Raw genomic sequence first — 72,089 nt, forward strand, 5'->3', positions numbered from 1 at the left:
TACATACTGGCTTTGTATTCATAGCACTACATACTACTACATACTGGCTTTGTATTCATAGCACTACATACTACTACATACTGGCTTTGTATTCATAGCACTACATACTACTACATACTGGCTTTGTATTCATAACACTACATACTACTACATACTGGCTTTGTATTCATAGCATTACATACTACTACATACTGGCTTTGTATTCATAACACTACATACTACTACATACTGGCTTTGTATTCATAGCACTACATACTACTACATACTGGCTTTGTATTCATAGCACTACATACTACTACATACTGGCTTTGTATTCATAGCACTACATACTACTACATACTGGCTTTGTATTCATAGTACTACATACTACTACATACTGGCTTTGTATTCATAGTACTACATACTACTACATACTGGCTTTGTATTCATAGTACTACATACAACTACATACTGACTTTGTATTCATAGTACTACGTACTACATACTGGCTTTGTATTCATAGTTCTACATACTGCTACTACACAGATTTGAAATCTGTCTGAAACAATTTCAATTTTGGCCAATTTAGTTAGAAGGGTTGGAGTGGGTGTTGGCTGGATGGGGGTGCGGTGGGATTGGGTGGGGGTGGGGGTGGTTAGTGGTCTGAGACCTAACTACAAGAATTTAGTTTTTTATCCTACATTGAACTACCCCCCCCCCCCCCAACACATCAGACATTGAAAGATGTCCGTAATTAGTTTCGGTCATAATGTTTACGTTTTGTGTACATCTTCCAGGTTGACAGTCTGTCATGTGTAGATGCGATAATGTCATTGGATTATATTAATGGTCCAAGTGCATGAAATGGAGTTACAATGTCGTTATTGGTGGTAATTTAAACTCAGCACAGAGGTATATTGGTGAAATGTCTGATGGAAAGTGTAAAAAAAGGTCCAATCCAGTTATGGTTGATTATAGACTGGAATATATGAAGTAAACGTTTTAAAGAGAGAAGGAAATAATACATGGTTTATAGAGTATAGTGCATTAGTTTATGGAAATAATACATGGTTTATAGAGTATAGTGCATTGGTTTATGGAAACGTTCAAACATATAAACCACCTACCTAGATTATTAAGATATACGTCACTGCACGGGATGGTTTACTTGCAAAGACAAAAGTATACTACAGCTACGACGTAGACGGCGCTATTGGTATTTTTTTTTTTAGATAATACAGATTACAGACTTTATCAAATATAACTTTATAAGTATATTTGAGTAGACTTTACAGGATATTGGGAATGAATGACCAATAAACAGTGAATTACTAATTCACAATTTGTTGCATGACTTGTTGCATCTGTGTGAGAGTACCTATCTATTAAAAATTCTATAATTCTGTGTCCAATGAAACTTTAGTACAATGTATCTTTTGGGAGATACTGTTGTGTGTGGTGAATGTGAAATCACTGAGACTTTAATACAGTTAATTTCAGTGTAGACATCAATTAAAAATACTCACACGTTTCATTTATTCGCAACTATTTTTATTGTTTTTGTTTTTTAAATGGCAGGCGTTCAATCAAACATTGTGGTACGTTAGATAGCTAGGTTGTAGACCACTTCCTTGCATTTAAGGAGAAACGGGGAGATTTCATGAATGCAGTAGTCTGCAAGATTCACGGTGTCGGGCGCCCTCACCGTCCTTCCATTCTCACAGAAAGCTAACGAGGGCGGAACGACACGACGCATTATTTACAGTTTAAAGTACAAATACATTATTACAGTATTTACTGGACAAACAATCCATTGAGTATGACTTTAAATGTGCTCCCCACTGAAACAGTTAGCGAGTAAGAAACTAGACAAAGAAAAGTGACAAAAAAGGAACAGATCTATAGATGAAATAAATCCGGATTAAAATTAAAGTAGATCTGGTAGAGAATTTTAACATAGAGTCAAGTAGAGTTTTGAAAAGGGTAACAACTCAATTTATTTGTTTGCTTGGTTGCTGCTGTTGTTGTTGTTGTCGTCGTCGTCATTGTTGTTGTTGTTGTTGTTGTTGAAGCATTCGTGATACATCGAATGACATTGTTGACAACAGCAATAGCTGAAAGTGTCAATTTGTGGGTTGTTATTGCATCTAATTACTGTAAGTTATTCATGATTGATGATGGTTTACGAATAGTCAGATATAAAACAAAGACAAGTTTAGTTTACCAGTAGTTCAGTACTACGGGCAGTTTGCCGGTTCTACAGCGAAGCTATTACGTGATGTTCACAAAACTAAACACTGGCAGAAGTCGTCAACATCCTCTCAAAAACAAAGTGTTAAAGAACTGAAACTATTTTTAATGTCTATTGAATGGACAGTAAGCCATAGATGGATTCGACAAATACTTAATAAATGTTGGTTATACTCAAAACAGAAACAAAAGAAAAGAAAAGAAAAAAATAGCGAGCCCCACCCAACCCCCGCGAGATGCCCCCTCCCGTTTTTCCGATATTGTCTGGACATTTCTTTTAAAAAAGTGAAGTTTTCTGCGTATTATAGTGAATACGTATGCTACAACGTCGTTTTAAAGCTGTGTGATGGGTTCATTTATATTTGTATGTCATATTACTATACATCACAGTTCTCTTCTGTATACGCTTTCGTTGCTGCCACTTGTCTAGAGGGACGTTGAGCTCGAGCTCATCTACAAAATCGTCGTCGTCATCATAATCAAAATCGTTGTTATGGTAACGGACGTTACTGCCATCTTTTACAGATATTATTTCATCTTCCCTCTCCCAATCTTGCACCTTCTTTGAGCATGTGTTTCACTTCAAATAGATCGTTGTTGTCGTCGTCATCACTACCACCACCACCACCACCATCATCGTCATCATCATCATCATCATCATCATCATCACCACCAGGTAAGTTTGTTTGAATGGAAGAGAAATCTTGACATCAAGCCACAGGGCCCATTAATTGTCCAGATAAGGCCAATACTCTTTTGCTCGTGTTTGAAGAAACAGTTATGCCGTATGGAGAGTGGCGCACATGTTGAGAGTTTATAGATATCTCGACTTTATAAAAACCCTTTTTCTTTGGAATAAAATTCACTCTAAAGCAGTCATTTGTCTTCTTCAATTCAGGAACTTCAATCCGACCAGAAGGATTAACTACTTCAGCAACTATCTCCTTTCCATTTGTATCAAGTCTACATCCACATTGATCCCGTAAAGTAATCTGTCCTTCCCAGGTTTCCCCTACCTTCATAGTCTTTGGGGAGGATCCTCCAATTTCCAGTGACGATTTTTGGGGGTCGATAATGCCATGCAAAACCCCTAGCTGGATGAGTTGGTCACTTTGTTTGAAAGTGATATTGAATTTTCTTTCTGGAACAGTGCATGAAATGTCAACACCTTTGAACTGTTCTAAATGTTGTTTTGTTTCTTTTCGAGTTGAAAGTAGTTGTCCAGCATTTCCATATTTTGATAGTTTATCCACGTAGTCTAACGTACTGCTTACATCATCCTTAATATTCTTTGCCTCATAGATTCTCTCCCTGACAATCTTCTGTCTTATACCGTGTTCTATCTTCAACTGTTCAAGCAACTGTTTTTCTTGTTCTTTCACTTTCTTTATCATCTCTTCACTGTATTTTTTTATCCCCAAATTTTCTCGTTGAAAGGATCTTTCCATATTAGCAGATGACTTTTCCAGGGACGTTATTTCCTTCTCTATTTTGTCGCCTTTCACTTGGAGTTGCTTGAGTTCCTTTGGCAGAATTTCCAAGTATTCCCTTTTTGCTTCTTCCAGATATTTCAGCTCGTGTTCTTCTCCTCTGTGGTCAATGACTGTGCATTCTAAACACACTGGAATTCCACATTTCTCGCAATAGAACTTAAGTGGGTTTTCACTATGTTTAGCGCAGTTAACGGGTGGAAATTGCAAGCAAACATCATGTGATTTAGATTTGAGAAACTCCTCACGTGTCATGAGGGTATGTCCTCGAGTTGCTGGTACGTTTTTGTGTGCTTTGGTACAGATCGCTCCCAAATACATAGCACATGTTACACATCTATTTTCAATACTTTCACCTTTACACCCTTCACATACGTCGCCATCTTTCTCTTCCCTCTTCTTCATAAGATCTACCACACTGTTTATGAAGAAACTGTTTTTGAGAGCAGGAACACCTCCTTTGGACAGGTGAACTGGGCGGCGACAAACGGGGCATTCTAAAGACCCGTGTTTTTCTAACCATGTTGTAAAACAGTCTTCGCATGAACTATGCAGACACGGCAGTATCTTTGCATTCTTGTATCGTTCGAGACAGATCGGACAAGACAGAGACTTCTCGTCAATTTCGTTTAGAACGTCAGAATCACGAGAGGCAGCAGCCATTATCGTCTGATCGATAGCCTGAACTCTTACATCTGTGTCACGTGCGCCTGGACTACCTATGTCTGTTACTCTGGTATTGTATTGTACACAAGTTTAGAATAAATTTTATATTTCAATTTTCCAAAAAAGACCATCAAACGTCACGGTATAAAAATAGACATATATAGGAATGAAACATTGTTAGAGTGAGATACATTTTGTATAATTGTTTTAGACTTTAGTCTGAGTAATGTGATTTAAGTTAAAGGGTCCCCTGGTAGGGTCAGTGTATCAAATTCTAAGAATTCCTGTACGTGTTACTCACTTGTCATGTACCCGGAACCACGATTGCTCTTTCGTTTTGTTAGGACGGCTTGTCCTTGCCATGGTTAGACGTTATCCGACACATTCATTAGTGTTATGCTTTTAGCTCGTAGAAGGAGTTTAATCCTGAAACGTTAACTATCAGTCATTTGAGATTGGACTGGTTACACAACACTTTTTTTTGCTGTGTACGATGCATGAAGTCTCAGACCACTTAACAAATGAAGTGAATAATTGTAGAAACTCATACATTTAGTAAAGGAACGAGGAGAATTTACGACGGTGGCGGGGGGGGGGGGGGCGAGGAGAAAATATTTTGGTCAACATTTTTTTCGCAGCCTCCTTAGCGCTCTTAAAAAAATCATGACCGGTCGAAACCCCCCCCCCCCCCCCCATGAACACAATAATTTTCGTAGCCGCCTTCCTCCCAATGCTGCACATATTTCTATATGTGCAATTATACGGGACACGCGCACTTCCCACATTCTGGAGATGTGCAATTGTACGGTATACTACATTAAAATAACGGTAGCAATCGACTACAGCGTCCATACACATAATACTGTAAGAGATTTCTCTACAATAAAAGTGGGCTTTCGAAGGAGAGGTCTCACATATTGGGTTGTAACCTATACCTAGCCAATAGGGGTTTTGATTTGGGGCAGAAACAGCATCCCCATGATCGCTTGTGGGGAGAATGTCACGTGGGTGGGGGTTTTCTCTCCAGAGAGAGAGGACGAGAAAGAGGAGGAGAAAGAGGAGAGAGAGAAAGAGAGGGAGAGAGAGGGGGTGAGGAAGAGGAGGAAGGGGAGGGAGGGAGGGAGGAAGGCAGACAGACAGAGACAGAGATACAAGGAAGTATTAGGCATACACAAACAAATTCTCATAGCCGTCACCTGTCTCGTTTATAAAATAATGATCAAGAACTCATTGCAAATATACCCAGTAAATGAACCTTCCTGAGGTTTTATTTAGTTAAATTCATGATGAGCAAAATATTTCGTGCCCCCCCCCCCCTTCACACCATCATAATTTTCATGCTCTTCCCCTTCGCACCTTAATTTTTTTCATGACCTCCACTTTCTCCACAGCACCCTTCTAATTGTTCCCTAAGAACAATAATTGACCGATGGCTATCACAAAACGTGATAACTCCACTTTATTGTGGCTGGTCAATGTGTCAGACCATTGACGTGTCTCAAAATTAACTGTTTAGACTGTATTTGCGATACTTTGATTGAAATCAAAGAAAGAAGGCCAACGATACTACCAGTATATGCTAAGAGAACTTTAAAAACCCGACAGCAAACTTTACAGTAAAAGTTCATTATTATGACTTATATTTCTGCCGTTTATTAGTACACTTGTGTTAATTACTACGGTCAACTTTTAATTTGGACTCAGACCAGCAAACAAGATTTTGGGTGCTAAAATAGCATCTTAGTAATTTAGGCTGCTTTCACAAAAACTTGTTAGGGGGGGGGGCTTGAAAATATATGGATAGTGTTGTGGGGGGGGGGGTACCTGAAAAAATGTTATGGGTTGTAGGGAGGGTACCTGAAAATAAATTGACATCATGACTTTTCAAACATGGGAAAATAAATTGAGTGGTACAAATTGTTTTTTGTCTGAAAATACTAGTGTCTTTCATATACACTACTATCTACTGAAATTTGGTTCATTTAATGTGCGAAATTACCTTTACACTGTACTGAAAATATTCTTTGTGACATATGACTGTGTTTTGGTTTGTGGTTATCACAATGATATGTAACTTTTTCATTTAAATTCTTACTAGTATTAAATGATAGACAACATTTTACATTTGCAGCTCTTGGAAGTTAAAAAAAAGAGTTGGAAAAGGTTCATCTCAGCCTGCCATCAAAATGTAAAAGATGCACCTGCACTAAAACATACTTGACAAGTATCAAAAACTTTTGTGCAAGGTATTTTGTCATCCTATAGATATGACTATAATTTTCAACATAAACTTTTAATAACACATTCTAAATATTTCCTAAAATTAGCATATTGGCAAAGTCTGCTACATGTGAAACAGAAGACAATATCTCACAAGCTGAGTTAACAGAGAAAAAGTAAAATAAGTTTTTTGCACATACTTTTCCACTTTGCATGAATATACTATTACTTGTAAGTATAAAGATAAATAAATAAACTTTGACATAACTCTCAATATAAAGTTACCATAAAGATATTTGGCAGGAATGAGGTAGTGAACTGACACAATATGAGCAAATACTCCAATATAGTCTCAATAAACATTTTCATAAAGTAGTGTTTGCAAAAACTGTGGAATTTTTTTGGAATGCTTAAAACATATCTCTGTAAAACATATCTGAATATATAAATATTTGATGAAGTTGAAGGAGAAATTGGGTCTGATGATGATGATGACAATGCCATGTTTATATACACAAGATCTGGAAGGAGAGCTACCACTTGGAAATCAAAAATTTAAATAAACACATTCTGAGACTTTGTTTAAAATCCTGCATTCACCTTTGTAATCTAACGTCAAAACCAGTCCAATAATCAGGCTCTTACAAGGTAAATGTATTACCAGGTTCATTAAGATATACAATTACTATGATAATAGGGCCATCTTAATTATCATTACCACTAATATATATCACTTGATTCCTATTCTGTTAGATGAAATGTGGCTGGCATTTTTGAGTCATACATTTATTTTCTTTTGACATTATATTGAACTAATTTACATCAAACAAGAACGGGATACATGGCAATGCATTTTATTAAGAGTTTTTTCAGTGTTATTTAGACCAATTTGATTTCTTTTAGCACACATTTAGGAAACTGGACTGGAACAATACAGTATAAAACTCTCTTTAGATAACATGTGCATCACAATATTTGCAAATACAACTAAAATGACATTCAACTGTAACACTACTAGTATAATGTACTAATACAATATTGAACAGAAAACAAAGACTCAGTTGGTCTGCTGATCATTTTTACAAGAGTTATTCAAAGTGTAATTCATTTACAAGTATATGTTGTTTTTTGGAAAGGCAATGCACTGGTTAACATAACATTTTGTTTTAACTGGTGTTTGTGTATTTGAAAAAAAATTTTAACAAGTTTTTGTGAAAGCAGCCTTATAGTTGTTGTTTTTTTTTTTTTTTTTTTTTTTTTTTTTTATTATTATTATAGCTATACTGCATGCACTACATGTGTTCTGTAATCTTGGGGATTTCCTGTAAGGTTTTGTATGTAAACCTGCAGTATATCCTACAATCTGTCAAAACAAAGCTTGCATTATTTTGTACAAAACATTTTAGTGTCTTCGAGACCATGAAACTGATATTTCTTTCTAAACGAACACATTAGTGAATTGTAATTTGTACCATAGACCCTCCACCTATGATTGTACGCATGTGCGTGAGGCTCACGCGGGTCGTGAAAGCACAGTCACCTGTTAGGCTAACATTCAGGATGGTCTTAATACAAAATAATGACATTATTAGGTATTTGCGAATATTAAAAAACATACCGTTACCGGTGTTAGCGCGAAAAGAACACATTAACACAGGTGACGGCATTGTTTGAATATTCGTAAATACCTAATAATTTCATTATTTTGTATAATGACCATCCTGAAGGTTAGCTCACAAGTGACTATGTGCGAAAGTAAGCGGTCTCAACAAAACAACAAAGCAGTGGATGCTTTTTTGGAATTGAGTGTGTATTACTTTAACGATTTATCATTACTCAACTAAACTTATACCTTCAACAGGTCCCCTTATTGTAAAGGTATAACATCAACAACAACAACAACAACAACAACAACAACAACAACGACGACGACGACGACGACGACGACGACGACGACAGCAACAAGAAAATATTTCGTAAGGTTCAGTAAGGAGGTCACCATCAAAGGACAACTCTCTTTTTCCACCATCAGATAAACTGATTTCGTTTTTATCAAATATTTTGTCAATTTGGTAAGGAGTGTGAAAAGATTCATGAAACAGACAATATTGCACTAGCTAGCAGAATTTTTTGTAAATTCAATCTCTAGTGACTAGAAAGCAATCTTGAACAATCACTCTCTGCAGTAGTAAACTTCAGACAGAACAGGTATTCGCTCGCAGACAGATCGAGCATGTCAGTGTGCAAGCACGACTAACGTCAACGTACTAACCTAAGTAGTCCGGGTTGTGACCTCATGACGTACTGTACAGGGACGTTTACAATCATGGCTGCTGCTTCTCGTGATTCTGACGTTCTCAACGAAATTGACGAGACATCTCTGTCTTGTCCGATCTGTCTCGAACGATACAAGAATGCAAAGATACTGCCGTGTCTGCATAGTTCATGCGAAGACTGTTTTACGACATGGTTAGAGAAACACGGGTCTTTAGAATGCCCCGTTTGTCGCCGCCCAGTTCACCTTTCCGAAGGAGGTGTTCCTGCTCTCAAAAACAGTTTCTTCATAAACAGTGTGGTAGATCTTATGAAGAAGAGGGAAGAGAAAGATGGCGACGTATGTGAAGGGTGTAAAGGTGAAAGTATTGAAAATAGATGTGTAACATGTGCTATGTATTTGGGAGCGATCTGTACCAAAGCACACAAAAACGTACCAGCAACTCGAGGACATACCCTCATGACACGTGAGGAGTTTCTCAAATCTAAATCACGTGATGTTGGCTTGCAATTTCCACCCGTTAACTGCGCTAAACATAGTGAAAACCCACTTAAGTTTTATTGCGAGAAATGTGGAATTCCAGTGTGTTTAGAATGCACAGTCATTGACCACAGAGGAGAAGAACACGAGCTGAAATATCTGGAAGAAGCAAAAAGGGAATACTTGGAAATTCTGCCAAAGGAACTCAAGCAACTCCAAGTGAAAGGAGACAAAATAGAGAAGGAAATAACGTCCCTGGGAAAGTCATCTGATGATATGGAAAGATCCTTTCAACGAGAAAATTTGGGGATAAAGAAATACAGTGAAGAGATGATAAAGAAAGTGAAAGAACAAGAAAAACAGTTGCTTGAACAGTTGGAGATAGAACATGGTATAAGACAGAAGATTCTCAGGGAGAGAATCTATGAGGCAAAGAATATTAAGGATGATGTAAGCAGTACGTTAGACTACGTGGATAAACTATCAAAATATGGAAATGCTGGACAACTACTTTCAACTCGAAAAGAAACAAAACAACATTTAGAACAGTTCAAAGGTGTTGACATTTCATGCACTGTTTCAGAAAGAAAATTCAACATCACTTTCAAACAAAGTGACCAATTCCCAAAGCTTGGGGTCCTGCATGGTCTTGTTGATTCCCTAAAATCTTCACTTGAAGTCCAAAGATCTTCTTTGAAGATTATCAAGGTAGGGGAAACCTGGGAAGGTCAGATTACTTTACGGGATCAATGTGGATGTAGACTTGATACAAATGGAAAGGAGATAGTTGCTGAAGTAGTTAATCCTTCTGGTCGGATTGAAGTTCCTGAATTGAAGAAGACAAATGACTGTTGTAGAGTGAATTTTATTCCAAATCATGAGGGGCTACATAAAATTGAGATATCTGTTAACTGTCAAAAGGTGCAAAACACCCCATACAGCATTACTGTGACTTCAAACAAGACCAAATCTGTAATGAACCCTCCTGGACAATCAGCTCGGATGAAGCATGGTGGTTATAATCCAATATCTGGTAAAAGGCATGACAGATCACAATCTGGTAACTATGGGAACAGTCTAGTAACAACAAAACAAGGAATATCTGTGAAAGAGGATGAGGGAGAAAGCAAAGATAATACAGAAGTCAATGATGAAGACATTGATGGAGATGATGATGATGATGATGATGATGATGATGATGATGATGATGATGATACCATCAATGGAAATAACCAGGATGAAGATGACTTCACGGTTTTGTTTAATAAACTGTCCAAGTCCAAACGGAAGTCACTGAAGAAAGAAAGGAAACGGCCATTATCTGTGTATCATGATTGCCATCAACGTTCATTTCAGCGCAATGTGAGCAAAACAAAGCATAAATGATGTGATAACATACAAGCCAAGTTATTGGCTTTGAACAAATAATAGGGATTACATACTCTGGTCGATCTACATCACGACAACCCATGTTTATGTTACTGATTCTGCGCAGCAGTGCTTGAAATATGACTTAAAACATTCAAAAGTACATTGTTTTCCTCAAGTTGTCATAAAAGATGCTTACAGAGGTACCGGTACAGAAAATACTCTTGATCTAAGGCATTGTCACTATGAGTCATTAGACTCATATTGACAATACCCCTTAGGTCACTCGTATTTTCCTTGGCTGAATGAAGAAAAATATTGTGGAACAATATTTAAATACATGTATGTTAACTTTTAAAACCTTGACATAATATGATTCATTCTGAAGAGCAATTATCAACTACCTGTTAGGGATGGACTGTTGTCAATTTGATTAAAATCCGATGTAGTGTACGTGGCATAATTTCTTTTGGGCTGTTACATTTACTGTCGTTTGTTCGTTTGTGAGTGCTCATTACATACATCTGACACAATACCTTAGGATTTTCCAAACCCAATCTCATACTTACGAGTCAATTAGTCAATCTTACAATACAACTCTCAACATTCAAAATTGAAAGAAAGAGAACCACCGAACAACAACAACAACAACAACAACAACAACAATAATATTGCTGTCTGCACTCTGTGCTCATGCTCTTTTTGAACAGAGCACTCTATAGTACTGTACTATGTTTTGGCATATTACGCCTGCTCATTCATTGAGTAAATTCACTCGGCGCTCTTGTGTGGCTCGGGAAAAACCTATGATATTGTGTCAGATGTATGTAACAAGCACTCACAAAAGAACAAATGACAGTAAAAGTAACAGCCAAATAGAAATTGCACTGTGTACATTACATCAGATTTTAATCAGATTGAGACAGTTGTATGCTCCTTATTTAAACACCAGAAATATAAATCTTAAAAAATTTGTTGTTACTGTACTTTGCTCAAGAAATCTGGAATCTAATCTCAAAAAAAATTTAAAATCAAGAAAAAAAATGTGTAAAAAAGTAAGTAGGGGGTCAAAATTAAGCCAAGAATTGTATATGGCCACTGTGCTACACTACCTAAACTGGAATGTTTCAAAACAACCAGTTGTTAGATAATGATTTATTCAAAATGTTGTAGTTTTGTAAACCCTTCAGACAATATTACATCACCTAGATATAGTAAACATATTTGCATAGAAGTACACAGAGTATCAATCAACTAGTCAATCAATCAATCAAAAGAATTTGTATAGAGTCAAAATTCAATTGATTTGTATACTAGTATCTCTCCGCTTCCATGCTACAGCAATGTCACATACTTGTAGACATACCAGTGGAAAATGATGTTCAGCAGTAGACCATATTATAGGAAAAGTCCAGACAGGCTTACATGTACTTTCTGCCTTTAGTACACATGTAGTGATGACTTCTATCAACTTCCCCCTTTTTTTAGCACAACTGAACTGAGGTTCAGTAGTGCTATAGGGATCGCCCGGTGTGTATATGTGTGTGTGTGTGTGTGTGTGTGTGTGTGTGTGTGTGTGTGTGTGTGTGTTGTGCAAACACAATGAGGTGACAAGGCTGTGCTAAATGTATAACTTTGGGTGACAAAAATAAGGTGACAAAAAACGTGTCACCTTAATATTTGTGCAAGTTTACCTCCATTTAAAACAATCTCCTGGCTTATATATTAAAATAGATATACACAACATGGTATATTCATTAACTAGATCAAGTGAAATTAAGTGACTTCTACAACACAGTTTGTTATACATACGATAATTTAGAGGGTATGTCAAACATCGTGTGTTTGCTCATCCTCCATTGTTTGTATAATCTGCTTGATTACGGTGACACTGCAGTTTGTCCATTTTTCTTGCCAAGAGGTAGTGTGTTATCAAATAAAATTAATATGCAATCATTTAATTTTCTATGTCTGATTATCATGGAGAGTGAAAATGGTACTTCATTGCATAATTTACCAAAACACAGATTTATGACAGCTATATTGGTCGAAGCACCCTCTGACATACATTAGGCTCCAAACACAGAATGTTTTACCCATGACGCATTCCCAATTCCCAAATATAGCAATGACACTTTGCCCATAAATGTTTCCCACAAAATCATCAACCATCAAAATGATATTGACACAAAATCAACATGTACAATAACAGAAATGCTATGCCCATATAAAATAATTAATGAAGGCAGCATGTATATAAATGAATGAAAAATCGAAAGATAAGCTTAAAGATGCACTTGTTACACATGCAACAAATTCGATCCGACGATGAAACGCAACACTGAGATTCAAGTCTTGGGTTCAAATCCTACTGGGAACAGGAGATATTTCTCTGACCCACTCAAACCCAGGTTGGGTGTCAATGGGTAGGCTGTATCACTCAGCCGTGTGTCACTCACAAGACCTAGAGTGGGAATTTTGGGGGACTCGGCCTGGAGTAATACCTTGAACAGTAGGAGACATTTACTCACACGGAGCCTGTAGGTGATATGTATGACGGGCTAGGGTGACTCCGGGATAGCCTGTGGACTGACTTGGAGAGCCATGACAGTTCCACAGTGACATATAGGAAAAGTGCAATATAGCCCCCCCCCCCGCGCACGCACACGCACACGCACACACACACACACACACACCGATATCCGTCAAATTAGTCGACATCACGTCTCTAGCCGGAAGGGAGCAAAAAGTTATAGAGGTTTTTTACGTCAATCTTTAGGTTCATAGTTCCAGTTTCGGCCAGTTAAATTTCAGCATTACGTGAGTTTATAAGTGTTTTGACCTAATATTTGCACAGGATACCCAAGCGATCATGTTGATATGTTGTTTCTCCTCCAAACCAAGATTAAAGGGGAAACTCTGCTGACAAAGTATCTCCCCAAATATACGTCACAGTCTAATATGAGACCTCGCCTACAAAGCCCACATCTATTTGTAAAGAAATCTTTCCACTGTAGTATTTTAATATAGTGTACAAAACAATTGTGCAGCTCCAGAATGGGGGAGGGGAGGGGATACTGTTTACTTTCACATAGAAAAATCTCTGTATATCATTGGGAGTAAGGGCTATAAAAATTCTTGGGTTCACTTCTATTGTGGGCATGCAATTTTTTGAGAGCACGGGGGGGGGGGGGTTTAGAATACCTAATTTTACATTTTATGTAAGTATTTTCACTTGCCATTTTAATGTAAGGTCTAACAGTATTTGCCTGAAAACTAGCCGAAGATTTAAATTGATTTTGTATTCATTTACTCTTGAACAGTTAATAAGTGTGAAATGTAGCCAGTGATTATAGTATGGTCGTTCATATATTTATGTCTGAATATACATTAACTGGGACCCCACTAGATAAGAGAGTTGATTTGTTGTTGGTAACTATAATGATAATACTGTCTTGTAAAACTATTGCATATGTCAATGAGAGTCAAACAGTCTATTCTAGCGTGTGAAAGATTAGTAGAAGGCATTGTGATCGAAAAATCAACGATGGGGGTCATCCTGTTTTGGGTTTTACAGGTACGATACGAGGTCAGAAATCTCTCGGTTAAAGATCATTTTGTTTGTCCCTAAGGAAAAATTAACAGATTTTCCCTCCGCCGGAGAAGATAACCCAAGCCTAACTTCGACCATTATATTTTGACACGGGCAGAACAAGAAAAATAGCAGATTGAATGAGGACGCATACGTTCACTGCAGTATTGAATTTTACGGTTAGAAAATGAGCAGTTAGAATAAAAGAAATACTTAAGGTGTGTGTTATCTGTCGGTGCGAATGCCACATCCTATGTATTCAAATAAAAAGTGCACGTGAGCAAGTAGAGTTTATTTTCGACAATTTTAATTTCTTGAAACATTTACTTTCCTCGAAAAAAAATTGGAAGAAAAATGTCGTAAATCACCACAGGGTAAATATATTGAAAAAGGACTTCAATAGCATCTTGACTGCAAAGTAGTCTAACATCTAAAAATACAAAAGAAATACCAAAAGAAACAAGAGTAATACTTCTGGCCTGTACGGCTTATCATACAATTTAAAAATTTGTGTTGCCATACATTGGAAAAAGATGCAAAATTTCTCAAGTCCTAGTTATTTCTTTCGTCCTAAAAAATCTTTTGAATAGCACCCTCTACGGCCGGATCAGGAAAATCATGACTTCACTAAGATAGTAAAAATAGCGACACCACTATTTGTATCAAGTTCGTATATGAGAGGAAATTGTAATTTATCAGTTGTTGCTGAATTCCAGGACTCAAATCTACACCATAAGAAACGGTTCAATCATCTTTGATTGTGTACATTGGCTTGATGTCTGTAAAAAAGTCGTGACCATGACAGCTAGATACTGTCACAACTTTGTAGGATGTTGTTGATAGAGGTTGGCCAGAGTATTGATAGAGGTTGGCCATGGTACGATATTGATCTTGCATTCGTTTAGTATTAGCTGTTCTGTGATCATCAGATACAAACTTAGTTTTTCATATCCTTGAGAGCCTTGTTTGACAATTTTGGGAATGACTACAATTTGTGACAAAGTGTTTACATTAAAATTACAATTTCTATTGACAACGTACACAATATTGTTATTATTTAATGAAAAGAACTTCTAGAGTTTGCAATTAATCACTGAAAGCAGTGGCCGTTCTATTAAATCGAATTGTAATCGTCGTGTGGGTAAAGTTTGTAAATCTGAAAGAGTCAGCCCGTGCTTTCCCTCTCCTAAAAGTGTCGTGGAGGGCTCACTACTGTCGGCGTGATGGACGTACACGTGGACCAATCGACCACATGGACGTCATGCATGGACGTACAACCCAGTGACAACGGCGCCCTCTGGAGAGGCAAAGCCTGTGCTGCAGCGGAGATGTGTTCGAATAGAAACTCACGTGAACTGGCGATATTCTTCGAGACTTTCAGAAGTCGAACATAGTTACTATGCACAACGACAGTTGTCAATGTAAATAGAACGTGGAAATATTGGACTGTTTTTGCAGTGATAGCAAACTTGTGTGGTGTATTTATCCACTTCACAGGCATTTGTTTCCCCGAGTTATGTCTCAGAATATTTATATCAGAATACAATGAAATGTCGATAATATCGTTAATATTGACGTAGTCAGCCAACAATATATGAAAGGGGTAAAATTACACTTGTTCCTGTGATCGCGCAGGTTCACTCACTGCGAAAGTAGTGTCTTCTTTAGCGGTGAGTGAACCTGCGCAATCACAGAAACAAGTGTAATTTTACCCCTTTCGTATATAGTTGGTTATGTACGTCAATATTAATGATATTATCGACATTTTATTGTATTCTGATAGAAATATTCTGAGACATAACTCGGGAAACAAATGCCTGTGATCCACTTATACTACCTTGAAAATGGTTTTCTCCAGACGAGCTTCTTTGGCCATAGTAACAACATGTACTCAAGGTAAGATAGAACGTCTTTTCTTGTCAAATAAGATATCCAAATCTATATCTTTTTCAAGACTGAAATCACTCATGTTATTCTCCAAAGTTGAGGTGCGTTGTTTGTGCTATGCATTCCTTCGATACAGGTGATTAGTAATACCATTTTTAAAAAACACCTTAGATATTGACGACAAAGAGAAGTAGACTAAAGATTCACACACTCGTCATTCTTAGTCGAAACTAAATATACGAATTTTCAATGGCATTGACTAACTCCTCATTACGAAAATACATATTACTAAAGTGATCTCCGGTCTGTATTTTTCATATGTATTTTATATTTGTACACGTATTTCTCTTAATTATGTTTAAGCTATTGGTATAGAACAATAAAACAATTACACTTCTTACATCGAGAAGCGAAATTAAACATATTCCTTAGTCGCCTGCGTTTCTGTGTGTCACTGCCACGGCCTCTGTCTGTCATTCCTTTGTGAAATTCTTCTTCATACTCTGTAAAAGAGATAGCATAGAAATATAGAACTAATTGAGGAGCTGAGAATGTTGAAATCGTGATGGTTTTTTTTATATACTGATTCTAGATAGTTACTCAGTAGTGAGTGTTGACGGAATTAAAACTTAGCAGAAAAACTACCGAGGCAACTTCGATTTCCCTTTTCTAATACTTACCTGTGAAACTGTCCAACGAAAATAATAACATTTTTGATATTAGTTTCCCCTTCCTTGATACTTTTACTGCATAAAAATAAATCTTCACAAGATAAATTAACTGTAAATAAGTGTATCTAATATACTAGTATTACTGGCATTATGAGTATCAGACAGTTGTATGTACACGTATGACTCTGAACAAAGCCATGAGTCAATATCTTGAATTATTAAATACTAAATATCTAATAACAACACACAGAGAAATACATACAGTAATAACTCGATCGAATCGCTCTTGAATATAAATATTTTTGCAAGTTCAACATGTATATGAATGAAAACTAAAATACGTGAACTTGAGATTATTAGGGAATTACAATAATGGCAGATAAAGCCCAGATATAAGGTCAAGATAGTATTTCTCGGTGAATGTTGTCATGGGTGTAGTATCCAACTGGCGACGAGGATAGAGGGGAACCAAACGAACAAGGAAAGGAGCTCATCGATATAGATGCCTAAAAAGTCAGGATAACAGAAATCTACGATGGCTGCACAATCTACTTCGTTCTCACCATTCGAAGCATTTCAAGTGAGAGGCGCTGATGTTGGTTCAATCGGAACGCGTTGGCTAGAATGGGTTGAAGAATTCGAAAACCTAATTGTGGCGATGGCGATTACCAATGCTGAAAGGAAACGTGCATTGCTACAATACTATGCTGGTAAAGACGTACGAAGAATACTACGTAGACTAACAGATACAGGTGACAAAAAGGACTATGACAAGGCACTTAATGCGCTCAACAAACATTTTTCGCCGAAGAAAAGTTTGGAATACAACATTGCGCCTTGCATTTATACCAGTTCCGACAAGCATCGCAACTGCCTGGTGAGTCAATCGCTACATTCTATACTCGACTAAAGGAGTTAGCGTCTACATGTGAATTCAAAGATGAAGACATGGGAATCAAAATGCAGATAATTCAAGCAACTTCATCAAAACGTGTAAGACGACGAGCTCTTAGAGAGGAAATGACACTGGACGATTTACTGAAATACGCTCAGTCACTCGACATTTCCGAAGATCAAGCTGACAGTATAGAAAGCAAAACAAGTGCCGAATCTATCAATGCTATACGATCAAATTCATCTCGTATATCTCGCCGACCAGCTCGACATCACAGTCACAGGGTTCGTACACTTAAAGCAAAACAAAATTCCAGGACTTTCCAGGGGTTTTTCGTCAGTTTTCCAGGGGTATTCATATTGATTCTGGCCATTTTCCAGGGGTGTTGACACTAAAGTATATTTTTTGAATGACATCTAATTGTCTGATGTGGACGAGAAAAATCAACAACAGTTCCCATATGTCACAAAACATTCTAAAGACAATCCACACTATGCAAGATATTGGTTTCAAAACCACATTTACATGCTAAGATTAACGGAGAAACCTCTGTCGTACCCCCAAAGTAGCCGTTTCGTCAAGCTGGTGCATTGATCGTGTAAGATTGAGTCGCAGCATTCGTCAGTCTAATTCAGACATATCCAGAAAAATAAATCAAAAACTAAAGTTTGTCCTCGTTATTGTATGGTTTGATGTTACTAGATTTACAAGTCACCTAAAATAATTTTTTTCTTCAAAATTTTGAATAAAAACGTCATTTACGTAACGAAATTTCGAGCTATGAATAACTGAATACATTCATCGCTTGCGTCTCGATGTTTATGTACGGATGCCACGAGTTGCGGAACATCGCGATTTCTCAACTCAACTTGACCATTGACGAATGTTACTGTACCGACAACATAAAACAGTAGTTTATTCTTTTAGAACATGTAACACAAATACCCATTTATCGATGACATAAAAGTCACAACCCGGAAATTCAACTGCACTTCCCTAGGCCCTAGTATTGCCATGCCCAGTGCCTGAGCTTGTAGTATGTCGACTCGTGCGCCGAACTTGTAACAATTTCTAATCGAGGTTGATGATGCTTTGATACTCGCTATAGTGTTACGATAATCTTGTTAACAGACCTACTGTACATGTTACCCCGGCGCGGCCGGGACTGTTACAATATCATGTCCCTGAAAGGACGACTGGGAGATGAACGGAGTAGCAATATACGCAAGATCGAAAGAAACACTGCGGCACCCATTCAACTAATCATAGGAACGGTCTGTGGGGCAAAGTGTCTCGTGGAACGATCGCTTGACTGTCTGGGTTCAATCGGCGTGAATTTTGAGTCATCACTGTGGCGAAAGACTTTGAAAATATTTTTTGCGATTTCACATTTACAAGATTCAGAATCATATGAATGGGTGGCTCGAGCACAGACATGACGATCGTCAATATTAATCGATCGATTGAACATGATCATTTTCCAGGGTTTTCCAGGGGTAGGGCGCATTTTTCCAGGGTTTTCCAGGGAGGGTTTGAAATTCCAGGGTTTTCCAGGACCGTGCGAACCCTGCAGTCAACCATCCATGAAGAAATCGGATGATACGAAAAGGTGTTATTTCTGTGATGGTCATTATCCCCATGATGGTAAATGTCCGGCGAGGGGCCGGAAAGGAATGCAATTCGTGTGGAAAGTTAAATCACTTCGCTAAGGTCTGTCGTTCCAAGACAAAACAACGACCTAAAGAACTGACAATTACACAGAAACAACGACCTGTAAGATGTGTTGACGTTTGCACTGACGAATCCAGCTCAGGCAGCGAAACCGAAGAGAAATAATCAATTTCTGTTTAGTATCAACACTCAGCAAGTTTACGTGACCACACCCCAACATCCGACAGCGGATATCACTGTCAATGGTAAAACTTTTAACTTTATCATCGACACTGGCACATCAGTCAACGTTCTCGAAGAACACGACTTCATGAAACTGAAAGATGAAGTAAATATTCGACGCTCTAATACGTTAATCCACCCATACAAGAGTGCAAAACCGCTCAACACAATCGGAAAATTCAAAGCCGATGTCCAAGCGAAAACTCGGAGGACAAACGCTGAACTACATCGAGTCGAATTCCAAGTCGTCAAACACAATGGCGAAATTGGTGGATCTTTGCTAAGCTATCAAACAGCAGAAGATCAAAATGGTAAAACATGTGAAAGAAGAGACACAGACTGATAAACCTATACGTGAGTATACTGACTTATTCGAAGGACTGGGAAAAATGAAAAAGTACCAAGTCAAACTACATATCGACAAAACGGCGAGACCAGTGGCTCAACCGCATAGGCATATACCATTTCACATTCGCAAACGGGTGGAACGGAAACTGGGCGAAATACAGATATTTTACGTGTTTAAAATCGACTGTTTTTGACACTAGATATGTACAACATGGGCTTGGCAACAATTTATAACAGTTCCTTCTCTGAATGCAACTTTTCAAAAATCGTTTCTTTTCTGTACCTTTTGCTCATATTAATTGTACTTTTTCTTCGTTTTTTCCTTGTAGGGGTTTGTTTAGGAGAGTTGTCAAAAGAGCCAGGAGTGCAGTTAACTCTGTCAAGGCTCACTTCAAACATTAGTTAGTAACTGTTCCATTTCACTTTTAAGAACATTCTTTATTGTGTTTTGTATTTTTGATAAAAAGATATTATTTGTAAGAAAGACAATATATAACATATTTTCTAAAATGACTTGTCTTGTCTGATTAATTTAGATGATATATTTACTCTCCTTCATGTCCAACTTTGTCTCTTACATTTGCTACAACAGCACTGAGACTTTGTTTAGAGATAATATCATAACTAAACACCAGGGTGCACACACTTGCTAGTTGCTTTGTCTGGAAATACTAGTCCCATCTATCTTTTGATGATATGGCTGCTACAATCCTGGGGCTACGATGATAGCAATTCTACTTTGAACATGTGCATTCTTTCAGTTAAAGTTTGCAGGTATTTACTCGGACTCACTCAAACAAAAAACTGATGAGAATATATCACTGAAAAGAAAACAAGACTTAGTGAAGGAAAAGCAGACAACTCCTTGTATAAAGTTGTCTTCTCATTCAGGCAAACCCGTTGACTACTTATCAGTATCCAACTGAGGTTGGGCATAAAATCTTCGTCATTTACTGTACATTTCCACAAATGAAGTAAACTTAGAGACTAACTTTGAAACCAACACTAGTAATCTATCAACATCTATGTAAACATTTTTGTTCATTATTTTGTCAAATCAGCTGTAAAAAATACAAAAGACATCGGTATGGGTTCATTCTGGAGTAGTTTTATTGTAAGTTCAAGTTTACATCAAATGACATAGGCCACTGGCCTTACATTGTAAGTTCAAGTTTACACGACAAATGACAGGCCACTGGCCTTACATTGTAAGTTCAAGTTTACATGACAAATGACAGGCCTCTGGCCTTACATTGTAAGTTCAAGTTTACATCAAATGACATAGGTCACTGGCCTTACATTCCATTTATTTGTTTTGGAGATGTCCAAAATGCACACATTACATAACCAGCAAAGGTACAGGACAATATTTGAAAACATTCAAACTAAGACCTCTACAAAACATCAGTATGAGAAATTAATTAAGTTGAAATATTGTAGTCTAATTTTAGTTCAGTCAATGTCACAGTGTGTACATTGCGAATCAATAAAGATGGTGAAAATTCTGTTTCCGATAAAACTAGGTCTTTAGAGCATATGTTCACTTGCATCAGTGAGACAGTGAGAGTGCATAAATGCCTTGAGGTATACAGATTTAGGGAGAGAAATTGTATGCCATCACATTATTTGTAAATAAAATACCTATAGTGTCTAGTCCATAGCAAAGAAAAAACACTTATGGTTGATTACTTGCACTATTACTATATGGTCTGACAAGATCAGCGTACCTGTACCATTTACACAATACATTAAATGTATTATATGTAAAGTCTCACTGACAATTCAGATTAGGAATAAAATCTTGGTGTCAAATTTGGTTGTTTGACAGAGTTACAGAAAAAGTTAGTCCGGAACAAAAGAGTGATCCTATGTAATCCTTATTGAGATAACAATAATGCGGTGACATGGGATTGAAATATAGTCCTTTAACAAAACTAGTTCAACAGTATAAATCACACTTTCATTCAACACACAACACATGTTTCATCTTACTGTAAATTGATATTAAATTTTAATATACACAGCAATGCAGTAAATTCTTTTCCAATTATGTTGATTTCTTTCAGTGAATGATCAACACTTGTACAAGGCAATGTCTTCATTCTGTAAATCTTGGAGTAGCCAGTCAACGATGTCAACAAATTTTGGAGATCTGGAAGAAAATTAAAATTGTATCTGATGATTAATATATCACCAAACCCTATAACGAGTGTCAGTGTGGCATACTTAGGGTCTTAAATGTGTGCTTGTGGTGTTCATAGCATCCATACTTGGGGTCTTAAATGTGTACTTGTGGTGTTTGTTGCATCCATACTTGGGGTCTTAAATGTGTACTTGTGGTGTTTGTTGCATCCATACTTGGGGTCTTAAATGTGTACTTGTGGTGTTCACAGCATCCATACTTGGGGTCTTAAATGTGTACTTGTGGTGTTCATAGCATCCATACTTGGGGTCTTAAATGTGTACTTGTGGTGTTTGTTGCATCCATACTTGGGGTCTTAAATGTGTGCTTGTGGTGTTCACAGCATCCATACTTGGGGTCTTAAATGTGTACTTGTGGTGTTCATAGCATCCATACTTGGGGTCTTAAATGTGTGCTTGTGGTGTTCACAGCATCCATACTTGGGGTCTTAAATGTGTGCTTGTGGTGTTCACAGCATCCATACTTGGGGTCTTAAATGTGTGCTTGTGGTGTTCACAGCATCCATACTTGGGGTCTTAAATGTGTACTTGTGGTGTTCATAGCATCCATACTTGGGGTCTTAAATGTGTGCTTGTGGTGTTCACAGCATCCATACTTGGGGTCTTAAATGTGTACTTGTGGTGTTCACAGCATCCATACTTGGGGTCTTAAATGTGTGCTTGTGGTGTTCGTTCCATCAATACTTTCATGAGCAAAGTACTCTAGCACTGAAATCTGTAGGAGAAAAACTTTCTAAATGTGCCTCAAATTGTTTTCAGTATACTAACTTATATATGTCTAAGTAGAATTAGGAACTAGCCGCTGATTAGGTTAAGATTTTAAGAAAACGTTTTGATTGATACAACCAGTGTTATCAACTCAATGTTTTGGTTAATACAACCACAGTGTTATCAACTGAATGTTTCGGTTGATACAACCAGTGTTATCAACTGAATGTTTGGGTTAATACAACCATAGTGTTATCAACTGAATGTGGAGTCATGATGGGTGAATGGTTAGCGTGACCGGCTTGGAATCTACAGGTTGCAGGTTCGAGCCCCGTCGCTGCCTGCTGTTTGTTTCTGAGTGGCTAAAGTCCTTGGGCAAGATTTGAACCACGACTGTGCCTCAGTAAACCCAGCTGTATAATTGGGGACCTGGTAGGATGTAGGTTGCAATGTGAAGGCTTTAATCCTATGCGCTGAAATGGCTGCAATGGATTGTATGCTCCCCGGGGAGTTGAGGAAGACTAAAGGGCCGTTGTGCCGTTCTGATCCGAGCCAGGGGTAATAATTGTAAAGCGCTTTGAGCACGGAGTGGGAAAGCGCTATATAAGAAACCAACATTATTATTATTAATGTTTGGGTTGATACAACCAGTGTTATCAACTGAATGTTTTGGTTAATACAACCACAGTGTTATCAACTGAATGTTTGGGTTGATACAACCAGTGTTATCAACTGAATGTTTTGGTTGATACAACCAGTGTTATCAACTGAATGTTTTGGTTGATAAACCACAGTGTTATCAACTGAATGTTTGGTTGATAAACCACAGTGTTATCAACTCAATGTTTTGGTTGATACAACCACAGTGTTATCAATTGAATGTTTTGGTTGATACAACCAGTGTTATCAACTGAATGTTTGGGTTGATACAACCACAGTGTTATCAACTGAATGTTTTGGTTGATAAACCAGTGTTATCAACTGAATGTTTTGGTTGATAAACCAGTGTTATCAACTGAATGTTTTGGTTGATAAACCAGTGTTATCAACTGAATGTTTTGGTTGATAAACCAGTGTTATCAACTGAATGTTTGGTCAAATGGTGATAAGATCTAAGGATTTTACAGTACACAAAGTACCAACAAAATGACTGTTACAGATAATGAAGATGGCTAAGTGATTTATAGGTGTACCTACATTCCTATACTGTTTTGTATATCCTTACCTGTGTTGCTGGTTTCTGAAACAGACTAGGTGGAGTCACTTCCACTTCCAGGGGATGTCTGTTCAATTGTTACACTCTGTGTAGTGGTAACTGCAGTCTTCTGAAATGAGATTATGATGCAATGTATATGGCATTAGTAGTCTTCTTCTTCCTCAACAATAATTGTTATCACTCACATCTGATATATCATACTTCAGTGATTTGAATTCTTACAAATGAATAATAACCATCTCCAATGACTTGTACATAAAATGTTTGAAGATGAAGAATGAAACATGTTCTATGTAATGGCCATTGAGACAATCAGTTGTCTGGCAGAGCCATAAAACACTCAGTTGTGACCAAAGACTGAACTTATGTTATCTTCATGGCTCCAATACAGAGATAGCATTAATACAAGAACCAAGGATTGAAACATGGGTCTTTAGGGATGATCACTCAATGTCGCACATGCTCAACAAATGAACATCGTTAATTTAGGTCACCCCCCCCCCTCCCTCCCTCCCTCCCTCCCTCCCTCTCTCTCTCTCTCTCTCTCTCTCTCTCTCTCTCTCTCTCTCTCTCTCTCTCTCTCTCTCTCTCTCTCTCTCTCTCTCTCTCTCTCTCTCTCTCTCTCTCTCTCTCTCTCTCTCTCTCTCTCTCTCTCTCTCTCTCTCTCTCTCTCTCTCTCTCTCTCTCTCTCTCTCTCTCTCTCTCTCTCTCTCTCTCTCTCTCTCTCTAAATGAACGTTTACAAGTATGACGTCAAACGTAACTATATGATGTAAACTATGATGAAAACTGTTGCGGCCACATCACATCAAAATGATACCAGAAACCCAGCACCATATCTCACATTACAAGTAAATCTTAATTAACTTGTCAACATCTCAGTAGTAAATACAAAAGTTGTTATCATTAAAGGAGTGAAAATTTTCCATCAAAATTTGGTTAGAAGTGTGAAATGAAATTCAGCAATTGCACTGACACTAGAACACCCTCCACCCCCCAACAAAGTTCACTTATTTAGCTTGTGTGACATGTGAGATGATCATCCCTAAAGGGCTATGTTTCAGTCCTGGGTCATCACATTAATGTTATCTTAATAAGGGTTACATTGGATCATCATTTTTTTTCCAAGTCGGCTTGTTTGTATATCTCTGCCAAACACCTGCATTTCACACCTAGATTGGAATCCTACTCCTAAGTGGACCTTTAAATGTGTTCAATGTTTCTATGTATTCATTTGATATTGAAGGCTGAACGACAAATTAACATCTTTCAAAACTGTTTCAGTGTATCAACTTGGACTTGTCCCAAGTAAAATTGGTAATAGGTAGTAAAATGTGAAGAAAACATTTGGTTATCATCCAAGTTGACATTGTGTTTCAAGTGAATGTTTGGTGGTGAAATGGTGATGAAATACATGTTATACCCTCAGGGCAACTATTCAGTTCATCGGTTGTCAAAATGAATTCTCTCAAAACTGAACCAATCTATCAACATAAATAAAATATGACAAAAATGTGAACAAAAATTGAACGGGAAATAATATAGAATATCATGAAATTATGATATTATGGAACATATAAAACAACTAGCAGAAGTAAAACAAAATGACAGCATTAATTCATAAAAATAATCAGAACTGGAAGAGGCCAGTTTTGGGAGGGGATTCATTCCCACAAATCCTCGCCATAACGCATCTGAATTTGTCATCATTGGGCATATCTGTATCAAACATCACCAGTTGAGGACCAATCTGTATAATGTAATTGTACATGTATATGTTTTTATACATGGTCTTCTCTTCATACTTACAGGTTTATGTTCACATCTTAAGGTCTACACCGGGTCATAATGTTGGCATCCCAGTCACAGTTTGCAGTTAACAGTATATTTTATCTAGAAACAAAATAGAAGATGTGATTAAAAACATGAATTACACACTGATATTTCTTTAGGAAGCTCAAAGTCAGTCATGGAAGCCAGGTTTTTTAAGGAGTAGATGGGGTGGGGACCATGATATGAGCATTGGAGAAATCAGAACACATGTACATTAATAGTTGTAAGTTTAACACTGAACTGATCTTATTGCAAAATGAAATCTAGTGCAATGTTTGGTACATCAAAATGTTAAGTTTGGAAAATAATGAAATAGGGTACACACTTGTAAAGTATTGATTGATGGGTGTAGCAAACTATACTACTCATATGATCCAACCTGATCTGTCTTTTGTGTTTAAGTTTATTGATGGTAACAATAGAGTAAGTATGACTTAAGCTGCAATAATTCTGGCATTAGTTTTGATTTTGAGTTGCCCTTTTTCTGTTTCTGATATTTTTTTGTTCTGCTGTTTAACTGCAAAACAATTGTTACAATTCCACCTGTACAAACTCAAATAGATGCGAAGCCGATCTGAACCTCAAAGTAAGGTGAATTCTTTGGCCAAATTATGATTTACTTGCCAAAAAATCAGACATTTCTTAACTCCAACGTTAATTACTGAGCTGTCAAGACCCAAGAGATGTTAAAAAGTAGCAATGCACTGCAGCATTTTGCAAGATACTGTAAACACAGAACATCAAAAACAACAACAGTATACTGAAAGTGTACGAATATAAAACACTGCATAGGTCTTTGCACAGACTTTAACCATTCATATCAACCACCATTGATAGATTGTCAACCTGTCACTAAAATACGACTGTCTTGGCTTGTAAAAGTGGCCTCTTGACAGAGAAATACAATCAGAACTGGACAATAAATCATGACTTCAAATCTTTCATGCAACTAGACCTACCTGGGTGATTTTATCAGTAATCAGTCAGTTAATGTGACGTCTTATCATGCCTCCACAATTAGGCCATGCAGATCTAAGTACATTCTCCTCAATACTGTAATGACAGATGTAACACCAAAAAATACCCAATTTAAGTTTACACAGATACATATATTCTGAGGCTAGAACTGTGCACACAGTCACATCAATTACAGCTTAAACAATGAACTGGATCTTACTATGAAATAAAACAAATGTGAGTTACTGAATTGTGTATATGCCCTCAGCCTATGATTTTGCTCATGGATTATCAATATGAGATCTCTCAGGACAAGAAGAAGCAAACAAAAACAAAAAGGCAAATGATAAAGAGGGTGAAACTGAAAATAGTACAGCATACACTGCAAAGGAAATGAGAATTTCAAAGAATAGATAATAGAACAGATCAGAAAGAGCAAGATATCAGAATAAGTAAGACAAGAAATAAGAATTGAGGAAGATAAGAAATGAGACAAAGTGAGAGATGATTCATAAAGACAAACTCTGCTCGCGTCGGATTGTCATCATTGGGCATTTCAGTTTGTAATATACATAAAATTTTTACTCCTTTTATAAAGTGTTCTCCCTGGAATGTTATATTTACAAGGGGGGCTTAGACACCAGTATTATCATTGATTGTCGATACTTACAATAGCTAGAGGGTTAACATAGGAGGTCAACTTATTCTCACATGTACCTATACTAATTACTAATAATTGCAGGTGGAGTTGAAGTTATGGTGTCAAACAAGAAAATGAAGTGCCATTATTTTTATGACACACCAAGATGGTAGAAATCTACTGCAGGTACTGTTGGACAAGAAAACAGTGCCCTCTAGAGTCTGACGACTGTTTGGACACAATCTACGTACATGTATACCAATTACAATGGAGAGGTTTGAACTATGATAATTATTTTAGCAAGAGGGCGATGGTATGATCGGTTGTGGCCCTTGGCTCTCAGTGGCTTTGCTCCCAGGGTTGAAGTGTGAGGGCGCCCTGTCATGGCATAGCTTTACAACCTACATCAGATGGTACTCATAAATTAGACCAGGAGTCCTTTTACTTCGTCTGGGAGAACACTGATTAATATACATATTATATAAAGTTTCAATACTTACGGTTGACTTTGAATGTTCATCACAATGAGTTGTCAGCTGTGGTAAGAAGATACTTTTCTGAACTATTCTGGTGTTGTTTTTAGTGTAGCAAGTTCCATCATTACTGTGGATGTTTAAAGAACTTTTTCACTTAGAGGAAAGATAAGATACAAACTGAATGTCAATATTGCACGACAGGAGAATTTTATGAGAGTAAATATTCCCAAGGAAAGCCTTCAGATCTCATAATCATGTACTATCTTCGGCTTGGCAAAAACTCAACTGATACAAAACAAATTTGAACTAAAACAAAATTAGAACTTTGGAAATTAAAACTTACATGAAAATAAAAAGATTTGTAAACAAAAAATACGGCAACTCAAATGATACAGTGAACTGAAACAAACAAAACTGTCAGAAATTAAAAAATATATTCTCAACAAAAAATAAATTACGAAAGAAAATACCAAATAAATGTAACTCAGTTGGAAGTTGTGCCAATATATGCCTCTAGTTGAGGGGTTGTAATCATTAGACTTTCACAATCATGTTACCAATCAAACAAGTCTTGTATGGAAGTAGTGGTTAAATTTGGTCACTGATACAAACAGAATGGTGACTAACCTTTCCTGTAAGAGTTAGGGACTCCAGACATCTGGCTCTAGTTCTTCATTGATGGTAAGAGCCCATGTCTTCTTTCCGTAAGAGTTAGGGAGTCCAGACATTTGGCTCTAGTTCTTCATTGATGGTTAGAGACCATGTCTTCTTTCCGTAAGAGTTAGGGAGTCCAGACATCTGGCTCTAGTTCTTCATTGATGGTAAGAGCCCATGTCTTCTTTCCGTAAGAGTTAGGGAGTCCAGACATTTGGCTCTAGTTCTTCATTGATGGTTAGAGACCATGTCTTCTTTCCGTAAGAGTTAGGGAGTCCAGACATCTGGCTCTAGTTCTTCATTGATGGTTAGAGCCCATGTCTTCTTTCCATTTCAGCATACTGAAGAGAAATGGCTAAAATAAATATAGCCTCTTCTATCATTCTATAGTATGACAGATCAGGTAATTGATATTACAGTTCTTTTTGGAGAAGCTTGCCCAAGCTATTAACCCTTTCACCACCAGTACCCCATATATGGGGACGCGCTAAGGCGCCCACCAGTACCCCATATATGGGGACGGCAAAGTTCATTCACCCATGATTTGCCTATCTCGCAGTTATGCCGTTAAACGGCAGCTATTGCTGCAAAACTTGCTGCCATAACTAGTTCCACACATGCGTATTAGCTATGTTTTGCTTGTCTGCCATTTTGAACACATGGAAGTGAACGGTTTAGAAATAGGACCGAAATGACGAGCGATCGTAATTTTTGTGTGCGTTTTTCGCTGACAAAATCAAATTTCAACATGGCGGAAGTAACCAACGGCTCTCATAGCATCTCCTACGATGTCAATTTGTCAGCCGTCCAAAGAAATTTCCACTGAATTTTACCAGAAATACATCGTTGAATATATGTAGTTGGTCGTGGGAACGGTACAAGCATCAGAAGTACCGCTAAGTTCGTGTTATCTCCCAACGGGGAATTTACGGGTGTCGTAGTGAAAGTCGGCAAAATGCGTAACTTGTTGACCCGTAGTCTGCGCCCATACTATCGTTTTGGGACCAATTTTTATCGATGTAAAGAATTAATTTGTTCATATTCCTTTGTGGTAATGTTCCATAATGAATAATACTCAAACAAGTTCAATTTATACTGGTCAGTGGTGGGTAGATTACGCACGATCTGACGATTTTCCCATCGGATTTTTAGCGTGCGTTTTTTAAGGAAAAATTCAAATTTCAACATGGCCGCAGCCAAAATCGTCTCCCCTTACATCGTTTACGATGTAAATAACGGTTCTGTTCGTGAAAAATTCTGTTAAATTTCGACTTGGATGGCATTTTTGACTACAAGTAGGTGGCTGTATGAACTCAGTGTTCTCTATGTAACCATCACGTTACAGCAACATACGTTCAAAATGCTAGCTGCATATTTCCGTTGATCGGTGTGCATGTCGGCAAATACCACTACCTTGCCCATCCGATTTTGGCGCCGATACTACCGACTTACGGACATTTTTTACCGATTTAGAGAATAAATTTGTTGATAATTTTTTGCTGTCTTGTCGAATACTGAATTATATTTACAGAAGCTCACTTTTCAGATGGTCTTGAGGCGATGACTTTAGATATTTTAGTACACTTTCAATGCCAGTGGGGATGGACTGCAGCGTCATAAACGGATTATTGAGCCGTTAATTATTTTAATTCAAATTTAATACGACTGAAAATATCATTTTCTGCCAAATTTTCGCCAATTTTGACCATTGAACCAGTGTACAGAAGTTTTGTAGGAACTTAAATGTTGGCATTTTGAATTTTGTTTGTGACATAAATATTTTGTTTATTTCTGATGTCAATGAATAAACAACCTGTGTTTGTTTTATTAATATTTTATTACTTTAATCCATATTTCGGTTGTGTGTGTGATAGTTGACTGTATGAATTTGCATCTATGATGTAGAAAATTTATTTTCCATTCAAATGATACCTTATTTTTAAAAAATAGGCAACTCTGAGTATTTTTATATCAGTTTGATTGCATACCACTCACTCTCACATTATGTTAGTGAGGGGGCTGGTGGAACACAAACAATCCCATGAGGCCAATGGTGGTGAAAGAGTTAAATGAACTATCAAGAACAATAAGCATTATCACAAGGTTTCATGTTGAGATAGACACCATAAAGATAACAAACACACATCACTTACACTGCATCAACTCTTCATTTAGTTAATGATATAAACAGTAACAGCATGCATACTACTACAATTACAATAGATATGAGCAAACAAAATCCATGGTCAGTAGCCAACTGAACTGTTTCTTTTATGCACTTACTGTTTATATCATTAACTAAATAAAGAATCCACCTGTGTATGTGATGTGATGTTTGTGTGTTATGTTTTGTGTCTATCTCAACATGAAACCTTGCGATCAGGCTCACAGATCTTGATAAATCGTTTAACAGCTTTGGGCAAGCTTCTCCGAAAAGAACTGTAAGACAACTTGTCACAAGTAAGGAATGCTACATTTTGAAGTACCTAAATGACGATGACCATACTGAAAGTGTCAAAAAAGTACAGCATACTTTCCTGTTGGTTATCATTAAGTGCTTTGTATCTATATTTGATGTAGTTGAACTGAAAGCCTTCAGATCTCATAATCATGTACTGTCTTTGGCTTGGCAAGAACTTTCAACTGACAGAAAAATAATTTTGAACTTTGGAAATCAACAAAAAAGAAGTCTTTAAAAGAAATAACGGTACAATAAACCAAAAATGGTACATTGAACTGAAAGAAATTACACAGAAAATCAAAAATACCGAAGTAACTTAAATTCTAAAATAACTTAAATTTGAAAATAAATACAATCAGTTGGAAGTTCTGCCAATATGTGCCTCCAGTTGAGGAGTTTAATCATTAGGCTTTAGTGTGTCTTCAAATAAGGCAGTAGTCTTGCACCAATAGAGAGGTTTAGATTCAGTGTTTTTGCTAAGGTTTGGGAACCCCGGTAACAGAAAGGGGGAAAGAGGTAAAACTGGTAGTGCTTCCCATGCAATGTATCATAATTTTGGTGGGGAACCCCGGTAAAAATGATGTGGGAACCCCGGTAGATTTTACCTACTTACCGCCCTTAAATAAAACACTGTAGATGCATGTATTTATGTGTTCTATACATGTAGCATCATAGTCATGTGATTCAAAGCAATCTACGTGTTCTGCATCAGATAATGCTATGTCAAAATGGTGGTCTACACATAACTGTAATATGTGTTAAGTTTTGTCATTTTTCTTCAATTAAATGTTGTATATTTTTGTACTAAAGTTCAGAAACATAACTGCGGACTAATTGTTTGGTTTTTTATTCAAGTAGTTGCAGGAAAAATGGCAAAAATACCAACAAATATTGCCATGTTTAGAAAACAAAGGCATGTGTGTGGCCTTCTGGACAGAAGATGTCAATGTGCATGTGCACATTCCACTGTCTGTCATGTTTATGTTCTGAATGTGTAACTAAACACAACTTTGTATGCTGTCATTACGTGTATGCCTGCACAATAATGCTCCAATACACATACACATTCTAACGTGTATCTAAACCTCTCTATTAGATATGTTTATATTAATACTGACAGAAGTTGACCAACCTTTCTTGATACTTGAGCAGATACACCAACTCAGACATCAGTGACATGACACTAATGCTTAACTTTGCATATCATTCCTTTGTCTGGGCACTGACTGGACAAAAATATGGGAAGATTATTTTCATTAATATTTAACTACGTTTAACATAAAATACAACAGTCAACTGATATTATCAAACTGTATTGTCACACTCATGTAAGAAATCTGGCATTTATTTGCAAAATTGTGTGGATGAACCATGTAAGTCCCTTTCATTGAATTGTAAATCATGAGAAATACACATTTACAACTATACACAGAGTGAAAAGGAGAGTACATGTAATGATGTATTTACTAAATAGGCAAAGTTGAAAGTATCTTTAATCTTACGGTCCACATGTGCTTACGTTGCTTGCCAAGATCAAAACATACACATCTACTGCCTGATCAAATCTAGCAGTCCATAACTTTAATAGTTAAGTACGCTAAGAAAAATTAAACATTTAATCACACTTATAATTTATCTCTATCAAGTTTGCTTACTGGCATTTGTAGTTGCATGTACACGTACATGAAAGACTGGTTTCTACAATCAGTGTTCTCCGCAGAGGGTTTTAGCGTATCGGGCCCGATATCCTTTAATTTTCGCCGATACGCTATCAGCTGTCCCGATACGCTATCAGATTGAATAGGGTTCGGTAAATATTGTTCATCTGTCAATCGGTCAGCTGACGCCTTTGTTGTTTCACAACGTTTGTATTGATCCTTTACACATAAGCAGCAAGTAAAACTAAAGAGTGTCTAATTAATTCAAACGACTATTCAACCCTCTACCATTACCAGACAGATTTCATTGAAGATTGCAGTCAGTATTGTTTTCGATAGGAATAAAATGCGTAAACCCGCTAATGGTGATTCACACTGCGGTACAACAGCTTTCGGTAAAACAAAGGCAAAACCGGCCCATCCGTAACGTTGGTTCGACTGTAGAAGCATGTCGGAACTAACAGATTTTGACAACTATAAAATCAAACGATGCCGTGCCATTTTGCTATAAAGTATAAAAGTTCGACAAACGCATGAAGTTGACATTCAGTGTCTAGTTAATTTTCTATGAGTGACAGTAATAACACCGAGTATGTCTCAACCAAAGACTCAGCATGTGTATTCTTCAATGTCGTGAAAAGAGTTGAACAGACTAATGTACCTTTCGATAAAGTGGCAAGGTTATCTCCGATTATCAGTTTCATGTTCAATTTTACCCTGAAAACACGTTTTGTTAGTAGTTTGACATTGTAGACTGATACATCGTACGACTACGATGAAAGCATGGATTTTCCAATATGGCGGCCATGACGTCACAAACTATCGCGAGTTTTTGAAGTCCTCCATAGGGAAGTATAGTAAGTCTCGTGTATCACGAGATTTCGGACTAACATGATGTCTGCCGGTAGCTGTACACAAACTTTTCGTGTTTCGAAAGTCTAATTTATCTGCGGACATTAAGATTTAAATAATTTCAGCTTTCCTAACAATAATAATCAATAACACTGCTTTATGAGTTTCTTATTGGTGCTAATATTTTGAAGTAATAAATTGGCCTTCAACTTTCCTTTAGCCACATGTACATGTACTACTTGTTTATTATCATGTACTTTGATTTTTCGGGAATGTATAATTATATGTAAATTGATGCTAATTTATGCTAATTAGCCGATATCCTATCAACAAAACCTGGGGAGAACACTGTACAATGAACAGTTTTCTTGTATCCAGTACGCCAGAATATGGCACCAGGCATTTATGAAGTTGGACAAGACTAAACCTCAGTTTAATGTTGACGAAGGCTTACATGTACATACATGCAACCAGACATATAGGAGTCTACATTCCAATAATTTACTACATTTAATGTTGACGAAGGCTTACATGTACATACATGCAACCAGACACATAGGAGTCTACATTCCAATAATTTACTACATTTAATGTTGACGAAGGCTTACATGTACATACATGCAACCAGACACATAGGAGTCTACATTCCAATAATTTACTACATTTAATGTTTACCCTATGGTATTCTCACTCCTTATTTCACACAAGATTTATACATATCTAAATAAAAGACAATCCATACATGTAGGAATTCATCTAGAGAGGAATCATAACTGCACATGGTAATATGATATGTATTTACCTTGTACTACAGTACTGGTGTTCCACCATCATCCACACAATTATCTTTCCCTGCCATTGTCTGTCCAGAATACTGTGGATACACAGAGGAAAAATCAAATTAGCTGAAATTAAATTAGCCATATTTTCATTCTCATGGAGGAGTTTATTTTAGTCAAGCAGAAAAGGTGGCCTGAGTAATGTTCAAGAGGCAGATGCACTACCAATATCATCCATGCTACCCACACCAGTTTCCACTGACCCTAGTACTACAGAGTACTACACTCTCCATCCTTCTCTTTTTTTTTGAAAACCCTTCCAAACCACAAGCTACAACACTCACCGCAAGCTCCATATGTTGATACATGCCTCAGTTTTCCTTCTTGCAAAATAGACAAGGAGAAAGGCTTTCTGGGTCAGGGACTCTAACACAGGACTATCTGAACTCTAGACAGACACACTACCAACCATGCTACCTAGGGCAACATCCACTGACCCGAACACAAGACTTCACCCATACCGTTAACCATTGGCATTAAATGTTTAAGGATATGTTTGCTTGCTCACTACACAATTAAATATTAACACTAACAGACATACACATCTCATGGCTGAAGACATTGAATAACAGACATACACATCCCATGGTGGTAGTGTATCTGCTAGACTTTGGATGTTCTTCCGATACAATACGACACACGACCTAACATCGCTATCGAGGATGGAACAAGCCCTCACTACCAACCATGCTACCTAGGGCAACATCCACTGACCCGAACACAAGTCTTCACTCATACTGTTATGCATGGCAAGCCCTCACTGAGAACTTCGTTCGTTTATAGTATCAAAAGAAAGCCAGAACGTCTTATAGCAAGACTAATACCATGGCTGAAGACATTGAATAACAGACATACACATCTTACAGCTCTAGAAATGGAATGTGAGTAATGGTAAAATAAAAGACAAGATAATTAATGTAGAGGTCACCAGTTACTCATCACTGACCATCTGTTTGTGACCACCAAGGATGCAGTACAGTCAATTGGGATATACATGCAATATGACAACAGTACATGTAAACATAGTATGTTATAGTCACATCATTTCTGCCATTTATATGTAACACTAGTGACCATAAATAACTTTTTTGACTTATGCTGGATAAATATTCTGACATGACTGGAATAAATGCTGACAATTCAGAAAAAAAACACACAATGCAATAGATAGACCCGTAACTATATGTATTCTACATCCAACAAGGAATGAGTCATACTCAAAAGAAACAGAGGGAGTGCCTATTGGTTAACTCTTACTATGCAATATTTTTAAAGTATGGAAAAAATAGCATTATCCTCCCATCTAAATAACTTGTCACCATTGCTGCCTGCCATCACGCCATCAATTTATGTTCCATGGAATCAACTGATACTTCTCTCCATATATTACATTACAATTATATATATGGAAATCAAACATCATAAAGTGCAAAGTACACACTCAATGCAAAATCACTTACTTCAACAGACAAGCCATGTCAAACAAATTGACTTGTGGGAATACATAGTAAAACACTGCAGTTCTTTACTAAATTTATAGACAGCACTCTTGCAGTGGCGATGATGAGCTATTTTAGCAGGTGTCTGGTGGTATGTCAACTGAATGCCAACCTACTTTTAAGTACTACACCATCAGAATTGGATTTAGAAGGAATGAATAACCAGGGTGATACAGAAAGCTTATGTTCAACGTCAAAAGATACCCTCACCACTGTCAAAGGTCTTTATGTTGAACTGGAATAATTGAAAATGTCGTGTCTAAAAAAGGTATGTTTTACCATCTTTACAATTTTCATTTTCAACATTCAGTTCCTGTATTTGAAATTGAATATCACATGCTACTTGCAATGCAGTACAAATCAAATGTTCTTGTTGAGACTTAGTGTTGCAATCTTGGACCTGCTTGCATGACATGGTGGGTCGGTGACTCAAGTCTGACTGTTGTCAATCAACCCTGTGTGGAGTGACAACAATCAATATAGAGTCAAGTACACTACAGCCATACAACTACGTAGGGCTAGCCCTCTAATATTTCCATATCTGTGGAAAGGAACTGAATCGAATGTGTGCCATACTAATACACACATAGGAAGGTAACACTTCATGTATGGAAACGGGGTATTTTTTTGTTACATGTGGACACAGACGTTCCCTTACTTTCGTAAACTTTCTGTTCAGTCACGGCTACAACTAATATATAACTTCACTCACACTGACTTGTTTCCCATCCATTCAAATTGATCACGTTGTACGTGCGTGCATTTGTTCGCCATTTTGTCTTCAAATCAGATAGATACATACTGATACACGAGGTCTGGATACACTGATAGGACTAATTTACGCGAAAATACAAAAGTCAAACGTAAAGCTAACCCAGTTTCTTACAATGCTAGCAGAAGGCATGTAAATTTTAACTCCGGGGTGACGAATAACCGCCATCCCACTTACTCAGCTCGTAAGCATCCTTGGACTATCATGTATGTAACTAAACACTAACAGACTTTGACTAGAGAGGCAACAGCATGACCCGCCGGTCCCGACCCGCCACGTTCCGAGGAACTCGAACACTCAGTCATGCCCTTTCAGACAATAAAAGGCGTTAAAATTGGGGTTTTAGAAACATAACCTGATAACAAACATAAAAGTATCATTGCCATATGCATAAAACGGTTATATTTTGCACAAAAATAGTAGAATGTAAAGAATTTGAAGAACGCCGAATGTACTACCTACCATGTTTGAAGCAGTTTGTGCGTGACTTTTCCGTAGCCGAATAACATCTACCAAAATGCTGCGCTATATATTTTCGCCCTCTTCAAACTCAAAAAATGCACACTGCACCAACAAAAATTAGTTAAAGTTGCGATTTTAGACCTAGCACGGAACTATTTCGCAGTATTAGAAGAAACTCAGTAAAACAAATTCGCACTACATTTTGCAAGCGCAGAATAACAATATCAAAAAATTGTTCGCCGGCACTTCCGGTTTACTTCCTGCTTTTTAGGGTGCGATCCATATCCTCTCAGACACTCCAGACATTTAACTTTTCTTCCAATTGTTTTCCTGTCTTATTTGAACCTGAAAATGGCAAAATCCATAAAGAAACATGTTGAAGATGCAAAGGAGCACAATCAAGAAGAACTGGACCTCACTGAGAAAGGAATCAGCAATATTATGGACATCCCTGGGCTGTGTAAGTGAAAAATTAAATAATAATGTAATATTTTGACAAGTGACATTTCAATGAGACTTCCATTCTGAGTAAAAAAAAAACTTTGAAGAGACGAGTAGAGTTGTTATTCAAACATAATCAAGTCAATACTTGTGGAAGCATTAGCTAATCGTATTAAGGGTCATTCAAACGGTTATAGGAAATACTGAAATTAATACATCTGTATAACTTATAAGATCTCAGGATACGACCCAGTATATCACTATAGTATTGATATCCAGCAGAGCAGAGGTCAGTTGTAGACGGACCTAGTCGAAACTAAACATTGGTGTAGCCATGGGTACATGTAATATCATACAAGAAATAAAGTGGTATAATTTAGTTGTTTAGACTATGCACTCCCGTTTGTAATTTACCAAAGTCATTTATTATGTTTCATATATATATATATATATATATATATATATATATATATATATATATATATATATATATATATATATATATTACATACGTTAGTATACGTTAGTATGTAATATGTTAGTCCTGCTTCCATGACGGTGCACGAGTCTGTATTACTGACTTGACTCTAAACACTTGTCAGAATCGAGTCCCGAATTCCTCCGTATGCAAGCAGGACTAGGAGGGACAATTGTCAGAATCGAGTCCCGAATTCCTCCGTATGCAAGCAGGACTAGTAACATGTATGTATATATGAAACTGTGCTTTTTTGAATGACTATTTTCTAGCCCAGACATTTTTCTTGGTGTTACTATCTCAAGAAACTCAGTACATCTGTTCATTCTTTGAGAATGTCTAGGTATATAGTAACACCAAAATAAGTCTATGAATTCTATTATCACAGGAAAGACAATAATTACTGACAAACTCAGAGTCAACTTTTGTAATAATATTTACAACCCTTAAAGTGTAAAGATTTAATCAGTGAAAGACTTTATTCAAATTATTTCTACTTCCTGACACACTTGGAATATTTACCGATACTTTACCCCCTTTCTTTTCTGACAGTGTCATTGAGGCAGCTGACAAAGTTATCATTAAGTCACAACAGAATTATTGGTAAGTTTTGACTGCTGTATAGTTTAGATATAAGCACAATAACAAATTTCTTTAGAAGATAATCTCCTGCTGAAGATCTTGTCAGTTTCAAATAACTAAATACAATAATCTTTTTGTTTGCAAATTATGAATAAAAATGAATGCTTAGGCCAGCTGTGATAACAAAAATTGAAGCTCCTAATTTTGGCTAACATATGTCCATTTCCCAGAATGCCCCACACCAGTGTACAACACTCCTCTTGTAAGTCAGATTTGTCAGTTTTTTGTAACTGTTTTAGAGAGGTCATGTAACACCAGACTAGTGAAAATGACTTTTCTTGGTCCCAAAGGCCTAAAAAAATTGTTTGATTCCAGTTACCTGACCCCCACCTACTTTTTCCCTGCCAACAAGAAAAAAATAATAAAATTGTGAAAATTGTGAAGTCTCACAAGAAATTGTGGATGTAGAAACTGACATCAACGTAAAAGACAATATGAAACTGGTTTTTTTTTGGCCTAAATATGAAGTAGCCAAGATTAATGAGTCATCTTACATTTGCTCTCCATTCAGTAAGCCCAATACTTCAAATACCTTTTATGCAAATGAACTACCATAACCCCCAAAATGGTAGCTTTGATAAGATGCCCTTTTAGATCTTCACCTCTCTGTTTGTTTGTATGTTTGTTTTCATAGTGTTGCCTCCAAGTATAGCAGAGTTACAGAATCTAGAGTCTTTGAATTTATTTAATAACCACATTGAGGAGGTTCCAACCAACTTAAGTACTCTACCAAATCTAAAAATACTCAATCTTGGGTAAGTTATTATTATTTGATATTTGTTTCATTTGAATGAGATGTGAGTTCTGATTAAACAACCTGGATAAAGGTAAAACAATTTTTTGTAGAATAATGTAAATTTTGAATTTTGCAATGTTTTCTGGGGTCTGTTTTGTAAGATAGATATGTTATGACTGTAACAAATCAACCATCAGCACACTAGCATAGATACAAAGTAAAACTATAGCATTATTGTGGATGGATGCCGGATAGTAATAGAAAGACAGTGTCTCTGGTATACTGAGTGATACTGTGCAAGTAGCCACTACTGCTTCTCAATGAGTGGGTTTTTGCTGTCTGTGGAAATTCTTAAGTAAATGTTGAGGGCATACCATACAATGAGATTAGACTTACAAATACAGTAAATAGTCAAACTGATGAATGAACAATTTAGTGGAAGTGTAGCCACTCTGTGAGCGAGTCTAATCTACTACATACAATTACAACAGTTTCAGTTTGTATCTGTCTTAGGTTGATAATTACTTGTTTCCATAGTGATAACTACGTTATCATTATCATACTGTTCTTTATTCTATAGAGTAAACAGACTGTCAACACTTCCTAGAGGGTTTGGCGCTTTCCCTAAATTGGAAATTTTGGATCTTACCTACAATAACCTGAATGAACATAATTTGCCTGGCAACTTCTTCCTCATAGGTGAGTGTTTACAAAATGTATTGAAAACTATTGCCGTATATGATGCTACCTGGATCCATTTTGGAATACTTTTTTGACTTTTCGTGAAATAACCCAAGAAACTTGCATGTCATAATTGTATTAATAGATGTAGTTATATACCAATATATGAAAAGTAACAGATAAATATGAACATTTACTTGTCTTTTTGTCTAACCCCCATTCCCACCCTTCAACCCCAGGCCTTTCAACTACAGGTATATAACAGAACCCCATGACTTGTGAATGCAAGTGTGGCATATATTGTTTGCTCACATTACAGATGGATGAATGCCATGAATGAATGAATGAACGAACGAACGAACGAACGAACGAACGAACGAACGAACGAACGAACGAACGAACGAACGAACAAATGAATAAATGAACGAATGAATGAATGAACGAATGAATGAATTTTGTATATTAATTGGCCATTGGCTTTTACATGCAAGAAAATTAGGAGACAAAAAAGCATACAGTGGTTTGCCATCATTCTTAAATTGCAGTCAATGAAGCCCTTTTGTTGAAAGTCAAAAATACACACAAATTTTAATTAAGTGCTCATTTTTGGATGTTAACAATAGATAGAACTTATAGAGAACATGCCAGATGTGATACTATATTGTTATAAAATAAATGGAAAGTAAAAAAGATCGAAAAAAATGTACTTTTGTAAGACCTTTTATGAGACTATTCATTGACCATTGGTTTGGAAATTTAAAGAACATTGAAGTAAAAGAGATAACATCCTTTTTGTTGACAGAAACTCTTCGTGCGTTGTACCTTAGTGACAATGATTTTGAAACCATACCAGAAGAGATTTCCAATCTTGAGAGACTTCAAATTGTAAGTATCCAAACTACTATTAAATCAGCAAAGTTAATAAATACTATTGTGGAAATCACTCTGTAGGCACACTACGATGGATACCAACTAAAAGTAATGTTGGCACATGTTGATATAAGTTATCAATGGACATTGATGTAATTACACTCACAGTGGGGTGCCATCTCTGATGATAAGTTTTTCTAAAGTGGTCATACATTCAACCTCATTCAGTGTTTACACTATAATCTTGATTACAGAGTAATTATATCCACATAACCAAGGCACTGTTATCACTCACGTCTAGAATCTACCATATGCAACAGCAAAAGTTATATTTTGTATCTGAGTGTGCCTATAGCTTGATTTCCATAGTAGTAATGTATTGCAGAACTTAATGAATTCAATCATGGCTGATTTTGTGAGAGAAAGTACAAAATAGAAAAGAACTTCTACAATAAATGAGTACAGAAAGAAAGGTTAAAAATAGCATTCTTTTCATATTTTTCAAAATTTTACATTAGGTTTGCACAGAAACGTGTAGCTGTATTGTATAACAGTTTCTCATCTATAGTACACACAATATCAATTCAAGTAATTGTTTCTTGAATGTGAAAAACCTGAAGGATTCGGTCATTGAATTTATTAATGGGCCATGTTTCAATCCCAGGTTATCATATTAGTGATATCTTATCAGTAGAGCTCTAAGGATTATATGGGATCATTCCTTTTGTCTGGGTCAGCTTTTTCTATAGCTGTGAGTGACAATTGTTTTTCCTACCTAAATTTTAATCCTAAGTTTAAGTGAGTATGTACAACACATATATGGGTAGCAATTGGTAGCAATCAACATAAACCACTGCACTATTTGATGCACAGGTGTGATTAGTCTCAAAGTATGTTTGATGTTTTTCTTCACAGTTGGCACTTCGAGACAACGATTTGACATCACTGCCCAAACAGATTGGTGACTTACGAACACTGAAAGAACTTCACATCCAAGGAAACAGACTGACTGTACTGCCACCAGAGTTAGGTAATGTACCATTCCTACTTACAACCCCAAGACTTAGTTGCTATTTACTTGTTACATCATACATACTTGAAATCAAATTTTGAGATCATTCTGATACATTAACACTGGCATTTAACAAGGAAATTCAACATTGTAGTATTATGAGAATGAATGTTCACAGACTCTTGGTTCATAGTTACCAATGAAAATTTCTATTCACAGTCAAAATATTTCTTGGAAGTGAATCTCAACTTTTTGTCAACATCTCATCAACATTGTGTCTTCTAAGATATGTGACAATAGACCATTGTAGTGCACCCCTGACAATACTGATGAAATGTTGGCAAAAATTTGGCATTCGCTTTAAAGAATAGGATAAGCTTTGCATGAGAGAGAGAGATGGTGTTAGTCTAGAGGCTGTCTGTGGCTTCAATTCTCAAGATTTCTCTTAACTTAAGAGATTCAAGGCCTTTAACCTATACTGGTTTATGTTTTACAAGCTGAGATAACTAATTCTTATACTGCTTTCCAAGGCCTTGATGGAATATCTTAGACTTGATAACTAATTCTTATTCTGCTCTTGAAGACTGTGATAGAATATCTTAGACTTGATGATGTCATGAAGGATACATAATAATATAAATTTGTGTATGTTTTTTAGGTAATCTTGATCTTGTTGGAGAAAGGCGTGTCTTTAAAGGTGAAAATAATCCATGGGCTGCACCTATAGCTGACCAGTTCCAGGCTGGTATTGGACATGTCTTTGACTACATCAGATCTGATACTTATAAATAGTAAGTTGTTACAGTATGTTTAGTAATGAAAATACATGGTATTACTAACAACTAAAACAGGTTACATGTGGCCACTGACCACGTTTTAACAGTATGTTAGTAAGGAAACTACATGACTTTGCTAACAAATAGAGCAGGTTACCTGTGGTCACTGACTGTGTAAGAGAGTATGTTAGTAATGGAAATACATGACTTTACCAACAAATGGGACAGGTTACCTGTGGCCACTGACTGCCTGAGACAGGTGGCTGTTCTATGGAGAGTGGTTTACTCATAACATTGTACAGGACGTCCACAAAGTAGCTGCTAAGAGAGAGTGGCTGCTAAGATAGGTATGACTGTAGTTCAAAATGTTATGAGAACTGATTGACCATAGACTAAATATGATTATGTACATATAGTGATATAGCATTTTCACATTCCAAATAAATTAATCTGATGAAAAGGAGATGTTTCAAGAATTATTTCACCAGTTGTGGAGAAAGACATGAATAATTAAATCATTGCGTGATCAAGATCTAAAGAAGATGAATTGAAATGTCACATTCATTTCTAATTTACCGTTCCAAAGTAACTACCGTATAATGTCACATTCATTTCTAATTTACCATTCCAAAGTAACTACCGTATATTGTACTGTCCGATTAATTCTTGGAACCATAAACACTATATTCTCTATTGAAGACTCACTTCACATTAGGAATAAAATCTAGGTATTAAAACTGGTTGTTTGCCAGGAGACCTATACAAAAGTTTGGTGCAGAATAAAAGAATAACCATGTGTATTGTTTATGGCTCCACTGATAAGATAACAGGAATGTGAGAACCTGGGATTGAAACATGGCCCTTCAACCCACCTTCTTTCAGAGCTAAAGTCTGTATAATTTGTCCCCAATGGGCGCCACCTGGAGGGGACTTATATGCTGGGTTCCCTCTGTGTCCATCCGTGTGTTTGTCCATCCATGCATGAGTGTGTGAATGCGTTCACCCAGATATCTCTGGCATGCACCAATTCATTTCAACCAAAAGGAAGGTAGCATACTATGTGAGACATGCATGCCACTTTATTTTATGACCAAATAAAGTATGGCCGAATGACAGCCATATTTGTTGTTAAATATCTGTGTCAGAAACAAACCATTATACTTCTCAATTAGTTTCTATCACAGAGTAATTTTTCAGCTCTTACTGGTTTAATATGCAGTTGATACTGCTTTCAAATTATTTGACACCTCTCAGACTGAAAATTTGATAATTTCTTTATTTTTTGCAGTTTGTATGGAAGACACATCCAGGCAGTGACTTCACCCCCTCCCAAGACAATTGACAAGTCCAAGAAAATAAGTCGTAAAGCAGCTGGTTCCGGAAAGAAATAAACCAATATTTCCTCACTGCTGAATATAGACTTTATATTGAAATAGTGAAACCTGCATGATGCATGCCACAAAGGTACCACAACTTAGACCATAGCAATGGAATAGGGATATCACAACTTAGACCATAGGAACGGCATTTTATCAAGAAATTACAGAGGCTTCATGTTTAGCAAAAAGTACAAGAATATAAAAATGCAATTTCCAGAAGAACATTATTCTGCAGAATTTTATACTGTCTTCAGTATTTTTAGTCCCCGCGGACGAAGTCCGGAACGGGGACTTATGGATTGGGTTCCGTCTGTCCGTGAGTCCGTGCGTCCGTGTGTCCGTCCGTCCGTCCGCAGCTGTTTCTTGGAGATGCCTGGACCGATTTTTTTCAAACTTGGTACAGGGGCAACATACTATGGCATACATATGCACGTCAATTTGTTTTATGATATGATCCAATATGGCCGCCTAGCAACCATTTTGTTTGCGAATTTTCCCTGTCTAGAGCCATAACTCAGACATGCTTTAACAGATCTCATTCAAAGTTGGTATTAGGACAGTGTTCTATGACATACATGTGCATATTCATTGTTGTCATGATACGATCCAATATGGCCACCTAGCAGCCATTTTGTTTGTGAATTTTCATGTCCAAAGCCATAACTCAGACATGCTTGAACAGATCTCATTCAAAGTTGGTATTAGGACAGTGTTCTATGACATACATGTGCATATCTATTTTCATTGTGATACGATCCAATATGGCTGCCTGGTAGCCATTTTGTTTGTGAATTTTCATGTCCAAAGCCATAACTCAGACATGCTTGAACAGATCTCATTCAAAGTTGGCATTAGGACAGTGTTCTATGACATACATGTGTATATCCATTTTCGTCGTGATACGATCCAATATGGCTGCCTGGCAGCCATTTTGTTTGTGAATTTTCCATGTCCAAAGCCATAACTTTTTCTTTTTTTGTGTGTAGTACATTTCAAATTTTGATGTCTGCCATTTTTGCTAATAGTGTAAATGTTTTACAACAGACAATACAGGTTTACGTTTAGATCCAGTGTATGCCAAGAGAATTGCAGTTTATTTAGTTTTATCAAAAGGAAAATACCAAAGACAGCTAACAGTCATTATAACTTTTTGACTTTTGAAGGATATTTTGATATTTTATATTTTCACTGTTATATTTGTACTTACATTATCAAATTTTTGCTACATTATCTGTTGCTACATTTTGTAACTTTTGCTACATTAGCTGTTGTTACATTAACTTTTGCTCCATGAACTGTTGCTACATTATCTAACTTTTGCTACATTGTCTAACATTTGCTACATTATTGTGTTTATACATATAATGAGTAGTTTAGAGTGTGTGTGCTTGAGAGAGAGAGTTACAAGTATTCAACACGTGCCATATTGGAATGTATTTTATACCTCAAGTTCCGTTCTCAATGCATGAACTAGCACCCAGTTTTTATGAACTTTAATAGGAAGTAATAACTAATTAATCAAATCATGCACAGCTGTATCCTACAGCAACATATTATTACATTTCACATTAATTCTGTTTAGGTTTCTCCTTGAGCTGATAAAAGGGTTAATTAAGTACAAGGCACATTGCAGTATTTCTAAGATTTACTGAATTAATATTAGAGATTCCAGGACAATGTCCTTTCCAGTGTAATTATTGCATGTATCACATTTACACTTATAATAATTGCACTCATTAACAAATTATGTTATATATTGGAGATTAGTACAAAGATTATAGTAAAATGAAAACTAAAGATGATTATTTTATCATTCTCATAATATATCTAAATATAGTGCTGAGCACTCATAAAATGTAAATGAATTACTTGCTTATCTTATTTTATCTATATTTTTATTTAAATACTAGTTGCACAATTTTTTCAGTAATTTTATTCAAATTCTGATATTGTCAAACGAAATCCTATATTAGTATAGAGTAGGAAATTATTTGAATCAAATGAACTATAATGTGTGTCAGCCAAACTAATATTGGTAGTCAACATACCACTTCTTTACCTGGTCCTTCCTCGTTGTAAGAATGCAAATACTTCAAATGTCACACTTATCTTTCATGGTGTAGTCTAGAGGCTATCTGTGGCTTTGAATCTGAAGGTAACCTGCACCATGTCTAGAGGAACAAGCTGAGACGAAATTTCAAATTCAAACAAAGCCACCCACACAGCATTGTATACTATGAACAACTCTTGGTTCATGACTTCTCATTACTTTAGACATGGTGAACAGATTCAAAGCTCAAGATAGCCTTTAGACTATCCATGGCGTTATTTCCTTAGTTCTTTATATGTCAAAAAAAAAATTGAGTGAAACTATGATCATGTAAGATTTTAGTATTCTTGATTCGTCATGAATGCTTTCAAATTCTGCAATTTTTCATTATTGTAATATTTTAAAACTCAGTTCAGTTCAGGATTTTGAGTGAAACTCTATGGTGTACGCATAGTATGAAGGATTTCAATGTCAAAGGTCAATGCAAGGTATGACATGAAATATTTTACAAGGGCCATTCTGATTGGTTAGAAAATGATGACAAAATCTCTTTCGTGTACTTATCATAATATAATAAGAAATACAGTTAGGAAAGCTGTCCAATCATGCAGGCAAAGGTCAAGTATGATGAAATTTGCAAATGATGTTAGAAAAGGTGATGAAAATTTAGATGAAATATGAAAAGGATATTTATATGAAAATTAACTTGATAAATTAATTAAACACAGTGATAGATTTTATAACAAACAAGTAAAATATTTATTAGTGCTTGAGATGATAAAAAAGTCACATTCAGAATCATATGCAAATTTCTATTCAATACTGTTTTCAGTACAAGAAAATTTTACGATTTTTTCAGAATATTTTTCCATCATTACACAACATGTGTGTATTTAGAATTGACTGAAGTACACACCTGGACTAGACTACCAACTGATTGGCAAGTTGAAAGGTGTACAGTATTACAAACAAATCACCATCAAAGTACAGGATGGTATACATTTAGATACACAAGTTAAATCATGAAAAGAAAGCAACCATTATGGTCATATGAAAATGTTACCATGTGTGATAACAGACTTGATTTTGAGAAATTCAAGAAACTTTTGTAAAATAACCTTTTAGGATAAAATCAGTCAAATAAGTAATGTCAATGTTGAAAAGTGAATTTAACTGACAAGATTTCACATTGTGATTATTTGTTATTATTTGCAGTGTATGTTTTTATAAGTCTATGAAAGATTTTAGGACTGTAAGATACATCATGTCAGTCACTGACCTGCTCCTGTGAAAGGGCTTAACTGATGTGTGAGGGCGCACTCTCATGGTGTACCTTACAAACTATGTAAGATTCACAAACTATGTAAGATTTAGGACTGTAAGATACATCATGTCAGTCACTGACCTGCTCCTGTGAATGGTCTTGACTGATGTGTGAGGGCGCACTGTCATGACATACCTTACAAACTATGTAAGATTTAGGACTGTAGTGTAAGATACATCATGTCAGTCACTGACCTGCTCCTGTGAAAGGGCTTGACTGATGTGTGAGGGCACACTGTCATGGTGTACCTTACAAACTATGTAACATTCACAAACTATGTAAGATTTGGGACTGTAAGATATATCATGTCAGTCACTGAGCTGATACTGTGAAAGGGCTTGACTGATGTGTGAGGGCGCACTGTCATGGTATACCTTACAAACTATGTAAGATTTGGGACTGTAAGATACATCATGTCAGTCACTGAGCTGATACTGTGAAAGGGCTTGACTGATGTGTGAGGGCGCACTGTCATGGTATACCTTACAAACTATGTAAGATTTGGGACTGTAAGATACATCATGTCAGTCACTGAGCTGATACTGTGAAAGGGCTTGACTGATGTGTGAGGGCGCACTGTCATGGTGTACCTTACAAACTATGTAACATTCACAAACTATGTAAGATTTAGGACTGTAAGATACATCATGTCAGTCACTGACCTGCTCCTGTGAATGGTCTTGACTGATGTGTGAGGGCGCACTGTCATGGTGTACCTTACAAACTATGTAAGATTTGGGACTGTAAGATATATCATGTCAGTCACTGACCTGCTCCTGTGAAAGGGCTTGACTGATGTGTGAGGGCGCACTGTCATGGTGTACCTTACAAACTGTGTAAGATTTGGGACTGTAAGATACATCATGTCAGTCACTGACCTGCTCCTGTGAAAGGGCTTGACTGATGTGTGAGGGCACACTGTCATGACATACCTTACAAACTATGTAAGATTTAGGACTGTAAGATATGCCGTATCATTCCACCCTCATTGTCCTTCTCTTGTGGTTGCTATGGTGCCAAGACACGGTGTGTCCTACAGACTTTGTAAGATTATACCTAAGTCTTTTTTTGTTCCAGTTAACTTTGTATTCTTTCCAATTTGTGTTCTTTTCTTATTTTTTTAGGCATTATTTACTTTCCAGCAGCAAACTTTAGCTTTATGGTTTTACAGCAGTTAGATATTTTCACAGCGTATTGTACAAGATATATTTTTATAACACTTCAGCAACTCATTTTACAAGTAATTTCATTAAAAGCACTTTATACATTGAGTTGTTGTCTCATCAAAATCCTTAGACATGAGTGATGTATGTGTCAATCAGGAATATCTCCAAATAAGGATAACACCATGAAATGTACTTACCATATTTAGCCCTAATGTGATAAAACAATTTTGAATTACATTGCTGACCGATATCATTGGTTTTACAATGTGTGATCCTGAGTGGGATAAAGTTTTTCCAGTCAAGATTCACGAATAAAACATTAGTTCAGATAAAATATTTTCAGAACTTTTTCAAGCACATGTACTGAAAAGTTGTCCTGGACAATCTATGTCCGCCCCCTGACATTCAGATAATCTATGTCCGACCCCTGACATTTTCACAATCTATGTCCAACCCCTGACATTTGGACAATCTATGTCCAACCCCTGACATTCAGATAATCTATGTCCGACCCCTGACATTTTCACAATCTATGTCCAACCCCTGACATTTGGACAATCTATGTCCAACCCCTGACATTCAGATAATCTATGTCCGACCCCTGACATTTTCACAATCTATGTCCAACCCCTGACATTTAGCCAATCTATGTCCGACCCCTGACATTCAGACAATCTATGTCCGACCCCTGACATTCAGATAATCTATGTCCGCCCCCTGATATTTCAATGTGTGGACAATCTATGTCTGACCCCTGACATTTGGACAATCTATGTCCAACCCCTGACATTGGGACAATCTATGTCCAACCCCTGACATTTGGACAATCTATGTCCAACCCCTGACATTGGGACAATCTATGTCCGACCCCTGACATTGGGACAATCTATGTCCAACCCCTGACATTTGGACAATCTATGTCCGACCCCTGACATTTGGACAATCTATGTCCGACCCCTGACATTTGGACAATCTATGTCCAACCCCTGACATTCAGACAATCTATGTCCGACCCCTGACATTTGGACAATCTATGTCCAACCCCTGACATTTGGACAATCTATGTCCAACCCCTGACATTTGGACAATCTATGTCCGACCCCTGACATTTGGACAATCTATGTCTGACCCCTGATATTTCAATGTGTGGACAATCTATGTCCGACCCCTGACATTGGGACAATCTATGTCCGACCCCTGACATTCAGATAATCTATGTCCGACCCCTGATATATCAATGTGTGGACAATCTATGTCTGACCCCTGACATTTGGACAATCTATGTCCAACCCCTGACATTTGGACAATCTTTGTTCAACCCCTGACATTTTCATTGGTCTTTGAGAGTAGAAAGCATACACACTTCTATCAATATGCACCATTTTGTAGCTACATGCACCATAACTTTCAAAGGTCAATTATCCTAACCCAGATACCCAATCAAGATATGTCTTTATCCCTATCAGGATAATTATCCTGATGGAGAAATATTCCGGACTGTGTGTATCATTATCAGTGATCAAAATATGACAATTTAGTCTTGTTGACTTTACTGACCAAGGTTGTCATTTTAAAAAAAGCATAAAAAAACAACAGCACTACCGAAAAAATGTTTTAATACCTGTGTTTATATTCTGTTTATTTTAGTCTTATGCAATTCAAAGCTGTTCTCCAGCACTGTACATCAGATTCTACAAATGTAGTCATAAAACTGACTACTCTTACTCAATATGTTGGATGTAACATTTTCATCAACATAGTTTACAGACGGACCATTGGTGGCGCTCTACTACATGACTGAGCACCCCGAATGGTAGTCCTGCTTACAGATGGAGTAAGTCTGTTACATTACACAAAACATTGTTCAATGTTACTTGAAACTTGGTTTTATGTCATGAACATCCTTTGTTCTTTTGAAAGTCAAATTGTCATTTACTAAAACTTGGTGAGATTTAAAATATCTGAGATATCATAGTGCAAGTAAAACATTGTCTGTTTACAGGCAGACTCTGATTTACAAGCCTGTATTCATAGTACATAGTAATGGCTGTGCTGACAATCACAGTCAAAATGATGTCATGTCAAGTCTGACCAATCAAACTACATGTAGTCTTCCCCTACGTATATCTATTGAATACCATGACATACCTGCTATCAGTACAGGCTTGATTGGGCAAAGCACTACCTATAACAAGTAAATCTTTAAATTCAACACAACTGGGTTCATTTTACAAACAAATCCTGAGTAGTTTGACACAATTCTCATATTAACATAAACCCAAATTTTGTACAAACTTAGACAGGACACTTTGATCTTGTCATGTAAAATATCAATGTAAATTTTTGAAATTGTCCCTTTACTTTTGAGGGCCAGGGAATATTCATATACAAGCGTAGTTGCATTTCTATTCCAAAGTTTTTTGTCTTTGTCATAATATTTTCCCTTTATGTCCATCTTTATGTTTCCATCATAATTACAAACTTACATAATCAAGGTCAGCCTCTTCAAAATTTACTTTCAAATGATTGGAAGAACTCTAACCAATCCCAACTATGCATTACATCATGTGATATTTGTTAGCAAATAGGATTGAAGATAAGAGACTTGAATTAGCCAATCATCATGCTTGAAGTGTCATAATGAAGGTTCTCTCATATAAATAATCAACACAGCAAACAACTTCATCTTGTTCTTTATATCCTCTGTACGTATTTTAAAAAATATCTTAAATACAATACAGGTCATTAAATACAAAATACTTTATCCTTTTTCATCAAGGGCATTACCCTGCTAAAACATCAGACTAAAAATGTACATGTATGAAGGCTTGATCCTTTGGTAAGTTTTTGTTTCTTTTAGGATGTTTTTTTTCCAGCTTTGTTATTCTTGAAATAGTCTCTATAAAGATGATAGACCACTCCAACTGTCATGGATCCTACGACAGCACTCTGTGCAAATACACGAAATCTCATGAGGAATATTGACGTGGACATCCCTTGTTTCCGATGTCTTCTGTATGAGATGGCTCCCCATCCAACGGTTAACAGGAGACCAGCAATACCTGGATACACAAAGTAGAGGAATGAGCATCAGTTTTGTGAATTGTAATATGACAGAACCCCCCCCCCCCCCCCCATGATGTGTGAGTGCAAATGTCGCATACTCAGGGTATTTACAAGAGTGCTTGCAGTGTTCTCTGTGACTGTATTTTCATGAGAAAAACTTCAAGCATGAGTGCAAATATCCCTGAGTACCCACAATGGAACTCACATAACATGGGGTTCTGTTATTATTACATATGTGTATCCAAAAATAGCTAAAATCCATAAAGATGGTGCAATCACACGCTTTCATGTATGAGCGACCATGCCCTCATTTGTATGTAGGTATGCACCATAGTGCCATCCATTAGTATGCACACACACACAAACACACACACACACACACACACACAACACACAACACACACACACACAACACACACACAACACACACAACACACACACAACACACACACACACACACACACAACACACACACAACACACACACACACACACAACACACACACACACTCTAAGTGCAAGTAATAAATGGGACATACATAAGTATACTTGATAATAGTTTGTAAACAATGATTCTACTGTCTATTGAAGTTTCTATTTATGAGTGTAGTGGAGGCAATCTCAACAAAGTAATGCTGGGGAGCCCTGGGTCAAACAACATACATATTTTCTTTTTGAATGTCTTGGTATTGCAATGGCAAGATAAAAGATTGTATACTTTGACCACTTGGTGAGCTGTTCAGAAAGATAGCTTTTTAACCTGTGACCAGCGGTTGCCTGTTCAGAACCCTGGGGTTTGGAAGTTGATTTTTGCCCAGAATCAGAAGTCAGACTGGGAGTACTGGAATATCTTTTGAAAACTTTTTTTCCCCAGTATTTCACTGCTGAGGTTGATGGTATTTTTCATCCGTTTTAATATTATGTGTATATTGTGTATATTGTGTATATTATGTATATTGCAATACACAATAGTCACTGGTATTTTTAGGTTGCATCATACTGCCATATGAATGGTGTCTATGATGAAAATTAAAATACTCAGTCACCCTCTTCTTGTCTTTAGAAAATGTTTAAAATGTGGGTGACACTGACATGGACCATGTCAGTGTCACCCATGATGGTGTACTATGAGGGGGTGGGGGAGGTGATACCATCATTACAACAAGGAAAACTTCAGAAGCTTAGCAGTTGATTCTGATTATAAAATCTCTTCAACACTTACCAATGGGTACAAAGGGATCCTCCTTGGCTTTCCTCCAAAACTTGCTACCACCTGTCTCTATTTCATATCCTGTCACTTTTTCAGTTGACATCTTAATTTGTTAATGTTTGTTTCTTTCTGTAATCATAGAAGGATTGACATTATTAAATTTGTAAACATGATACAATTCATAACAGGTCACCCTAGGGCAAATGCTTATGTCTGCAACCTTCCAATGATCTCATCTAAATATATGTGTCAGGGAAAGTGGTATGGGTGAACACGCTCCACGACTGCAACAAATTACAATGTACCATCCGGTAGTCTTGGGCTACAGACAGTGAGCCACCAACGTTCATGTCAGCACGACATATTTCTTGAACTCACACATCATTTGCATCACACATAAATCTACCACTACAGTATACATAATATACATGTAATACACACATAATATTATACACACATAATACATTCATATATACATAATATACACATATACACATAATATACACACATATATACAGCCTTACTAATAAACGAGAATTAAAGACTTTCATGACTTTGTGTGACACACAAGTAAAGTCTCATGTGCCATCATTGACTAAATTAATAGTCAACTCAGCTATATAACCCGGGGACCTGATAATTGGGGACCTGATAGGACAGCGACTGCTAAATGAATGCTAAAATTCTAGGTATTTTACAGACGGATTGTGTGCTTCAAGAGATGGCATGGCTCCCAGTACAGTAAGTTGGATATTGTGTCAGTAGTGATTGGTGCAAGGGACAGTAATTGAATGGTGTTCTGATTACAACATTCATTGCTGGTCACTTGCTGATAAAATTTGTACCATTATTGATCTAGAAGATCTAATGCATCTATGTTACTATCATACCAAATTGAAACATCCAACAGCTGTGTTCATAATTACCATAATAGTAAGTACAACACCCTTTCTCAGAAGTAAGGTCTACATTTGTGTTGTCTTTCAAGGTAGGTGAAGATGCTAGATGTGGAGAAGATTTCAAATGAGAAATAGAAGTAGTCCATTGGTCGTAATTTATCAGTTTGATGATACTGCTATACTTCTGACCATAGCCATTGGAGAGACCCTCTGTTTCTGATTTACATGTGGTGACAATTTGTATACTACATGTCAATACTATTTTATGTAAATGAAGTGATACCCCGGACACAATAATCACATATACCATGTATACACAGTACATACTATATAGATGGGTAACACTGTGTTTAATACTGTGCTTTATACAATATATATAATTATATTTCAGTTCCCTTTCAGTTGATATTTATGGAATAATTGTTGATTACTGTAATCAGATTATTCATAATTTGCACAACTCTTTCAAAATATTAAAATATATGAAAAATCAATTTCATTGAACTGATGGAAACATTGTATTTTTGTGTCTTCTTTCGCGGTGAGTGAACCTGCGCGATCACAGAAACAAGTGAAATTTTACCCCTTTCATATATAGTTGGCTAAATACGTCAATATTAACGACATTATCGACATTTTATTGTAATCTGATAGAAATATTCTGAGACATAACTCGGGAAACAAATGCCTGTGGCCAAGGCTCAAGGTGACCGGGCTTCTAGTGATCATATTTATGTATTTGAAACTCTTTTGACAATAAGAAGCATGGAGTTGGACAATCGGGGCAATCAGTACCTTGGGTTACATCATCGACCCGACGACACCGGCTGAAAAGTGTTACGAAGTCTTACCGGAAGTACTATTTGACAATCAAATTTGGTGTTAATTCATGAATCCATGACTTTTTGGGTACGATCCATGATCACAGATCGTGGTGAACCACAGTTATAAACCTACCTTATTGTTGTAGTCTTGTTACTTTGTACTTCTTGACGAATAAACGACAGAACGATATACAGTCACACAGACGACGATAGAACACTCACATACGTCTACCGGTGAAATGAACTCCAATACGCACGTAGGGCAATCATGACGTGACAGACATGTGTGACGTCATAGACTATACACCAATCAAAAGGTACCACTTCGTCGGTGTTCACAGAATTACACGTACTGTAAATTTACTTGGGAAAGCGCGAAAGATTGACAAAGATCGGAGACAGAACGTGTTGGGGGTGCGGGTGGGGGTGGGTTGGGTTGGGTTGGTGACTGAAGCTACGAATTTTAAATCAGAATAAGCTAGTGCTGTGCTGATGAAATTAACCACGCCAACTGTGCAATCCATAGCACTGATGGCATAAATGATTGTACCGAAATTATGTTATTATTTACTATAAATTAGTGTAACACATGATAATAGTTTGTTCTGAATATACCACAGAGAGTGAAATTTTATGTAATGAGTCAAGGCAATGATGACTTGATGATGACTCATCATTGTACCATATACAAGTAATTTTATACAAGGTTGTATCTCCACTGTAATGTAGGTGAAAGAAGGGGTGGCTAAAATAATACTTGAGTGTCATTTGGCGAGGCTTAACATTTTTTGAGAAGGTGAGAGGAGCTACAACATTTGTTTAACAGTAAATTATGTACATTTCTTAACTGTAGCTATGCAGACAAATTGCAAGAGATAGTATCAAGCTGACTGAATAAGTTCTATCTAAGGGACCGGTCAGTTTCTTCAGCCTGGGGGGGGGGGTTGCGGTGGATTCTTAAATTGGGCCGACAAAAAGTCACAGACCCCCCCCCCCCCTATCTGTGAAACCAAAAACAGGCTGACCCCCCTATCACTTAATTGTAAAACATGATGACCCCCCCCCCCCCATATATATGATATTCACATGACAGGTATTTTTTGATCGTGACTCAGTGTGGACTGCTTGACTGTCTTGCATCTACTTTATAAGATCCCGGGTTAGCACTATCATTATTATAATTATTGACTACACAAGGTAAATACATTCCAAAAGGAGTTTAATAGCATCTTGACAGTGAAAGGTATAGGAAAGCTTGGGCAGGAAATATGTATATCTCTTATGGGGGGTCCTAGGGGGTGTCCCCTAGAAGTCCTGGAAGTTTTTTACTCTGAAAAGTCAATTTTGAGACTATTCAGACCCTTTCAGACAATAATTTCCAAGCTTTACAAGATAGCATCAACATGTAAAAAGCAACTACACAGGGTTGAAATACTTTTGAAATATACTTTGATAGCATCTTGACAGTAAGGGGAAGAACTTGAGACTGGGATATGTCCACCTCATGTGGGGGTCCATGTGGTGTGGTAGCTAGGTAATACATGTATATGTATATTTATAGTTATGCTTGAAGTTGAACTAATAAGTAATATTAAAGAATACATGTAAGAAACAGGGAGAAGAACAAATATTGACATGTACCACATTTCAGACATGGCTATATGCCATTGTAGAAAAAGGATTTTTTTCTTCCATCACAATTCAAAACACAATGACCCCCCCCCCCATCCTCAATTCTGAAAACAACATGACCCCCCTACTGCCAATTTCAAAAACAGAGTGACCCCCCTCCCAATCCACCGGACCCCCCCCCCAGGCCAAAGAAACTGACCGGTCCTTAAACTCGACCTGAACTATTTTGCTATCATTATATATGGTTTGTTTATCCTTGTCAAGCATTGTGAAAAAAATGAAATCGACCTACCTACCAAATGTGATGGGTTAGGTTGCCCGTTGACCAGCTTTTTAAATTTTTTTCTGGTCTTATATATGATATTTAGGGAGTGATCAGTTTTTACGGTCAGGGGTGGGCCGGTGACTTTTTGTTCATGTTGTACTTAAAAATAGTGACCCCCATTGCAATTCATTCACAAAACAATCCAACCAACCCCCCTGACAAATAAAAAAACACAATGACCCCCCCCCATCTGTTGACAAGAAACACTCTTTTTGTTCTTGAAAAATACACTCTATTCTCAAAGCATAATACCGCACACTGCATAGTTAATTTTACATGTTACATTTTCAGTAATTTTAAGTGTATCTGGTAAATTGCTATCCCAAATCCATTGCTTCACATGTATAAAGCTCTTTAGATAGGAACCCTATGAAAAGTATGATTGTCTGTTCATGGACATACAAAATATTCATGGTTTAGTAACCAAAAGTTCTAGGATATCTCTTAGATTGAGTGAACTATCAATATTTATTAATTCAGCTAATTATCAAGTACAATATTATAAATGGAGTTAATATACTTGTAAACCCATGTCCGTAACTGTCACACATAATGATGTACTTGCATCATATAATGAATTGTTTACATCATATAAAGATATGTTCACATCATATAGTCTATATATTGTTTTCTTTAGACTTAACACAACTGCGGCTTTCCATAAATGTACATGTTTGCACTCCTCAAGGCACTTGTTTGTCCTGTTCATAATTGTTCAGTTTAATCATGGCACTGACTCAAAACTCCACTCCCCCCCCCCCCATTCATTGACCATGCTGATAATTTTGAAAGGTTTTGAATAATGAAATGTGATAAATGTCATTGGTTTCAAAATAGAAATTAAAAAATGTCATAAAAATGTTTTCTGTACTACAGCAGTTTCTAAACTAGATTACTAACTCAATTCACTTACTACTGGCTATGTTGCCCAGTATATTGCTGGCAACATGATAGCCTTGAATATAAATACACTCTAATACCAAGGAAATGTAACATTATGATCTGCTGACAACATTTTACACTCAGTATACAGTCACTCAATGTGGATACTAGATATTCCAGAGGAGATGTAAAATCTAATTTTCCTCAAAACTTTGCACCGTGTCAGTACTATAGAAGTTCTGGCTACAGTAAATAGCCCTTTACTAGATCATCATCAAACAAGTCTGTGTTTATAACTTTGTTTATCAGTCATTCACATAATATATATTCTCTGAGAATCCGATTAATATTGTGTTCACCTTGGAATATATTTCTTTCTTGGTAGTTTATGGTGTAAAACAATAGCAAGACAAAAGGGGGTTTCACATGTAGCCTGGTAACATGTATTAAACTTGGTGATGGTCACAGGTATCAGAGAAGAAGTGAAACACAAACACAGAAAAGATATTTTTGATAAGACATGTAGTTCGTACTATAGCTATGCCAAGTAACAGTTCAATAGTTTGTACATGTATGATAAATCAACATATTAGGGGTGAGATCAGTAGGTAAAAAACCCCTTCCTCACCCCTTCTAACTAAATTGGTAAAATTGTTGCAGACAGCACAATCAATTTCAAGTCAGTATGTAGTATCATGTAGTGCTATGAATACAAAGCCAGTATGTAGTGAGGAAAAAATAGCTTTTTTATTGGCACAATAATGTATTTTAGGGCCATGCATAACAAATTTTATTCCCATTTTTCAATTTGACATTTTTAGAAATGTTTGTATTGGTGTACAAAACAAGATTTCACTATAAAAGACCTCCTCTCACCCCACCCCTCACTAAAAGAATTTAGTTTTTATCCTGCATTGAACTATTGATCTCAACCATAAATCAATTTGGAACTTCTAATGGAGATGATCGTAGTTATCATACATTATATGTACAAAAATGTATGGGAACTAGACTATAACTATATATATGGACATTGAATATCCAATATCTAGACACAGGCTGTGACAGGCACTTTCAGTCACAGTGTTTGCCACATATTATTTCAAAGTGTCCTAAATTGGTTATATGTTTGTACACAATTCAACATGTTCAGGTCAATGGAGGAACAGATTTTAGAGCCAGTAAATGTTAAGGTATTTCATTTCTTATGTTTTACATGTACAGCTACACATGCAACTTTTTGTACCACAAGATGACACAATGCAACTCATGGTGTGCAATAGCGAGAAGTCAATTTTCTAACAAATAACTGTTGCTTAAAGGTGGCCATGGTGCAGTGTTGTGAAGCCATACCATATGTATTGGAATGGATGTATCAAGAGACAGAGTTTTTGTTATATTTGAATGTATATTTATAGCTATTTGTTTATGGTTTATTTTAGGAACATACATTTTTTGTTAAATAGCTTGCACAGCACCCACAAGCGGCAGCATAGTGGCTCAATGACTAGTACACATGCGTGTCCTATACACTAAGCGATGTTTTTTTGGTGGTTTTACCCAAGGATGTATTGCGGTACAATGACTACACATGCAAGTTCTATGTATGATGTGCAATTGCCACGCCAAGGACGCTAGCTATGATATCATTGTGAGGCAGCCGGTCACAAATGAATCTACCCAGCTGTGCGATCTTAGGGGCTTTGGCCCAGTTATGATATTAAATGTATGGACATTGCAGTACAGGAGCATGGCTCATGATTTTGTTTAGTTGAAAACAAGGTGACCACCCCCTCCCTTAATTCACCTCGTAAAAATGATGACCCCCCCCTTCTTTGAGTCCCAAATTGAGGTGCCCCCCCCTCTGATTTACCGGCCCACCCCCGGCCGTAAAAACTGATCGCTCCCTTACTGCGTATGCTGAAAAAGATAGTATGTAAATTACATGCAAATTTATGTAAATTAGCCACTTTTCTAAATTTTAAATGCATGATTGCACCAAGACAAAGTTCTGCCCCCTGGCAATTTGGTCAGGCTACGGCCTTGCATATACTAAACATCCTGCAATATGTGCGTACGTGCGCGCGTGCGCGCGCGCACGTGGGTGTGTGTTTGGGGGCGGAGTATATGTCAAGCAAGGTTGTTTTCACCATGGTTATCTATGGTTGTTGCCATGGTTATCTAAGGTTGTTGTTACCATGGTTATCTAAGGTAGTTGTAGAGGAAGTTTTTTAGAAAACAAAACAAAATAAAACATTTTGACCATACATGTAATCATACACATGTGGTATAATCTTGTTTATTTCCCAACTAGACACCATAAGTAGTCATCCAAGGCATTTGATGTGGTGGTTTTAACTGTCATTCACTGATGAAAAAACACTTAACACCACGCATACATCTAAATGCTTTACAATATTTAGTACAGATAGATGCATTTGATGATGCTGAGGAGGGAAATAGTTTAATTTCACTGGTATTCGATAGTGAGTCTGAGAGTGAAACTCGAGAATAGTGTCAAGGAAAGAAATAAAACACCTATCTAAATTAATCTGGCCAGACGTTTTTGTATTTACATTTTTCACCAAAAGGTCACTTTTTCATCACATAAATTACAGGTCCTATGCTAGTGTATTACCATATATATATATATACCCAGGGTTCTGGAAAATTCATTAAACGGAATCATTTTTAACCGTCACAATATGCACATTTATGCAGGTTTTTCGATTTGCTAATCCCCTCTCAGCGCAGCGGAGGATGTTCTTAGACATGGTATTCTTTTACAAGTGTGTAAGTAATGTTTATGATAGTCCGTATATTCTCTTCAAGTTACATTTTAAAGTTCCACAGAGGCCGGATCAGAGAACTAGAAAGTTTACAAACCTGATGCCAGTAAATTTAATGTTTTTAAACACTGTGCCGTTCACAGATGTACATGTATAACAACGTATGGTGGTCTTTGTTGTAGTATTTTGAATATTGACTTTAATTTATCAAATTTAATTTTCCAGATTGTCCACCTGACAATATTGATTTTATATATTTGCCTCGTAATGTGTTTTTAATGTGCATTAAGTTAGTTTTGTTTGTTTGATATGCTTGTGTGTTTTGTATTCTTGAATTTTTCATTTTTAGGAGCCTGTAAATGGGACTTGCCGGCCTTCCGTGAAATAAATAAATAAACTATATGTCAACGAGTTGAGTAATTGGTAACAAAATGCAACACCTTATTCCAAGACAATAGCCCCCGTCACCACGTCCTGGTTTTCACATAATTTTATACATTACACTTTCATTCAAACGGGGGTCGACACATACATTCATAATTCATCAACAATACCGGTGCTTATCCGTCATTGCACGCATTTAGCGAGGAACGCTACAGTCTATACCTTCATTACACTGTGTGCAACCCCTGTGTACGTTACATAAGTTTGTATTCCTGTAAAATAAAAGAATGTGGAGAAATCAACTCTGGACTTTTGATTGGTTGTTTGTCAAATGTAACACGTGTACTCCCTGTCAAGTGATTGACCAATTTGAAACAAACAACACCAACTAGTCTTACAAACACAATAGTTTTCCCTGCCACCACCTTTAAAGTGCACCTGGAGGGGTAGAGGAAAATTTTGATCCTCTAGGTCTGATTGGTTCATGGTTCTCGACAGGAATCTAACATTTTGGGTTGGGTATATAAATGACGCGTGATACATTTTCAAACTGTCTTTGCGACTCCAGCAAACGATAAACAAAGATGGATACTGGTTCTCCGTGTGTTGTGCTGCTAACCCTGGTCTATGTCGTCATAGTATATATCCGAAGCCTTGTACTGCTGAGAGTGGATTATGATAGAAGAATATTCCGATGTTTGGTATGGGTCCTGGATGCTGTATGCCAGGGCGGAAATGTTTTTTCCTTACTTACAGGTAGGAATATATAGTCAAAAGGTTGTTATATCTAGTCTGTAGACCAGGAAAACAACAATCTAAGAAATATTACACGCCCCTGTGGTCATACGTGCATTACTTGCCTTATGTGTGTCATTTATTTCCATACGCTAGTCATTTGCCATAAGATGTGTGTCATTTGCTCTTACGCATACATAATTAATTTTGTGTGTCACTTACGTTAGACTGTAAGATACGTCCTGACGTTCCGCCCTCACCGGCATGGGAGGGGTTGGCTGAAGTGTGAGGGCGCCCCATCACGGCGTACCTTACAGACTACACTTACGTTCATCATCATCACACATCATGATCAAATGTAGACGAATAATAAAAAGTAAGTACCCTAGAGAAGACACTTAACACTCTAAGCCGTCAGATGTAGGTGATGTACACTTGATATCTTGTAGATGTAATAGAAATTGCCTTGAATGACAGCCACAAAAGCCAGACGATAGTACTTTCAGTTGGTCATTATATGTATAGACTATTTATAGAACTTATGGTATATTTTATTTCATTTATTTCATTCATCTAGATTAACTGGTATATACCGAGTACCGTTATGATATGGCAAGTCGGGCAAAAAAGTCCCCTGAACGTTAGATCCTTGATATTTTTATTGTCCATTCCTAATCCCAATGATATGATGTACAGGGTTGGTAGAACTTCACTGAGCACAGTTGAAATGTGGCGCATGAAATATTGAATCTAACGTCCATATTATCTAGTCAATGCTAGGGGTATCATTGCTGCCAAGCAATTCTTTGTCGCTTCCTTTGAGTTGCCATACATACCCTTTTATATACAATAGGCCACAGTTTTTCCTTTATTTTTATTTATTACTTTTATTTATTTATTTATTTTTTTATTTATTTATTTTTTTTTTGGGGGGGGGCAAGTTTAATACACACACTCACAATGCTTGACAGCCAATAGTGAGGAGTTATGAGGGTATGGTGCCATTATAACTCTCAAACATGAAAACCTATAGTTTGTGTTGGTGTTGGTGTAAAAATAACTTGAATATGACACAGGGCGAACATGACGAATGCAGGTGGAGACGCGGGAAGGATGGCGAATGCAGATGAAGACGCAGCGAAGATGATGAATGCAAACGGAGACGTGGTGAAATTGGTGACAGTGGTGGAAGTGCGAAATTTGTGTCTGTGGATGTTAAGTATGAGAGAAAGTCCATAGCCAGGCAAGTGAAAATAATCCAAACTACCGACCCTCTGACCTAACCTAACCTGAGGACAACCCAAAATAAGAAGAAAAAGAAAAAAGATGAACCGTTTGTGTATATGTAATATGTGGTCATGCGTAGTGATGGCAAAAAAGGACCGAGGCGTGAGGTAGTTGATGGCGATGATGATGAAAATACGGGTAGTATTTGAAATGTGTAGGTTGGAGAGGGGGTTATAAGAACAACAGTCACTCATTCATTCATTCATACTTAGAAAAGTAAAAGCATTTTAATTTCACAAGATTTTGATAATCATTTTCTTTGGCCTTTGTAACCATCTATTGTTTTGTTATAGTTCCATGCTAATGTTATAAAAAAATAGTATAAAAATTAAAATTACTGAAAATGTAACAAGTAAAATTAACTATATATGCAGTGTGCGTGAACAAAAAGAGTGTTTCCTGTCAACAGATGGGCAGGACATTGTGTTCTTATATTTGTCAGGGGGGGGGGATTGTTTTGTGGATGAATTGCAGGGGGGGGGGTCACTATTTTTAAGTACAACATGAACGGTTGCTAGTATTCAATTCCCACATTTCTTGCAATAGTGCTATTTAATACCGGTTGCTAGTATTCAATTCCCACATTTCTTGCAATAGTGCTATTTAATACCGGTTGCTAGTATTCAATTCCCACATTTCTTGCAATAGTGCTATTTAATACCCGTTGCTAGTATTCAATTCCCACATTTCTTGCAATAGTGCTATTTAATACCGGTTGCTAGTATTCAATTCCCACATTTCTTGCAATAGTGCTATTTAATATCGGGTGCTATTATTCAATTCCCACATTTCTTGCAATAGTGCTATTTAATACCGGGTGCTAGTATTCAATTCCCACATTTCTTGCAATAGTGCTATTTAATACCGGGTGCTAGTATTCAATTCCCACATGTCTTGCAATAGTGCTATTTAATACCGGGTGCTAGTATTCAATTCCCACATGTCTTGCAATAGTGCTATTTAATATCGGGTGCTATTATTCAATTCCCACATTTCTTGCAATAGTGCTATTTAATACCGGTTGCTAGTATTCAATTCCCACATGTCTTGCAATAGTGCTATTTAATACCGGTTGCTAGTATTCAATTCCCACATTTCTTGCAATAGTGCTATTTAATACCGGGTGCTATTATTCAATTCCCACATGTCTTGCAATAGTGCCATTTAATAATGGATGCTAGTATTCAATTCCCACATTTCTTGCAATAGTGCTATTTAATACCGGGTGCTAGTATTGAAGTGTAATAGTGACCCACTTTGAGTGTTATATTATCCATATCCATATTATTGATAATGGTCTTTCTGAGACCTCGACCTTTGACCTCGACCTGTATCTTCAAGGTCAAATAGCCAAACATTAATCATAGTGCACAGTATACAGCAGAGATGCATAGACCAATTTCAACCAAGCCTGGCACAAATGTCAAACTTCACATTTTGTGCACTAGCTCAGTCTGGTAGCTTAATACATAGAAACCTAAATTAAATGACTTAATACCCATTTTATTTATAATGAGCTTTGAGACCTTGTCATTGCTTTGTTTTGTGACCTTTGCAATGATTACAAAATATTGGCCATATTTGTCATAAAAAATTCTGAATTTGACTTGGCTAGTAAGTTGAAATATTGAAGACTGTCTTTGATGAAGACTTGATGAAAATTTATCAGTTTTTGAACAACTTTCAGATGAATATTTGAGGCTACATCACTTTTCATCTGTGTTCATGACAGCACAGATCAATTGTAGATGAACAGCAAAGATAAGTAAAGAACTTCTAGATGACGCTTACCATTCATAGCTTTTAGGTGTAAGTGATGTATACTTGATATTCTGTAGACGTACCATATAATAGATATTGCCTTGAAATACACTGCCATGGATACACTAAAGACGACAGTACCTTAAATTCACTGTCATTAGTAGCAATTTTATGCCAACAATTATTTAGACTGAGAATGTAGTCATACTCGTATGGTAATTCTGGCTATATGGTCCCCTGGATTTGAGAGTTTAATTTGAATGTTTGTAGTGAAATTGGCCAACCCACCCCCCTGATAAAAAGAGGATTAAATATTTGATAGCTCTGTACTGAGCTCTGTATGCAGTTGAATTTAGGCCGCATTGAAAATTGATTACTCTAAAATCCATATTATCTAGTCAATGCTAGGGGTGTCATCGCTGCCAAGCAATTCTTTGTTGCCAATTTGAATCACCATACAAGGACACATACTTTTTTTTTTGGGGGGGGGGAGAGGGTTAACATACATGCACATGCTTGACTGCGAATATGAAGAGTTATAATGGAATGTGCCATTATAACTCTAAACCATACAAACATACATACAGAAAGTTAAAATGAATGGGGGACTTTATTGTATTGTTGTAATGAATATGACGCACAACGGTGATGGCAAATAAAGATGGCGACACGGCAGTAATAGAGATGGCGGCGACACGGCAGAGGTTTGTGAGGTTTATGTGTGTTGGTATGAGAGATTAAGGCCATAGACAGCAAGTGAAAAATATGTAAAACCTACAAAGGACTAACCAACGAACCATTGCCAACCAACCAACCAACCGACCAACCGACCAACCAACCAACCAACGCCAACCAACCAAACAACAAAGTAATCAACCCTAGAGACCCACCTAGTCAGAGAAAACCAAAATCCACAAGAAACCAGACGTACGGAAAGGGATAACAAAAATCGAGGAGTGCTGTTTGTGTATGTCAATATGTAATATATGATCATGTGCAGCGAAGACAGCGGACCGAAACGCGAGGTATACGATGGCGCAGATATGACAATTGGTGCCGGAGACGCAAAAATGATAGTGTATTTGATGTACGTATGTTGGAAGGGGTGAGGGATAGTTAAAAGAGCAATCACTCATGCAGCCATACAAACTAAAAAAAACTCAAAAAACTTACTTGGTGCTGATGTCTGAAACTGTTTTTCTGTTCTTCTAAACTCCTCCAAAAGTTCTACTAATAAAATAACTTAAAAATACATTTCAATACATGAATTACATTTTAATAGATATACATAAATGCAAAATACACATCAGTATCGTAATAATCAAATACATCGATCAGTCTTGGGTCTTCTTATCACCACAGGCTAAAAGAAAGAAATTTAAGAAATAGTATAAGAATTGAAGTATTCACTCACAATGCAATTATATTATTTTCTAAATTTATTTTATATTGCAGACATGACAATCAAATAGAAATAAAGTTTCTAAATCTAACTTTCAATGTATAAACATATTAAATATTAAAAAGAAAGTTTTTTGACTCACATTTTCCATCATTTGTCCATCTTTGTCGAGCCTGGCTTCCTGAAAATAAACTTGCATGGAAATTGTATTAATACAGTTTGGTTAATATATTGTGTTTTATTTAATAAAATAATGAAAAAATACATTCAATATAAATTACATTTACCAAAGTGCTCCCATATGGTTGATATTAAATTTTCAAGGTTATAATTTGTAGACAATATTTTTTTATGAAATGGGGTGAAAGGAAGAAATCAAATCTTGACGAAGGTAAACTTGCCCAGGTTTGGGAAACCACTATAAAGAAAGAACTGTGTGTATAAATTTTCAAATACAGTATAATTAATTGATTTTTTATTGTTCTACTGTTTCTCCCTGAAAAATCGACCCCAATGGTTAGAAAAGCCCATGAGAATAAGTCAAGCAAAAACATTTTTATACTATTAAATTGATTATGAAATAATAACTGACTAAAGTTGCATAAAGTGGGTAGAATTTGTATGTGTTATCAAAATGTGTATTTTTGTCCTATCTCAGAGAATTAAATTTTTTTTGCAGAAGTAATATGGGAGGGGGGGGGTGCACAACTCCCATAGGTGGGAAAGGTCTGCTGGAAAGCAGTGTTTTTTTGTATACTTTTCTGGGCTGGAAAACTTTGGAAAACCCTGCTCAGCTGGACTGATAGATTTTGCTTCAGTTGCAGCTTAGAATAAATCTATAAATTTCAAAACATTATTACAATTCTTAATAGTGAGATTTCATTTTCCAAAAGACAATTAATTTGGTCAGTTTTTAGCTATTTCATCGTACAAACTGCCGCATGTATCTATCATAGATCTGTAGAGTATCTATTTTGTGCTATAAAGTTGGTATTAGAAAGTGTCTCCATTTTTGGGTATGTAGTATGACAACAGTAAGGGCTTGGTAATCTTAGCAAAGCCTCCTAGTATCATTTCACACAGAGTTGTCCTGTCATATGAACATGTTTAATGAGAGTAATCCATAATGCCAATACTATTTCAACTTTAAGTGCAATTAATTATGAAAGGAGAATTAGAAATTAACAGTCATTGGTGCCTAATTATGTGCTTATTTACTATATATTAGTATTTATTATATATTAGTATTTATCATACATTAGTACTTATTACTTATTAGTGATTATTTATTATATGTTATTATTATTACCCTAAAGTTATTATTATTATTATTATCATTATTGTTATTAAGATAGAATTTAATAGTAGGGCCGGCAAAGAAAATTTATCTAAAGTGTGCTTCTTTGAACTAGTATTGGCAAAATAAACCACTTTCATTAATTTTGTTCACATGACCATATATCCCAGGATGAGGTGGGCAACTCTTTGTGAAATGACATAGGGAGGCTATGTTGAAACCCCCAAAAACCAAACTGTTGTCATACTACACACCCTAAAAATGGTCTGACTCTTTCTTATACCAACTGTATCACTCAAAATACATACTAAACAGGTCTATAATACATGCAGACGGTAGTTCATATGATGTAATACCTAAAAACTGATCAAAAATAATTAATTTTTTGAGAAATGAAATCTTACTTTTAGCAATTGTAAGAATTAATTTGGAAAATATATCAATATTTTGAACTACAATTAAAATAAAATCAACCAGTCTAGATGGGCACGGTTATCCAAAATCTTCTCGCCTAGAAAAGTATATACCCTATATCATACATGTACATGTACCTTATGACATATGCATACAGACTTTACAGCAGACCTTCCCCGTATAGTCCATGGGAGCTCAAGGCCAGGTTTCAAAATAAAGCTTGTTTTATGATTAATTATGCAGAAAATATTGATTTTTGATGACAAATATGGCATATTTTCCAAATGACATGTCACCTTTGTGCCAGTTTTGAAAGAAATCAGATATTGGAAGTCTGAGCCCATTGTAATAGTCACTCACTTTGGGGGACTAAAAGTGCTTTTGCTGGATGAATTCTATTCCCTTTTCTAAACATTGTGATCTCTGATTGAGAGAGAAACACAAGTGTGGTAAACCATAATATTTTTGTTCAAAATTTCAATTGATAAATATTGAATCAAACTTTTATGATTCAGTTTTAATTTAGCAAAACCAATTGCAACGTACAGGAGCATTTTGGTTTACACCAGTTATATTTTTACAGCTTTTATTTTATTTATTTTTTACAGAGGTTAATGAGGGAGACGGTAGTTCTCTTATAAAAACTTTTTTTTAAAACTCCTCCCATGTAACAAAAACTACTCTAATGGTGAAAAACTAATGGTCCTTGCTCAGTGCTCGAGGATCATCATGTTATAGACTTTTTGTAATTACAGATTTTTAGTTGTAGTCTTTTTAGCCCTAATTTGCATATCACTGATGAAATTATCATATCAAGAATACATCTTAATCTAATTATAGACAACCAAAAAGACATTTTTAGATCATAATTTACATATCTCTGATTGGATCGTGTTATAGACCTTTTGTAAATATAGACTTAGTTTTAGTCTTTATAGCCCTAATTTGCATATCACTGATGAGATAAACACATCAAGAATACATCTTAAACTAATGATAGATTTTTTACCATAAAGACACATTTTAGGCACTAATTTGCATATTACTGATTGGATCATCTTATTATAGACTTTTTTAAATAAAGACCGTTAGTTTTAGGCTTTGTAGCCCTAATTTGCATATCATCGATGAGATCATAGTATTAAGAATACATCTTAAACTAATGATAGACTTTTGACCAAAAAGCCACATTATTAGCCCCTAATTTGCATATCACTGAAGAGATCATCTTGGTATAGACGTTTTGTAAATATAGACTTTAATTTGAGGCTTTTTAGCCCTAATTTGCATATCACCGATGAGATCATGGTATTAAGAATACATCTAAATCTAATGATAGATTTTTGACCAAAAAGACACATTTTCAGACACTAATTTGCATATTACTGATTGGATCATCTTCTTATAGCATTTTTGTAAGTATAGACTTTTAGTTTAGTCTTTTTAGCCCTAATTTGCATATCACTGATGAGATAAACACATCAAGAGTACATCTTAATCTCTTGATAGATTTTTGACCAAAAAGACACATTATTAGGCACTAATTTGCATATTACTGATTGGATCATCTTGTTATAGACTTTCCTTTATTTTTAGTCTTTTAAGCCCTAATTTGAATATCACTGATGAGATAAACACATCAATAATACATCTTAATCTAATGATAGATTTTTGACCAAAAAGACACATTATTAGGCACTAATTTGCATATTACTGATGAGATAAACACATCCAGAATACATCTTAATCTAATGATAGATCTTTGACCAAAAAGATGAGATCATAAGCCTTAATTTGGTTTTGAGACACATTTATTTGATCACTATACCATGGGTATAACTGAAGCAGTGACATTATTTTGTATTGTAATTTATGAATGTTCTGACCATCACAAAACGAAAAATAAATTTGGTACACATTGTTGGTTGTTATGTGGTTATTAGCTATATTTGTAATATTGTAAACAAACTTATCTTTTTCATCATCTTCAAAGAAGAATGTCTTTACGGAAATAACTCTTAAATTTGTAACATGATTGAAAAAAATATGCGCTGCAGAGCAAAATACACGGGTTTTAATTTTGTATCATTAGCATTTTAATGAAAGAAATATTTCGATTCAACTTTGTATTTCTTGAAAAAAAACTAACTAAATAGATTTTGCGAAAACTTTAACCCTAATTAGAAGTGGCACAGTCAGTATTTCTAGAAACAATCTATTTTAAGTTTACATTTAGTCAACTAGTTTTTGCGAAAGTTGTTAATTTTAGAATGGGAACCCTAATTAGAAGTGGCACAGTCTGTATTTCTAGGAACAACCTATTTTAAGTTTACATTTGGTTTACTAGTTTTGGGGTAACTTTAGTATGGGACCTTAAATAGAAGTGGTTTTCTGTGGTTATAGGCAATTATGGTTTTCAAGTTTGTGTTTCGTAAATAGTCTAATATAAACATCAATGATTTTTCATTTGAACATGGCAAAATACAATTATTTCGGTTGTGAAAGAAATGTGTATACCGGAGGTGGCTGAATTTATAGGAATCTGGGTACCCGAGAACAACTTTGTGTACATGACTATGTATGACGTATCTATTCAAATTTGTTTGTCGATAAATTTTGATTTGTATTTTTTATTCGTAGATAAATTTTGATATGTATTTTGTATTTGTATTTTGCGTTCTTAATGTTTTCGAAAATGGGGAATATTACAGTCTGTGCCACTTGAACAACCAATGACAAACTTTCCTCCTGACAAAACCGTCTAAATCCTAACCTGTCAACCCGGGCCGCCACCTTCCCGCCAAAAAAGGTACCGCGCCGAAATTGCCACCATGGCCCCCATTCCCATACAACGGGCCCAAATGCAGCAGAAAGAACAAACATTGCAAACCGACTTATCTCATATACCATCCTTCGACGTTCTCGCAGGGACCAAACCATGATAAATTGACGGACCAATACGCAAACCATTGACTTCCATTCTCGAACAGTCTCTATTGTACGGCGAACAAACATCTGAAGCAAACACAGCATCCATACGGTGATACACATTGCAATTTTTCCTTCCAACTTCCTCTTTTCGACCAGTGAGCGAAGTAGACAGCATACAGCATCCAGGACCCATACCAAACATCGGAATATTCTTCTATCATCCACTCTCAGCAGTACAAGGCTTCGGACATATACTAAGACGACATAGACCAGGGTGAGCAGCACAATACCAGTATCCATCTTTGTTTATCGTTTGCTGGAGTCGCAAAGACAGTTTGAAAATGTATCACGCGTCATTTATATACCCAACCCAAGATGTTAGATTCCTGTCGAGAACCATGAACCAATCAGACCTAGAGGATCAAAATTTTCCTCTACCCCTCCAGGTGCACTTTAAAGGTGGTGGCAGGGAAAACTATTGTGTTTGTAAGACTAGTTAGGTGTTGTTTGTTTCAAATTGGTCAATCACTTGACAGGGAGTACACGTGTTGCATTTGACAAACAACCAATCAAAAGTCCGGAGTTGATTTCTCCACATTCTTTTATTTTACAGGAATACAAACTTATGTAACGTGCACAGGGGTGAACACTGTGTAATGAAGGTATAGACTAGCGTTCCTCGCTAAATGCGTGCAATGACGGATAAGCACCGGTATTGTTGATGAATTATGAATGTATGTGTCGACCCCCGTTTGAATGAAAGTGTAATGTATAAAATTATGTGAAAACCAGGACGTGGTGACGGGGGCTATTGTCTTGGAATAATAAGGTGTTGTATTTTGTTACCAATTACTCAACTCGTTGACATACAGTTTATTTATTTATTTCACGGAAGGCCGGCAAGTCCCATTTACAGGCTCCTAAAAATGAAAAATTCAAGAATACAAAACACACAAGCATATCAAACAAACAAAACTAACTTAATGCACATTAAAAACACATTTTTCGATTACTTATTCTCTAAGTATGTCAGTCATTTCATGATGAACGAAGAAGTCATAGTCAAATACAGCTGTAAGTCTTGCACAGTCAACCAGTTCAATTCTGATAGAAATCTTTTAAACAGTTCATGTTCTTTCCTACATTGCAATGTCAGATCCCTTACAAAAAACTTTGATAGCTTTGTTAACTTTCTAAGCATTTTAGATCAAAATTTTCTTTTTATAGCTCTAACGGAAACATGGTTACATCCCGATTCAAATTGCTGTCTTTATGATTTGCCTTCCTATACTTTCGTTACTTGTAATCGTGAAGCCTCACAAGGTGGTGGAGTCGCTCTGTATTTTCACAACTCGTTGTCCTTCTCTCGCATTAACACATGTAAAATTAATCACTGCGAATCCATCTTTGGGGAAACTATGATCAACAACAAAAAGATTGTTATAGGCGTTATCTACA

At 36.4% G+C, this 72,089-nt stretch overlaps 4 protein-coding genes and 1 long non-coding RNA gene across 6 annotated transcripts; 2 read left to right on the plus strand and 3 right to left on the minus strand.

The window, feature by feature from the left end:
• Positions 1-2,939: 2,939 nt before the first annotated feature.
• LOC144447211 (E3 ubiquitin-protein ligase TRIM45-like) lies at positions 2,940-4,382 on the minus strand. Its single transcript, XM_078137114.1, has one exon. The coding sequence runs from the start codon at positions 4,380-4,382 to the stop codon at positions 2,940-2,942; it is 1,443 nt and encodes a 480-aa protein (XP_077993240.1).
• A 4,549-nt stretch (positions 4,383-8,931) lies between these two features.
• On the plus strand, positions 8,932-10,996 carry LOC144447212 (E3 ubiquitin-protein ligase TRIM45-like). Its single transcript, XM_078137115.1, has 2 exons — positions 8,932-10,503; positions 10,856-10,996. Exons 1-2 carry the CDS (start codon positions 8,932-8,934, stop codon positions 10,994-10,996), a joined length of 1,713 nt encoding a protein of 570 aa, XP_077993241.1.
• Positions 10,997-21,116: 10,120 nt separating this feature from the next.
• Positions 21,117-37,458, minus strand: LOC144447489 (uncharacterized). Of its 2 annotated transcripts, none has more exons than XR_013482030.1 (9): positions 37,243-37,458; positions 34,473-34,544; positions 32,293-32,386; positions 28,673-29,040; positions 28,070-28,198; positions 26,932-27,025; positions 25,949-26,032; positions 24,150-24,249; positions 21,117-22,166 (listed from the first exon to the last, which is right to left on the minus strand). It is a non-coding gene; the product is annotated as an uncharacterized LOC144447489 (long non-coding RNA). The 2 variants fall into 2 exon arrangements; XR_013482031.1 differs by having other exon boundaries at positions 28,673-29,054.
• A 62-nt stretch (positions 37,459-37,520) lies between these two features.
• LOC144447302 (ras suppressor protein 1-like) lies at positions 37,521-48,882 on the plus strand. Its single transcript, XM_078137232.1, has 8 exons — positions 37,521-37,702; positions 38,711-38,761; positions 39,435-39,555; positions 40,117-40,235; positions 41,020-41,102; positions 42,003-42,117; positions 42,758-42,890; positions 44,164-48,882. Exons 1-8 carry the CDS (start codon positions 37,594-37,596, stop codon positions 44,264-44,266), a joined length of 834 nt encoding a protein of 277 aa, XP_077993358.1. The 5' UTR covers positions 37,521-37,593; the 3' UTR covers positions 44,267-48,882.
• A 1,522-nt stretch (positions 48,883-50,404) lies between these two features.
• LOC144447241 (HIG1 domain family member 1A, mitochondrial-like) lies at positions 50,405-55,084 on the minus strand. The gene is made up of 3 exons (XM_078137143.1): positions 54,926-55,084; positions 53,082-53,198; positions 50,405-51,856 (listed from the first exon to the last, which is right to left on the minus strand). The coding sequence occupies exons 2-3, from the start codon at positions 53,170-53,172 to the stop codon at positions 51,651-51,653; spliced, it is 297 nt and encodes a 98-aa protein (XP_077993269.1). The 5' UTR covers positions 53,173-53,198; positions 54,926-55,084; the 3' UTR covers positions 50,405-51,650.
• Between the last annotated feature and the right edge of the window lie 17,005 nt (positions 55,085-72,089).

This window comes from Glandiceps talaboti, chromosome 16, assembly GCF_964340395.1.
Source record: "Glandiceps talaboti chromosome 16, keGlaTala1.1, whole genome shotgun sequence".
Lineage (NCBI taxonomy): Eukaryota > Metazoa > Hemichordata > Enteropneusta > Spengelidae > Glandiceps > Glandiceps talaboti.

Coding starts and splice junctions, on each gene's coding strand:
- LOC144447212 (XM_078137115.1), top strand. CDS start 8,932: ATGGCTGCTGCTTCTCGTGATTCTGACGTTCTCAACGAAATTGACGAG. Junction 10,504..10,855: donor AAAGCAAAGATAATACAGAA/GTCAATGATGAA, acceptor GATTCTGCGCAG/CAGTGCTTGAAATATGACTT.
- LOC144447302 (XM_078137232.1), top strand. CDS start 37,594: ATGGCAAAATCCATAAAGAAACATGTTGAAGATGCAAAGGAGCACAAT. Junction 41,103..42,002: donor ATCTTGAGAGACTTCAAATT/GTAAGTATCCAA, acceptor TTTTCTTCACAG/TTGGCACTTCGAGACAACGA. Junction 42,118..42,757: donor TGTACTGCCACCAGAGTTAG/GTAATGTACCAT, acceptor TATGTTTTTTAG/GTAATCTTGATCTTGTTGGA.
- LOC144447241 (XM_078137143.1), bottom strand. CDS start 53,172: ATGTCAACTGAAAAAGTGACAGGATATGAAATAGAGACAGGTGGTAGC. Junction 51,857..53,081: donor GGATCCCTTTGTACCCATTG/GTAAGTGTTGAA, acceptor TTGTGTATCCAG/GTATTGCTGGTCTCCTGTTA.
- LOC144447211 (XM_078137114.1), bottom strand. CDS start 4,382: ATGGCTGCTGCCTCTCGTGATTCTGACGTTCTAAACGAAATTGACGAG.